Source organism: Zingiber officinale, chromosome 7A (assembly GCF_018446385.1).
Source record: "Zingiber officinale cultivar Zhangliang chromosome 7A, Zo_v1.1, whole genome shotgun sequence".
Classification (NCBI taxonomy): domain Eukaryota; kingdom Viridiplantae; phylum Streptophyta; class Magnoliopsida; order Zingiberales; family Zingiberaceae; genus Zingiber; species Zingiber officinale.
In genome coordinates, this window is record NC_055998.1 from 128,087,523 (window position 1) to 128,159,611 (window position 72,089).

General features: G+C 38.9%; 2 protein-coding genes and 1 non-coding gene across 5 annotated transcripts; all 3 read right to left on the minus strand.

The window, feature by feature from the left end:
• Positions 1–9,730: 9,730 nt before the first annotated feature.
• LOC122002483 (RNA-binding protein 28-like) lies at positions 9,731–21,534 on the minus strand. Of its 3 annotated transcripts, XR_006117660.1 has the most exons (21): positions 21,286–21,534; positions 21,098–21,208; positions 20,951–21,011; positions 20,611–20,647; positions 17,540–17,670; positions 17,338–17,442; positions 17,172–17,259; positions 15,231–15,364; positions 14,999–15,138; positions 14,126–14,176; positions 13,962–14,044; positions 13,829–13,883; positions 13,647–13,755; positions 12,351–12,879; positions 11,977–12,190; positions 11,819–11,889; positions 11,292–11,460; positions 11,091–11,220; positions 10,348–10,790; positions 9,851–10,270; positions 9,731–9,768 (listed from the first exon to the last, which is right to left on the minus strand). XR_006117660.1 is itself a non-coding variant. In XM_042557668.1 (20 exons), the coding sequence occupies exons 2-20, from the start codon at positions 21,206–21,208 to the stop codon at positions 10,019–10,021; spliced, it is 2,925 nt and encodes a 974-aa protein (XP_042413602.1). In that variant the 5' UTR covers positions 21,286–21,534; the 3' UTR covers positions 9,787–10,018. The 3 variants fall into 3 exon arrangements, 2 of the variants coding, with proteins under 2 accessions (XP_042413602.1, XP_042413603.1); XM_042557668.1 differs by lacking the exon at positions 9,731–9,768 and having other exon boundaries at positions 9,787–10,270; positions 17,172–17,271; XM_042557669.1 differs by lacking the exon at positions 9,731–9,768 and having other exon boundaries at positions 9,787–10,270; positions 17,172–17,268; positions 21,098–21,534.
• A 508-nt stretch (positions 21,535–22,042) lies between these two features.
• LOC122002484 (glycerophosphodiester phosphodiesterase GDPD6-like) lies at positions 22,043–25,591 on the minus strand. Its single transcript, XM_042557670.1, has 8 exons — positions 25,430–25,591; positions 24,904–25,082; positions 23,940–24,123; positions 23,525–23,599; positions 23,329–23,438; positions 22,926–23,144; positions 22,647–22,802; positions 22,043–22,447 (listed from the first exon to the last, which is right to left on the minus strand). Exons 1-8 carry the CDS (start codon positions 25,440–25,442, stop codon positions 22,205–22,207), a joined length of 1,179 nt encoding a protein of 392 aa, XP_042413604.1. The 5' UTR covers positions 25,443–25,591; the 3' UTR covers positions 22,043–22,204.
• A 221-nt stretch (positions 25,592–25,812) lies between these two features.
• On the minus strand, positions 25,813–25,885 carry TRNAR-ACG. The gene has a single exon. It is a non-coding gene; the product is annotated as a tRNA-Arg (tRNA).
• Between the last annotated feature and the right edge of the window lie 46,204 nt (positions 25,886–72,089).

Genomic DNA, 72,089 nt, shown 5'->3' on the forward strand with positions numbered 1-72,089 from the left:
TAGCATTTGATGTGTTGTTTTTGGCTGCACCCTCGACCCTCCTTTTATATGAGGTTCCGGGCGCCTGGGACATTTCCGGGCGCCTGGAGTGTGACGTGGCCAGCCAACTAGGTTGCTCCACGTGGCGAAGTCGTGCAGGGGATAATATTTGGTCCCGGGCGCCCGGACCTCCGGGCGCCCGGATCCATCCCGGGCGCCTGGACCACCTTTTTCCAGCAGGTTCCTCACCTGCAAACAAAGGTTAGTCCGAGCAAAATACCCTGCAAGACAGCGTTAGAATCTGATAAAACATAGTAAAGAATAAACGACAGTCTTCGGACTGTCCGAGTTTGACTTCGGATTTCCTACTGGAAACCCTAGGTCGACCCGATGCTTACTGTTCCCTCTACGGGGAATGCGTCCTCACCTACTCCACTCAGGAGATTTACCTGATGCCAGTCCGGTCCTCCAGACCGACTGGACTTTTCGCCTAGGGTTACCACCCCCTAGGACCTAGGGTTACCGCCCCCTAGGGTTTTTCTCCACCTAAGGTTACCACCCCCTAGGACCTAAGGTTGCCGCCCCTTAGGGTTTTCCTCCACCTAGGGTTACCGCCCCCTAGGACCTAAGGTTGCCGCCCCTTAGGGTTTTCCTCCACCTAGGGTTACCGCCCCCTAGGACCTAAGGTTATCACCCCTTAGGATTTTCCTCCACCTAGGGTTACCGCCCCCTAGGACCTAAGGTTACCACCCCTTAGGATTTTCCCTCACCTAGGGTTACCGCCCCCTAGGACCTAAGGTTACCACCCCTTAGGATTTTCCCTTTGCCTAACCACAGCTAGGACTTTCCTGAAACACTTATTCAACATGTTAGATCATCATAAACCTTAACTTTGAATCCTTTGCCATTATCAAAACTCAGGTTCGATCGTCGGATGCTCCCCGCACCAACAATCTCCCCATTTTTTATTATGGCAATCGAAATTCAAAGTTAAGTAATAATATGCAGTAAGGTATAAGTACAAGGAAAGGAAAAAAAATGGCATTACAAACTCCCCCTTAATATAACCTCCCCTTTGGATTTTTGTTCTCTTTGAATTTCTCTACTCTCCCCCTTTGCCATATATCAAAAATAAGCTAGTTTTGAAAAAAACTTAACTTTTCAAGACAAAACTTAGCAGAATTTTCTTACAGAATAAAAAATTTTAAATAGAAGAGACTTGAAAGTCTTAAATTTGAAAAATTTTGAAAAGCTGTTTAAGGCAAAGGAGAAGCGATAACCTTAGTGTTTAATAGTTTACAAATTTTGTTTTAGTAAGGTATCAGAGCCCTAAGGTCCAAGCATGAGTCAAGATTTGGTTTTGATCAGGTATCAGAGCCCTTAAGTACAAGCATGCTTAAATTTTAATATTGCCTCTAGAGAACATCTTGCCAATTAGCTAAGTTTAGAAAATAATTTAACTAAGTTTAGTTAGAGAAAACTTAATTAAGTACTTAGCTTTGAAAACATTATAATTTGAAGGTCATAAATAATTTTAATTTTAAAGCTAAAAAAAATAGCTTGAATTTTCGAAGATATGCCAAAAATAGTTTTTAATTTTGAGGTCAAGTCAAAATTTTTAAAGAAAAACTAATTTTAAAACCGACTCAAAATCACTCCCCCTTAATTAATGCCTTAATAAATTTTTTTAGTTCAGGAGTTCAAGCATGAGAGGTTAAAAAATTATTTTCCTAATTTTCCATCTCACTCATTCTAGATTAACAAGCATGTTTGGCATATGAGTGAGTGTCAGATGGAGTTTACTTTAATTTACAACATTGAAAATATCAGTTAGAATTCCAAATAGGTGACCATTATTTTGAAGATTTAAAAATTAATTGAGTTTAGAATTTCAAAGAATTTAATAACTTCTGAAAAGGGTTTAGAAATTAATTTTTCAGAGGATATTTCAAATGATTTTTCAAATAATTTTGAAATTAATTTTTCAAGGGATTTTTCAAATGATTTTTAAAAGAATTTTGAAATTAAGTTTTAAAGATTTTGAACTGATTTTGAAAAGATTTTTCAAATAATTTTTAAAAGAATTTTGAAATTAAGTTTTACTGATTTTGAACTGATTTTGAAAAGATTTTCAAATAATTTTTAAAAGAATTTTGAAATTAAGTTTTAAAGATTTTGAACTGATTTTGAAAATATTTTTCAATTAATTTTTTAAAAAAATTTGAAATTAAGTTTTACTGATTTTGAAAAGATTTTTCAAATAATTTTTAAAAGAATTTTGAAATTAAGTTTAAAAGATTTTGAACTGATTTTGAAAAGATTTTTCAATTAATTTTTAAAAGAATTTTGAAATTAAGTTTAAAAGATTTTGAACTGATTTTGAAATGATTTTGAAATAATTTTGAAATGATTTTGAAATTGAGTTTAAAAGATTTTGAACTGATTTTGGATTTTTCAAATAATTTTTAAAAATTTTTTTGAATAACTATCAGTTTGAATTTTTTAGAATTCCTTAGTCATCTCACCCATCTAAATTTTCAATCAGGGAATCCTATAATTGTTGTGAGATGAGCTATGGTTGAATTTTAGGGTCTGGTTTAACTTTGTGTTAGATTCAGGTTTAGCTTTGAGTTCAACAAGCAAGCATTCTTTGGATAAATTTCTGGGCTATGGTGAGTCACAAGGAACTCATTAAAGTAACCATGCCTTCGAGGTTTTCCAAATAGTCCTACCCATTGAACTTAATACTAAACCTTGGTCTAACTAGTTAAGATCCATTTAAGGGTAGCTTCGGTCAGTTCCACTTGGCCAAATGCACCAGGTCGAAGTCATATCTTCCTAGACATGCGATGCCCAAGCTTCCCTAACGTACTATCATCCAAAAACTTCACCAGTACTGTGGGTCAAGTTAAACCTAGCCCATTTTGATCTAACCTTAATTACCCTGCCGGGTAATCTACTCTTGTGTCACCCATTTCGGGTAGATTAGGTTCAATTACCCTGTCGGGTAGTTCAGTTGGGTGTGCCAGCGAGTCTGGATCCTCTATCTATTTTTATTTAACTTAAGTTGAAATTTACTTTTAATTTGAATTAATTTCGAATTGAATTTCGAATTTAATTTAATTTCAAATTTTTAATTGAATTTTGAATTTAATTTTTAATTTTTAATTTAATTTTGAATATTAATTTGAATTATGTTCTTAATATTATTTTTCTATTAGCTCCCCCTGGATCATAGCCTCGATATGGTCTATCAAGGTAATAGACTTGATCCTTGGGGACCCAATAGTGACCATTTCCAACTTGATTAACCAAGTTGGATTTTGGCACCCATGCTTGGACAATTTTTCTATTATTTCTATTAACTAGCGATAAATATGATTTGTATTTTATTTTGGTTTTAAATCCAAGTCCAGTTTTGTTGTAGACGGCTCGCTGTTTTCCAAGAATCAGATCCAGATTCTTGGAGCCCAAGGTGAATCGTTCCAACATGTCCTTGAGTTCTTTAATTTGAGCTTTCAAATTGGAATTTTCTTCCTCAAGTTGTTGGACTTGAGTTGAACTTCCAATTTGAACTGACTCAGTTAAAGAGCTCGAGTCAGTCGCTTCCTTAAGGGCTGTTACCTCCTTTTGGAGCGACTTAACTCGGACGTTGGATTTAGCCAACTTTTTTACTAAGTAAGGTAATAATTCATGCAAGTTATCTAATTGAAATTCTGCGAGTAGTGAACTTACAGTGGGTTTTGCTCCTTCGGAAACGAATGCGGATTCGTGGCTTCGATCAGACTCAGTCTCGGATTCGCTCTCGGTTTCTGACTCATACTCGGACTCAGTTTCCACCACGGTTGCTTGTACTGGTAGAGCGAGGAAGCTCGTCGGTTCTTCTTCGTCGGACCCTGATTCATCTGAAGACTCGGACCATATCTTTTCCTCTGTCTTACTTGTACCTGCAACCATCGTAATACCTTCCTCGGCCGAAGTAGTATTATTCTGCTCATCTAATTCAAACAAATCATTTATTACAACATGGTTACCTGTTTTTATATTAGGAATGCCTTCGTGTAACTCAATCAGATTCTCCCACAGCTCCTTGGCACTTGAGAATGGGCTGACGCGATTCAGCTCCTTATTCGTTAAGCCACACTGAAGTGTATACGTTGCTTTTGCATTTGCTTCTACCTTTTTGATAAGGTTCGCGTCCCAGTTCTCGTACGGTAGTGGCTTGCCGGCGTCGTTAGTTGGCAGTTGAAGCCCGGTTTTGACGATCATCCAGACTTCAAAGTGAGTCTGGAGATACGCCTCCATCCGACCCTTCCAATCTCCAAAATCATCTCCAGAAAAAAGCGGTGGGCGAGCTGTGTTGTAGCCTTCTTGATGGGTCATCTTAGAAAGACAATCTCGCAAAATAAACACAATAAAACTTGTTCCAAGACTTAGTCTTGGATTAGTAATGCGGGAGAGAAGTAAAAATAGTAATTCAGGAATTTTGAGAAAAAATAATAAAATATTATTAAAATAATATTAAAAAAATATTACTACAAAATTTTGAAAATGCAATATTTCGCTAATTCCAACCAATGGTGAAAAGATGAAAATTAAATTTTCAAAAACAGTGTTGGAGGGAAAAAACGAAAGGCGTAAGGTTATATTTTTAACCTATATAAACGACAAAGCCACGAAAAATGCTTGAATGGTGGTTGCACCAATTTAAAGCGACCCCGCTCTGATACCAATTGATGGATCGAAAGCGTTAGAGGGGGGGGGTTAATAGCGCTCGTGGCTATTTTTAACGATTTAAAACACAGAATAGAAACGCAGCGGAAAGTAAAATAAAACACACAGAGACACAGGTGTTTTACTTCGTTCGGAGCCTATGGCGACTCCTACTCGAAGGCCCACGGTCCTTGACCGCTTTCGGTGGGCAACAACTATATATCGGAAAGATTACAATTTGAATTACAATTAATGCAATAAGTAAACTAATACCGACAACAAAAGATCGAAGAGTCTGAGCCTCGGGTTGTCGACGTCGAGTAGTAGCACTTCAAGATCGTCTCGTTGGCAGCACTTCACAGAAGACAGCTTAGCATTTGATGTGTTGTTTTTGGCTACACCCTCGACCCTCCTTTTATATGAGGTTCCGGGCGCCTGGGACATTTCCGGGCGCCTGGAGTGTGACGTGGCCAGCCAACCAGGTTGCTCCACGTGGTGAAGTCGCGCAGGGGATAATATTTGGTCCCGGGCGCCCGGACCACCTTTTTCCAGCAGGTTCCTCACCTGCAAACAAAGGTTAGTCCGAGCAAAATACCCTGCAAGACAGCATTAGAATCTGATAAAACATAGTAAAGAATAAACGACAGTCTTCGGACTGTCCGAGTCTGACTTCGGATTTCCTACCGGAAACCCTAGGTCGACCCGACGCCTACTGTTCCCTCTACGGGGAACGCGTCCTCACCTACTCCACTCAGGAGATTTACCTGATGCCAGTCCGGTCCTCCAGACCGACTGAACTTTTTGCCTAGAGTTACCACCACCTAGGACCTAGGGTTACCGCCCCTAGGGTTTTTCTCCACCTAGGGTTACCACCCCCTAGGACCTAAGGTTGCCGCCCCTTAGGGTTTTCCTCCACCTAGGGTTACCGCCCCCTAGGACCTAAGGTTGCCGCCCCTTAGGGTTTTCCTCCACCTAGGGTTACCGTCCCTTAGGACCTAAGGTTGCCGCCCCTTAGGGTTTTCCTCCACCTAGGGTTACCGCCCCCTAGGACCTAAGGTTATCACCCCTTAGGATTTTCCTCCACCTAGGGTTACCGCCCCCTAGGACCTAAGGTTATCACCCCTTAGGATTTTCCCTCACCTAGGGTTACCGCCCCCTAGGACCTAAGGTTACCACCCCTTAGGATTTTCCCTTTGCCTAACCGCAGCTAGGACTTTCCTGAAACACTTATTCAACATGTTAGATCACCATAAACCTTAACTTTGAATCGTTTTCCATTATCAAAACTCATGTTCGATCGTCGGATGCTCCCCGCACCAACAGAAAGGAGGTGTTAGAAAAGCGTGACTGTCGGAAGCTCGGTATTTAGTCGAGCTGTCGAAGCATCGAATCGGCTACTCTTCATGCAAACCGAGAAGATGGTTCACCCGATCAGACGAGTGCCCAGGACGTTGACCACTTTGATTATGACCCTCTACGTGGCAATGACCCTCCATGTGGCAATGACCACCTACCAGGCGGGTCCCACCCTTACCACCGGATCATCACGTATTGGTCGAATTGGTCAAGCATACAAAGATGGTCAAATTGCGCCCCGGTGTAACTTTTTCTTTTCTTTTGAATGGAGCAATTGTTATTGAAGGATCGCGTTGCTAGCACGGTGGTGGTCGTAGCAACCAAGAAGGGCTCCAACAGCTATCATCTCATCCAGAAGCTGAGTCGGATGGAGATACCGGTGACAAAAGTTGTTGACTAAGAGTGGACCCAGATCTGGGGCCAGCGGAAGTGTTGCAAGCTTTTCAGCCTTCAGCGGAGCAAGGGGAGATGATCTTCGATGGTACCCATGAACCCATGGGTACCACAGACCAAGCACTCGAGAGTGTTAGTGCGAAAACTAGGGAAGAGATCCCTGGCCCAAACACCCGACGCTCAAGTTAGAAAGAGGTTGAGTAGAAAAAGTAGAATGTTAGTAGATGTGTGTGTGCTAAAGCATGTGTACCTAGCCAACGGAGAAGACTTCTCTTTTTATATTGTCTTTCATAAGCTCCGTAATCATCAAGCATCAGATAATGTTCGAGTATCAGTGTATGTCAGGTGATAAAGGATGTATGACGAACTCCCATTGAGTACAGGAAGGTTCTGCTTCATGCATGTGACAAAGCATCGGAATATTTCCTAACGGTCAGTTGTTATTCTTTGACAAGTAGTTGCGATTTCTTGACAATGTTGTCTCCTAGCAATAGTCCGACCAGCATTGAACCGGTCAGGAGTAGACTGAAAGTTATGCCCAAGAGAAGTGAGAGACTGAGCCTTGAGGTCCGATCAGCATGGAGCCAGTCGGGAGTAAACTAGAAGTTATGCCCAAGAGAAGTGGAGGGACTAAGTCTGAGGGTCCGACCAACATGAAGTCGGTCGAAAATAGACTAGGAGCTATGCTTAGGAGAAGTGGAGGAACTGAGCTTTGGGGTCCGACCGATATGGAGCTGATCGAGAGTAGATCGGAAGTTATATCCAAGAGTATGGGAGTGGCCTACTTGAACACATAATCCTTGACCTTAAATATCATCTCCTCTTGACTTTTAACTATCACTCCATCTTAATTGTCATCCCCGTTCTATGCCTAGGTCATCCACGCACTATTCCTTGTATCAACCTACAACATGCATGAATGAAGCCCGAAATCTGTTCGGATAATCAATGAAACAATTTGCGTGAGCTAAGTTGATGAGGGTTGTGCTCAAGTTAATTTTTATATGCACGTCTCATTATCTAAGTATTAATGAACATAATGTGATTGATATACACAACATGGATCTAGGATGAAAAATGATGGACAAATATTGCTAATTGTATCCTTGAGTTAGCTAGCTACTTCTTGAATCCAATACAAGAGCATGGACTCGTACTCCATTTTTATTCTATAGTAATTAATTATATTCCGCATGATCAAATAAAACAAAATAAATAGAATATGTACTATAAATTACACAAGGACGTACGCCATCATTAATCAACTCACTTTCAAAATCAATACTTTTGCTAAAGAATAAACATACTCAATATATAATCCAAATTTTAAATACGAGTACTGAATGTCAAGAACTAATTAAATAAATATGGAAACTATAATTTAATTTATTCATATGCCATGACAATACAAGCTAAGTCATGACCCAAACAAACACATGATGATGAAAATCTTAAAGATTACAATATACTCTAAAAGTACACACTCGTAAATAATATATAATAATAATAATATTAGAAGGAGATAACTGAATATGATCGACGTCATGGAGCTGCGGTCGTCGGCGGTGGGGCAACAAAGGGGTTGGAAGGGATTGCCGGAACCGTCCCCGGCATCGGTGGCAGCGAAAGTTGTGGGACGCCAGGGATATTTGAAGCCAAAGGCGGCACTCCCACCGTCGGCACTGCTTGAACCGGCGGTGTTGACATTTGCGGAACAGTCGTTGGAATGGCCGGCGTCAAAGGTGTCGGCGCTTGAGGCACCGTCGGCATGGCTGGCATTGGAGGCGCAGACGACAGTTGAGGAACCGTCGGCATTGGAGGCGCTGGTAGTTGAGGGACCCCTGGCATTGCCGGCATTGGAGGCGCTGACGACAGTTGGGGAACCGTCGGCATTGGAGGCGCTGATAGTTGAGGGACCCCTGGCATTGCCGGCATTGGTGGCGCGGAAAGTTGCGGAACGGCAGGGAACACCGGTGGCGGCGCCATTGTGTCGAGGAGATGCCGAGCCGCCTGGCATGCGCCGAGATGAGCCATCAGAATTGCCATGCCGAAGAGAGCAAAAGAGGAAGCCATGGGAAAAATTAAGTTTAGTAAAGAGAAGAGGAGTTGAGGTTGTGGTGATGATGAATGAGGAGTGGAGCAATTGAGAAGGAGATTTATAGGGGGAAAGTTTTGGAGGTAGAGATTGTTGGTTGCCTTCCAAAATTGTTTGATTATGTGCCATCTTTGGTTGGCTTCCAAAATGGCTTTTTTTTTTATTAATTATTAGGTGTCATGTTAGGTTGGAAAATTAAAAGTGTGATTTTTTTATTAAAAAAATATTTTTAGTTTGCTAGTTAGCTCACCTTGTTTTCCATAAGAAGAGTGGAGTTCGATAGATGTGAAGACGACAATGGTTTTGGGTTAGGAAAGTCAATCCATATTATATTGTAATGTTCATTATGGAAGAAGCCAAATTACTAGTTAAAAGAAGGAATTATATTAATTTTTGTAAATGGGGAACAAGATTTGTCAATTTTATAGGGGTTGAAACTAGTCCTCAGGGCGTAGCGCAGACGGTGGGCGTATGATATCTCTGACTTAATGGTCAAGGGTCGATTCTCAGGAACTGACGACCTGGAGTTTAACCCGCCATACGCCTATGGTCTGTGTACTTACATGAACCTCTCTTCATATTCATGGGGCTGACACTAAGAGGGCCGCTAAGATAGCGGATCTGTCTTTTTTATAAAAGTTGAAATTAATATAAGAGATTGTAGATGACTTTAGCATCAATTTGAAGTAGGTTACTTTGAGATGTTTCCTAAGCTTTATAATACTTCGCTTACTATAAAAACTATTTAAAAATTATTTTTTAAAAAAAAAGATCTTCAAATAAAATTTATTTAGTGGCTGATTTATAGTAGAATTTACTTGTAATATTTTGTATAAATCAACACATTTGGTCCAAAAATATTCTATTTTTTATTTCCATTTTTTCTAGAAAAAAGATATTTGATCTTCATAGAAGTAAAAAATAAGTATAATAGTGGATTATTTTCATTAACCATTAAGTTTCAAATATCTTTAAAACGTATATTTTAGATTAAGTTGAATTTGCACATGAAAATAATGCTATAAGTAAAAAAAATGAAGCAAGCAAATTTTTTAGAATCAATTTATCTATGAGAAATATATTATCTAAACCATTTAAGAATTCATTTTAATAATATTTCAAACTTCGTTCAGTAAGTATCGTCTCTCGTAAATAGAAGAATTAACTAGAAGTGAGTATATCCTAAGTGAGATCTAGGTGCTTAATCCTTATGAATTTAATCATAAGTAAAACTCGTTAAATTTCGTTACTGATGTAAAGATCTAAACTATAATGTAATAATAACTCGTTTCAAATATTATCAATCATACATAACTCGTCTAAATAATATGGTACAACACCATATCAATTTCATACTTGGTTTTGCAAGCCGTGACATGTCTGTTAAACACAAAATCAGCAGTGGTTACATCTCATCTAATTATAAACCCTAAGATGAGGCTTTCACCTTTCGGCTTTCGGCAGAAGGAAAGAACAAAACATCTAATTATCAGGAAGTTGCTCAAACCATCTTCTAACCTTTTGACCAGATTTAGTTGCATCTTTGCCGTTGGTTGGATCGCGGCGTGAAAATTTGGAACGGTATTGCTCAATTAGCATGTCCAACTTATCTACTATTTCCCCTCCTGATGAGCCCTTTCTCCTCTTAGGTTTTCGAGTTGGGTTTTGATGTCCCAACCCACCATCAGGCTCAGTTGTGCTCTTCCTTTTCCTAGTCTCACCAGATGTGTCCATCTGCAATGACATCACAGATTATAGTATACTGTAAATTGCTATGCAGAGGTCAAAGAGAGAGTTGGCATGTCAATTACCTGATTATTGTTTGGTTTTTTGGCTTGAACAACTTTTCCACCCTGTCTCGCGTTGGACTCTGATTCCGACCGAATATGCTTAGATTTAGTGGAAGGAGCAGCTTTGCCTCTTCTACCAGCATTATTTTGTTTCTTGTCCTGTTTAGCAGCATCCCTAACTTTTACATCTGGATCAGTGTCCTCGGGAGTCAACCTTATTAGTTCAACTCCGGGCTCTTCAGCAGTTCCCGATGGTTGGGCTGATCTCTTGTGGAGTGTTCGGCGCTTTGCTTTCTTGGATTCCTCACCTGCATTGTCTCTGTCATTCCCTTTGGTTTGATTGTGAAACACAGCTGAATTATGATTATTCTCCTTAGACTCCAAGTCAGTTGTATGTTGTCTTAGTTTCTGCAAGTTGTCAATAGCAAATTCCACGATCGGGCGATGCTCGGGACCGAAGGTTTCTAGTATAGAAATACAAATTAATTAGCATAAAGTAAAATCTTCAATAAATTTATCTACATGATATCAACAGAACAAAGTTTATGGACACTAGAATAAAATGTTTTGGTGCACTTTCCCCTTCCAGAATACTAAGCTTTTAGAAAATAATGTATATTAAAAAATGTAACAGAGAAATTTACGAAGGATGTCCAACAAATTAGCATAAAGAAATCCAAACTATTAAGCAAGGAATGTATCATCAATACACTAGAGAAAACTTGAAACACGAATCCACTGGGGAAAACACATCAAATTTTAACCTGGATTGTTGTTCAGAACCCTCAGGGCTACAAGTGCATGTTGATGTTCTCTAAATTGGACAAAAGCTACACCATGGGAATGCTTTTTAGTTGTAACCTTGCCTTTCTTAGCATCTTTCAAGACCTTTACCTGGTCAAACAGTGTAAAATTTAGGGGAAAATTATAACAAAAGTAAGGTAAATTAAAGATCAAATAGAAACCTTTTCGATGATAGGCTTCTGCTTTGAAGCACGGGATGTAACTGCATTTACACAGAGTTTCCTCACTTGTTCTGGACTCATTGTCTTTGGCAAATTGTAGATAATCAACATAGTTCTTGATACATGGAATTTTGGAGACTTCAGCATTTCCATCTTCTTCTTCATCAACCTACACACGAGATTGATCTTAGAAACATATGTCTTCACAATATGATTGTTAAATTTAACGTCATAAGAGAGAATACATGCATCCACAATTTAGCAATTCCAAGGAAAAACATTGTTAATGGATATCATGATTGTTAAATTTCCAACATGCAGGAAAATAAGTCAAATCAATTGAATATCATGAGAGCTACATGCAATGAGAGCAAGGCTGAATATACTCATTGCAATACTGCTACCGAGCAGCCATGCTAGATAATAATATTGAAATCAACTTAAAATACTCTATCCAAAAAAAGAAAAAGTAAAGGGCATGTATTATCCATAGAATGCCAAAATACCATATCGAGGTAACAACTTACGCCTCACGCTTTTTCATATCATCTTCAGATACACCTTCTGCAGCAGGTGTTCCAGCAAGAATCTCACCTTCCTGTTACAGGAACAAGAAGAATTCTTACAGAAAGCAGCCCATATCAAAAAATTTGATAAGGTAACTTGAGTCCAAAAAGAACCAGACCTTTGCTAGATATAAATTGCGTCTGTCATGCACCTCATTCTTTAACTTCTCTAGTTCCTTTTTGTGAACTGATTCCTTATCTAAGGCTTTTAAAACCTTAAGTGGTCTTCCCTTAATAATGATTCCTAAGCCAGATTCAGCATTTGCAGCAGAAATGGCAGCATCTGCTGCAACTGGACTATCAAATGTCAGAAAGCCAGTTCCTTGAGGTCGCCTGCAGTAGCAAGAATCATACAAAATTGAAAATAAAATACAAACTAGGAGTTCTGGGAAACACGTGTTTGAAAGGAGCTTTCTTGAGTTACTATAAAGTATAAACTCATTACTACATGGAACAAAAAGAAACAAAAACAAAGATATCATCCTGAACGTACTTGGTAAGTTTATGAAGAACTGGATGAAAGGATTGCACTTTTCCAAATGAAGAAAACCTCTCCTTTAACTCCTCGATGCTAATTTCAAACGGGAGGTTGCTTATGAAAATAGTTTTATCTAAATCCTTATCTTTCTTTCCCAATTCTGTAATATCAGTTTTTATCACTTTTGCATCCTCGCCTTCTACTATTGCACCTTTCCTTGTAGGCATGAGAGATTCCTCCTTTTCAGAGTCATCTTCTACACCAAACTCCGAAATACTTTCATCTTTCTTGAAATCCATGCCACATGATGGATCAGACCCAGCAGTAGATCTGATCAAATTATCAAGGACCTTTTTTGCAACTTCTGCCTCCAATGCAAAATCAATATCATTAGATGGGACCATATTTCCACTAGCCTTTGAGGCCTTTTCAAGAATAGCAGCTTTATCAAGTTTGACTTCATCTTTAATCATGTCGTCTTCAACATATTCACTGTCACTGTTAGTGTCTGAATTACTCTCACTGTCAGTGTCATTGTGCTGTCCTGTAAATAAGATTATTTATTAGACCGGAGGAGAAAACGTTTCCAATCCTTTGCAAATGAGATCACTGTAGATAAGGCACTTATCACTAATATCACTAAGCATTTCTCCTCTGCCAAGAGGAAAAAAGGAAGAAGACTAGTAAATAACAAATAGAAAAGCATGAGACAAACAGTACAGTTAGGAGTTTCAACAGAATCTAGAAAGTTGCAACATGATTTCACTCGGTTTAAAAGAAAATTATGGAAGCAAAAGTTGATCAAATATTATTTTGTCTTTAGCTTACCAAAAATTACTTTGGGAAAAAATTGTCATATTGCATCACGAAATACATGAATCATTAAGGATTTAATAGGTATTATTTGACTATACATCAAGAAACATGAATTAGACTCACTCCAAAGCAATTTTTATTTATCAATGAATGTCTTCAGTTCTTGTTACAGCCCATCAATAGAAACACAACCAAGTAATAATTCAGACAAAGGTGGCTACATTTTCTAGTCAATAAAGTAGGCAAAATGCAGATAGTATAGAACATATGAATGCCTATAATACTAAAGAAACAAAAGAAGGATGTATGCATTCTGTATGAAAGAAGTGTTCATAAATTAGGAAGGAATTAGTCATACTGGTGAAATACAATTACATGTCAATCCTCATGGATGTTGTTCACCTATCCAATTTAATGTCATCACAAGTGAAATTAAATTCTTTAGTGTATGAACTAGAAGATACAATGTCATGAAGTTCATGCATTGGGCTTTACCTTCCTTAGTGGCAGCGGAGTTTGCAGCAGAGTATACTTTTTTTGGAACTGCCCAATCAACAGCAATAGTTCGTTTTGCAAATGATCGTCCATTTAGGTTTTTTATGGCCTAATAAAGAAAGCATTTAGTACTGCTCCAACAAATTATATGCTTGTAAATAAATATTTACAACTGAACATACTTTTTCTGCATCTTGTTTGCATGTGAAAGATACAAAAGCAAAACCTTTTGAAACTCTGATAATAGGGGGGAAAAAAGGATATTAGATGGCCAATTTCATCAGGGTTAAAGAAAAATGAGGATGCAAGAAATACCCATCGTTTGACATATGAGGGATTAAAACATCCCACACAAAACCTGCTGGAGTAAATACATCTCGAATCTCACTAACTGTAACCTGCAACCATTACCAGATGGTATTCTTAGAACAAAAACTGGAAAATTACTGGTTGGCAATTCAGTATAGGCCATTATCCACCTTAAAAGGTAAGTTCCTGACAATTACTCTCCACTTCTTGATTTTTGAACCCTGGATTGTAAAACATAAAGTAGAATGTACTTTAAAAAGCATTTAACATAGACACATGAATTGAAAGAAGAAAAGAATAATAGCAAAACATAAGGTGCATCAACAAAATATGAATTTATCCAGGGAGTTTATATTGAAAATGAATGCAAAATCTGCAATGTAGATTCATATAACAAAATCAACAGCAAAATCATTCCAATAATTATCCTACATCTTCAACCAGTAATGGAAATCCAATCATCATAAGATGCATCAGCTTTGGACTATTTGGCGAAACAGATTAAAATTATGGGCAAGGCCATTACAGTGTGCAGGCTATATCCTAAAGATGACGTAAATGACCTTACTATCATATCAATCAGTCATATGGCTCAGAATGCAATAGAAAATACAATTAGTAAAACTATGTTGCATAATTGATCTAGTATGGAGAAGTAACTATTTAAGAGGCTAAAAGATCTTCAAACCAGAATAATAATAAGACACTTACATGTAAAATCAAACCTAACAAATTGAATAATCTTACACTTCTATAGATCAACAACCAAATAAAGAACTTTTAAAAGTTGAAATACATAAGTGTAACATGATGAATGGGACTGTTTAGTATTATTCAATGGAAATAGAAGTTGTAATAAGTCTAAAATCAAGTAACTAAAGATAAATCTCCAGCTGCCAACAATCAAATATGAGATCGTGATCACAACAGTCATCATCTTCACACATCTAATGTAATCTATATCTGAAGTGAAGCTGCAAAATCCAATTGAATCTAATGGTTTTATTAAAACCCTGGATAAAGAAAACTAGCAGAAGCTATACCTCCCCACCCAATTGGCGAGCCCAAACAGATACACCCTTTATTTCTTGCTGATGTAACTTTGCCACAGAAAATCGTGCTGATTTGACACTTGTGTAAAGTACTGAGGCAACTTCTAACTTGCATCCATCTCGAGCAAGCCCTAAAAAGAATACTAACAATTACTTCTTTTCTAATGACCATTTAGTTTTGAAACGACTATTATGCATATTATATAAAAAAAAACCACCTAACCATGTAACTCTAATTCTTCTTTTGGAAGCGGATAGGTATATGAGCATATGGTGCCAATCTTTCCAGCTTGCCGAATGACTTCAACGGCCATCTCATAGTTCAGCAGATTACCAAAAACAACAGTTCTAGCAATCCTGGTCCATGAAAGGAAAACATATAATTGATACAAAATTTGTGTTCAAGCATTTAATGCAGAATCAAAGTACAAAAAACAAATAACATCTTGTCACTAGAAAATAAAATAAAATATAAACATATGAGATTCCGAATTTGTTTAACACAATACTTTTCACTAGATGATAGTTTGGCAACCAAGACATGTACACTTATTGGAAACAGTGTTTGTATAGTTCAGTACATCTTTGTTTTTCTTTTACAAGGTGATATTTTAACTATTATATCAGATATTTATATGTTATGATAAGCAAGGTTTGACATCTTGTTTGAGCCCTAACTGCAATGATCAGTCATGCAATCTAGATGTCAATCCATGTGCATAGCCCTAATAGAAAAGGAGGAAGAGGACCTACCTAACTCATTGCAACCCTCTGACCTCATCTGCAACTTGCAGAAGACCATTGTGCCACATCTTCATGGAGAAAGGCATGCCGCTTACAAAGGAAAGCTCACAGGCTATCATTATTGTGGAGGAAGGCTCGTGCCCACTCCACATTTTCACAAAAGTCTCAAGTTCTTGATGTGTTTCATGTGTTGATCAGTAAGTCAAAAGATAAGTTCGCTTATGTTGTCTGGCACAAACTATGCAACAATTTCTATTTATATTATCCATAATATTATGTTGTATTATTTCAGCATATCATGTTATATAATTAGAAGCATACACAATATAATAATATTCTATAATATATTAAATAAATGGCAAAATTATGTAATTGTCTAATTATATAAACTAAATTATGTATTTACAATTGGAATATGTAAATTCAATCTCAGCTGGAAGATTTAATTACTCACTAATATATTGGAACCTGTACAGTGTAGTTTTTCTCTTTTTCACTTGTATAATACAAATCTATTCCTTTCATATAGGTAGTAGATTGAGGAAAACTATGGCTTCTATCGTATGATAACCCATTTGAGGGGGAAGGTCGCTATTTTGATATTGGTAGTGAAATTCCTCCCTCACTAGCTCCCCTCCACCTCTTGCCTCCTTTGCTGCCCACCATAAAGATGAGATCTAATCATCTGACCTCTTCTGTACTATTGAGCTAAGTCCTAGCACAGGACCAACATATGTTATTGTTAGCCTCAAATCACTCTCTGCGGACCTTATAATCTGACCTCTACTTCTACTATGATCTTTTCGTAGTGGAAAACAATTGTACACAGTTAAGTAACTCATTACAAACATAAATAGATTTACAATCAAAATGAGACAATATACAAATATATTCGCAATGTTCCTTGATGTTCTAGAGTGTTTGAACATCTTGAAGATGGCCCTCGTTAATTCTAGGTTTAATTCAAGAGTGATTCTGTATGGTCTTGATGTCAGAATTTAGTCTCCTTTTGCCTACTGTTATAAATTAATTAAATTCAACAGTAAAGAGAACTATTAATGAGGTAGGTGAATGTGAAATTATATTAAACCTACTGTTATAAATACATTAAATCCGCCAGCAAAGAAAATGGGGTAAGTGAATGCGAAATTTTATTAAATGCAATGTACAGAAAAATAAATTTAAAATGTATGCTCAATAAAGACCAAGTTATTTTCTCACTACAAAGAGTGTTGAAGAAGATTGTAGGGTGACATAAGAAAAGTTGGAGGTATATAATGATAAAATACACCAAAAGACTGCAATATATCTCAAATTTATTTTTTAAATAATATAGAATTGGCGTCAAATGGAGGATAACCGACATATATGATATGAAGCATAAATCAAAAATTTCCAACAAACAAATCACCAAACTAACCTCTGCTTTTCTGAGCCGACCACTACAGCATTGTGGTCCTGGATTCCCAACTCTTCCTTGAGTTTATCAACAATTCTTCTTGGTGATTCTATTACAGCTACTGATTTTAGATAAATTAAAAACTTAATAAGACCTTATCTCAGTAAAAAGAACAAAAATCACATACTTGCATCACTATTTATTTTGTTTGGCTTGGGCATCTCTTGTTGCTCAGTTTTGCCACCAGAGTGAACAATATCATTGTTTTTTTTATCCATCTCCACTGAGGGCACTGCACAATAACAATACCACCAAGCACATTAAAACTATTTACTCTGATTTCAGGTATATAAGGAATGTGAGAATTAATATTAGGCAGATGATGCAACCATGCTTTGTGGTTTGCCGACGTTCTGCAAGAGAAAGACGGGACTTAGCAAGTTTGACCCTAATCCTTCTACCATTGATGGATGCCTCATTTTTCAGTTGAATAGCACGCTCAGCATCTTCAACAGTAGCACTGAAATCATCAAATCAAATTAATAAGGCAGGCAAAATTATGAACGCTATGCATTGAATATAATAATCTTTTATTTTTCATTGAAATCAAAGATAAGAGTTTTTATAAAGATTCTCATTTTCAGAAACACAATGCAAATTAATGTCTACAAGATATCATACAGATGTAAAAATAAATGAAAAAAATCCAGTCACAATATCATTTGGAGAAAATAAACATTTGGATCAAATTAGGCTTAAAAGTGCATTGCCTCAAAATGAAAATGGTAATACACAAACTGCAAGACTGACAAAAAAGATTAGAGCAAATAGAGAAACTGAGGTCTTCTCAAGTATTTTAATTGGGATGTAACAACCATTGATGCAAAATTACTGTATTAATTATGTGTTTAACAGGAGGGTTGGCACTCCCTCGATTGCTTACAAGAATAGTGCACAATCAAATAAAAAGTTCAATACCAATGTACCTTAATGGATATTTTAAAATAAATTGAGCTTAAGCAAATTGTACAAACAAAATGAACAGGACATTGCTATTGACTTTATTTAATCACCTACATTGACATATCAGAACTAATGAGTTTTTAGGCGGAATAGGTTAAATCCTACATTCATTATTCTAAGTTTAGGGTTTTATCATGTGTCCTATATAAAACAATGTAACAGTTATCTCACTAGTTCTCTTCTCTAACCTATCCTACAATTTCTCCTCTGTCATGCAAGGATCTTCTAGCACATATTGCAGCACCACACTGCCTTTTGGTGCTCTTTGTGCTACAGCGTCCACAATTTCTTCATGCCAACAAATCTCAACATCCTATGTGCCATCTTAACAGCACCAACCAGGAAACATCGTCCTCCACCTTTTTTTCATTCCAAGTGCCAACAACCTTATATCTATCTCTGGCATAGTCAAAAATCCCATTAGGAGTTGCCATCAGTGACCACCCTTATCAAATTTGTTGCACTCTTTACAGTGGCCTCCTCTCCACCTACTTTATCAGTCATCTACATCGATGTGACTAAGTGACACTCACACTTCTATTCGCCTTCCAGTCCTATCCTACGACAACCACACAAGCGCAGCCATCATGTGATCATCACTCATCCTTGCAAGAGTACACATCGCCACAACTCATCACCACCACTAGTCACTCATCTCCAAGCATGGCACGCATTTGAGTCATATTTAAGCATTTGACACATCTTCAAGCATTGCACAGGTAGATTATTAATCCTTAGCACCCCATCCACTGAGCACATTGTTCCTTGAGCCCTTCTTTGTCTCTTGAGGACTTGGAGAATAAATTTGCCAACAATCCTAATTCCAACCGTAATTTGCAACTCTCTACTTGGATTTTTGGTTTTTTTTGTTTCCTCTTCTATATTAGGTGATCTTGAATTGAAAATTTCTCTGCCTCGTTCTTGTTTCCTTTGCTATTCTCTGGTATTAGCATGCTCTTGCTTATCACCTTTGTCAGGTGTTTCTTCTTTCTATATCTGCAGTTCCTTCCTCAATTTTGGTTTTTCTCTTATTTTCAATCCATAAAAATAACCCTTATTTCTTCTTGTAGTTTCACCTTTTATATTCCTCCTCTTCCATAAATCTAATAATGAAATCCTTTTATTTCTTCCCAGTAATGCAGCTTTCTCTACAACTTCTTTAGGTCGCATAGAAGGAGTCCTTGCCAATCAACCTTAAGCCTAGACAACCTCGGGCTGCTTCCAACACTTGCAGACATTGTTTTCTGTGTTCTTTGTTCCTTATTTCAGCACGTTCTCTTCTTCCCAATGAAGGCCTACTAAATAGAGAGAATATCATATTCTCATGTTCTCGGTTTTGCTACTTTTATCAAAGGGTCAAGTTGTGCTATCCATCTCTAGTGACGATTGAAGAAAGAAATCATCATGTTCTCGATATGATATGTTTGTAAGGGTGGTTGAGCTATAATATTTATTCCTCTAGAACTTTTGAGTGCTTTCCTTGTCCTTCAGCCTATTGTGTGTTTTTGTAGCGTCACTTCGGTGGGAAATGTTCTCAAGAGTTAATTCACAAGATCTCTCTTCATTCTTGTTAAAGTTGTACTTTTTCCTTATCTCTTTCTCCTCTTTGTTAAAGTTGATATTTGGTCCAAGGCATCATTGGTTGTGTGTTGATATGAGAATAAAGGGATCCTTAACTGTGTGCAAGAACAACAATTACAAGAGCTTCCTTAGTTATGTTTTGATTTTTCATATACATAGTTTTGGTTAGCATTGGTTCTTTATGTTTAACTCTTTATGTAGGTAACAAGTCGGACACAACTAGTGTTTGCCTTAGGCTTGAGGTAGAAGAGAATTAGAACTAATGAGTTATTAGGTGTAATGAGTTTAGGGCTTTATCATGATATTATGTAATATAATGTTCTCTTTCCCAAACTTTAAAAAAAAAAAAAAATCATCCTAAAATATTCAATTGAAGGGAACAAATACAAAAAAGAGTTGGTCTCAAGTTGTGAATTTCTAGAAATCATAGTGTCATGCTCCAGTATTTAGAGTGTGCATCTTTCAAATATGGAACCATTAGTTTGCCATGCCTCATATGATCCAAAACCTGGAACTTTCAAGTTCTTAGATCATTGATTTCAAATAAGACCAAACTTCTAGTTCATCCCGACTATGCTTAGGGTCATTATTCAGATACATAGTAAATGTTGTGTTAATTCCTTCCAGCAAGTCTTTTCAAGGTTTAGGAAAAAGTAGTCAATAGAGTTGCATACAATGACAACATCAACATGGAAACAACATCATTACAACAAAATAAAAAGAAAGGGAAATCGAACAAACAACACAGAGGAACTAAAACAATCAGAAAGAGAGTATGATCGAGACATTTTGGTTCACCATTTCAACACAAGATTAACTGCCAATTGGGTAAAAGATTTTTTTTAGTCAAACTTACAATTGGACAAAACCAAACCCCAAACTCTCTTCTGATCCTGCAAAAGAGGAAGCAAACTATTTTTAGAAGAAGATGAATGACCTCATACTAGCAATAGTTAACTTAAAACCATAGCCGAGTGAAAAAGCAAATATCAAATGTACAAATTCAGGTTCACAAACTAAAACTAGCCAACACCAAGATGTTACCTCATAATTTATTACACCTCAAAAACTCTTATCCATTAATCTCAATTAACATAGTTACCACTTCATTCCTTTGATTGTAGATTAAATCATCCATAGCAAAACTGAACAACAACTACTACTAAAGGCTTGCTCTGCGTATATACACAACTTACCTTTTGAAGTGACCATAAAGCAGCGTCTTACCGGTCCGACTTCACCAAATAATGCTTCCAGCTGTAAAGGAAGAAAAGATGAACCAAATAAATAACTGAGGAAACAATCAAACCAAACGACAGGAAAAATAAAAGTTCTAAAATTACCTCAGAGGACTTGAACGAATAGGGGAGATTGGATACGAATATGGTGGAAGGGCAGTGCCCACCATCGATCTTCTCCTCAGAGGAGTCATTGCTTCGTTTCCTCTTCCCCATCTATATCGTAACACCAAAAAGATAACTTTTCCCCTCTTCTTACGGAGGGTTCAATCGAGAAGTAGAAGATATATTACGTAGCGATGCGATAATGAGAAGAAACGATAGCACAGCTTGGAAGAAGGCAGCAGGAAGCGTCAGTAGCAGACAGTCCCGTCGTCCCCTTCGTCGGAGAGGATAGGCGCGCGATCGTGGATCCTATCACATACGGCGGCGAAAGGGAAAGCGGCTACGCCGCCGCTCGAGTGCTCTCAGAGGGAACCGCTTAATCGCCAGGTAGAGGAGAGGAGCAGAGACGCGACTCAGAATTACAAACCCCAGCGGTTCGGCCTCAAATATGTCCTTTAAAAATTTATTTAAATTTCTAGAATAAAATAGGTATTTTTAATTTAAAATAAAAGTATTCAAGATTTAATATTCAATAATTTTTTTTTTAAGTTATTAAATTTTAAAAGGTAATTTAAGAATTACTCAGGGTTTTGTATATAAAAATAATATCTTTTAACTTTTTCTAAAATCTAAAATATTTTTAAATAATTTTAGTAGAAATCTTTTTTTTTCAAAAAAAATATTTCCTTGCATTTTAATGAATACTAATATAATATAATTAGGCACAAATAGTTTGAAAATATAATATCTAGAAAAAATATATAAAAGAAATTTATAAAATTATTCATGAATATTTTTCATACATATTATTTTTTATTATTAAATTTTATATAAGTTAATAAATAAATTTATTCGGAGAAATGACCAAATATGAGAGTAAACAAGGCAAATGGTCGTCTAACAAGCTCTATTCCTGGACACTCGCTCTAAAAGACTGAAAAAAAGTAATAAGAATATCACCCCAAGTTCCATTTAAAGAGACGACTTTTGCTGAAAAATTCAGACAAATCGATAAGTCAATTTTACAGCACTTGTTTTACAAACATTCAGGATTCACTGTTGAGACGACGCAAGAAGGGAGATTGACACACACAGGATAATATATGCTCATTCTTCTCCTTCAAACGAGGAGATCATAAGTGCCAACTTATGCAATAAGCCAAGAGCACTTGCTTCATTTGTTGCAGATGCCTGCGCCCACTCTTGATACTGATGGACACTCCCAGTGAAGTCGGTAAACAGTCCATCCACTCCAATCGTGTTGATCCAGTAGTCATACTCAGCATAAGGATCTTGATGGAAATCGAAATGCAAGTAAGAGTTTTCGTTCCTGAAGGTGTATGTATGTACCTATAACAAGACAACAAAAATAAATTATGATTTTTTTTGAAGTTACAACTCATTTAAAGGGTAATATAGAGTCGGCAAGATAAAAGTAGAGGAATCAAACAAGCAAATTTCAAGAAGTCAACAAACATAACACTGGCAATAAAATGTCATTGAAAAGTAAAAGTCAACTGTAGGCCAGAGAAGGAACACAAATTTATACCTGAAGGTTGTGTGCATGGGCTCTATCAACAAGATCAGTTGGTGTGGTCAAATAATTGTTTTTCGTAGGTACAATTGTGTCTTTCCAAGGTCCAATACCAATCACAAAGTTTGCGATATACTCAAGATAGCTGTCGGAAGAAATTTCCCAGAATGACTGCAAAAAAAACCCAAAAGGATTAGGCTGTGCCCAGAAGAAGAATCCAAGATATTGTCTTTATTTTAATATGAACAAATTAGATCAATAGATAAACGAGTCCTTATTCAGACAGAAGTAAACCTGGTTTGTATCTTGTGTACGTATGTCAAAATCATCGATCAGGAATATTTTTGGAGAGTCCGTCAGGTTTGAAATGTATACAAGAGAAGTTGGGGCAAAAGATTGAATAAACACTGGTTGTTTAAGCCATTCAGTCGACATGTATGCACCACCATATCCATACTTCTGTAGTGTCTCTACAAACTTGTCCTCAAATTTCTTTCCGTTAGCCCATTTGACCTATTAAGTTGTTGAACGGATATCAAAATACTTGTAACAGCTGATTTCAGAAGTACATATAAGTAATGCTCCAATAAAACGTAATCAATTCAGCTGAAAGTCAAATGTGCATCAAATAAGGCACCATGGAAAACTGTACTTTGTGACAGTTATTGAATTCTTAACGCAGTTAATATATACTGACCCGCTGGTTGATGAAAACTGGATCCTTTATCTCAGGGTAGATCCCAACAATTCTATTGGCATCAAGTGCAATGGCAATAAATTCTTCAAATGTGATAATTGAGAACTTTCCTGGTAAACATAATCAAAATAATTTCAAGTATAACAGATGTGACAAAAAAAAACATCTATAACCCATAATAATCTAGTTAGTATACCATTGTATTGTTGATCTCGGAATGAAAACCTCTGCTTCACCCCAAGTGATTTAAGTTCAGCAAGGGTGAAATCCACTGCAAATAAGCCAAAAAGATAATGTCAGTTGTTAATATGCTTCATGTGACAAGCAAAATAATAATAATAACAATATCAACAAATAATAATAATAACATAAGACCAAAGTCACTTCAGTAGTTCACTAAGTTTAATAAGATCTCTGCAAAGAGGATCATACACTAGCATATAGTCTAAGTAACTTTTAAAACCAAAGTACTTAAAGGGCAAAGAATAAAAAAAGTTCATTACAAACGATTTCTGACAATATTTAACACATTAAATTCAAAAAGCCAAATGTTATATGCAGACAATAAACTTGTAAGAAAAACAAAGTTGAAGAAATGCAGGAAAACTTGCCCACAAAATACCCAGTCATATTAGACCCTTCAACTTCATAGGTTCTTTTGCGATTGGCAAATTTTGCATGTTTGGCAATATCAGTTGTAGCATCAAGTGTTACATCATGAAAGCATATCAATTGACCATCTTTTGTGGCAAGAATATCTGATTCTATGAAGTCGGCACCTTCTTCAATAGCTCTCTGCAAGTAAAAGTCACTCATGAACCAAAATATTGGTGAACTCAAATTAAACAACTGAACATCTATTACAAAAGAAAGTGTTTCCTACCACTTGAGTCTAGCAACATAAATCTTATTCTCTATCTAACTAAATTCAGATTAACAACCCACTGCAATTATTATCTGTATGTAATTTCATTTGGTTGTTTGGCATCTTTTAGGTACATTTGGTTTCCAGAATAAAGCGAATTTCACTATTTTGTTGTAGAAAATTTTCTCAGAATCTTTGAGCTACATATGTTTTTGCAAAAAGAACCAAGTATTGTGTTGTCTATAGTTGTCTACATCGACATAGATTGTTTTTCTCAAATATCTGCTTCACTAAAAAGGTGAAAATAAAAATAAAGTAGAACAATTGCTGATAAAGGATAAAATCCGATACTTGGAGACATAGCTAGGAAACACCACATCTAGTTAGTTATTTGCTTGATCCAGTCTCTCCATATCCCAAATAAGACTGCCCAAGGTAATATCATAACACTCTAAATAAGTAGTTCCTCAAAACAAACAAACATGTCTTATAGAACAAAAATCACGTAGCTCAAGAAGGATCCCACTACCTGGCATCGAGAAAAGCATTTAAATTCATTACACCGGTATAGGTTTGGACACTTGGATTGTGTTATCCTTTAGTAAATATTTCTAAAAGTTCTTACAGCAGTGAGGGTGCTGAATGCTCTTTAGATACGCCCTGTAACTTAAGATATCACATTCCATGAGCTTAAGTTGGATAGTAGTTACCATATAAGCAGCAGCTGTTTCTTCAGGAATCTCTCCATTCGATCCACGATGAGCAATGTTGTAAGGCCTCGATGTCTGCAAGGCCTTTTTCTCTTTGTGCTGTTGCTTACTTGGTAGCGGATACAATGGCCTGCCGTGAGACCCCAAGAGCAAGGAGAAGAAAATCATACTAGTAGCCCCTATAGAACGTTGAGAATGTATTAAATCGTTTTCTTTTTGGGAAAAAAAAAATAACTTTGATCATCTATAACGAATGTCAATATGAGAAAATACAAACCCTAGGCGTCCTAATCCACATCGCTTAATTCCATCAGTATGCATTTCGAGGAAAAAAAAACACAAAAGAATCTCGACTATTCTTATTTGCCATTTGAAACCCTCGCAAAGAAAAATCATTCAGCCCGATTCTTCTTTAACTCCCATACAATTCCACGGCAAACAATTTGAAAGGAAAAGAATCGCAAGAATATCGTCAACAAAAATAAATAAATAAATAAATAAATAAGAAGAGGGAATCAGAGTTTACAGAGGGGACTCATTTCAATCTCGTTCCTATTCCTCCTCAATCGTCCCCGTCGCAGCTCTTCCCTTGTGGCCTCCGATCGAGGGTGATAGAATGGAGTGCGTCCTCATTGGAGATTCCGCATGGATACAAATACTGGCCGGATGGAATATCCGGCGGAATAATTGGGGGCGATTGAATTAATAGTAATTATTAGTTGATTAATTTCACACTTACGTCGATGAATTAAATTAATCGCATTAAAAAGAGGATAATTACGAACAACAAAACGTACGCTCCTTTGCCTTCTTGACTTATCATTTTGGATTTAATTCCTGGAAATGTCCTTTTAATCCACGGTTTATTGAAAAAAAAAATTCAAACATCAAAATCAGTAATAGAACCAACGACTCCGCTGGGGATCGAACCCAGAATCTCTGGTTCCGTAGACCAGCGCCTTATCCATTGGGCCACGGAGTCGTAGTTATTTGTTGATCGAATAAATAATAAGATCATAATTTCAATTTGTCAACGCATCCTTAAAATTGGGATAGATAAGGCACCAGTTTGGACAACGACAAGACAACTGGAAATGTCAATAGAATTTATGAACGTTGAAGGAGAGTTAAATAATAAAAAATAATTTGTTTTCTCTATTTTTTCGACAAAACATAATGCACATATTCTTAAATGGTTTCTAATAAAACAAAATAAATGCGCATTAATTCCCTAACATCTCGTTTAGAGAGACTTCGAATTAGGAGTGTAAATAAGTTAAATAGAGCTGACTTTATTTGTGTTCAAATTTATTTATTTATATTATTAAGCTTGTTCAAATTTGTTTCGCAATTCCTTTTATCAAATTTAAGTTGTTGTTTTTTATCAAACTCAATTAATGATATTGATTCAATGCATAAAATTATTTTTATTTTTAATATATTATCAACGGATTGTAAAATTTTATAAATTACTATTTTTTATATATTTAAATAATGAAATAAATTTGTAATTAATTTTATATAAGAATCAAGAATATATATATATATATATATATATATATATATATATATATATATATATATATATATATATATATATGATCCGGTGATGAGGAGGGGTCCGGTTTACAGGGTGGTCAATGACATGGCAGAGATCAATACCTCGTAGTCGATCGGACGACCCCATCTGTCGATCAGCATAGGGAATGACCGGTCTGACGTTATTACAGCTCGGTCTCGCATTGAGCTTCCGACTCTCAAAACTATCACCAAAGCAGGTGTCAACCGGCAAGTCATTTGCTGAGCTGCTGGGCATATGTCGGGCGGACATCCGGAACAACCACAGATCATATCATAGCCATCAAAGCGCAAACCCGACTCGACAAACTTGGACAATGGAAGTAGCTGAACGGTCGTCCCGCTCGGCCCAGACAGCAGAATTAGCCGAGCGGCCTCCCCGCTCGGCCCGCTAGCATACAAAAGTTGGTCGAGCGGCCCACCCGCTCGACCCACTATCAGACAGAGACAGGATCAACTGGTATCCTCCTCGAGACCCGTATCGCAGACAGACAACATGGTCGGCGACATGATCAGACAAAGAATCGTACGACGGAAGCTTCCACTATCTTGTCGGAATATGCTCGAGCTGTTGAGGTATGGTGTCAGGTACACTTTTCTGACACGCCCTATCAGGGAAAGTTTTGAAGAGCGTGCACGTGCACCCCTGGGAGCCCTATATAAAAGACCCCAAGCTTCAACGAAGGTATACTCATTCTACTGTAGCCACAGTTATATTGTCACTTTCGTTTCTTTACTTGCTTGTTACTTTCGTCGGAGATCTGACTTGAGCGTCAGATGGCCATCGCTGGGGAACCACTCTCTGGCTCGACACTGACGTTTTTGTACTTGCAGGCTAGTCTCATCGGAGGTCCATGCATGGTCAATAGGAGCACCACATCCCCAGCGTCTGTCACCCTCGACTCTCGAACAGAATCAAATTTGGCGTCATATGTGGGAATCTAACCTACATCCGAGCCGAGAGGATGGAAGAAGATGAACGACTTCACACGGTGGCGCTCACTCAAGAGGAGCTCGACGCACTTGTACAATCACGAGCGGCAAAATTAGTCAAGCAACAACAGCAAAGAGTGCTAGTCGATCGGCTGGCTCAACAAGCAACATCGGTCTCGAGAGGCCGAGTGGCCCATGAAGATCGACCGGAGCAATTGTCCATCTGGGGGCAGAATAAAGGGTCGACCGGCACTCACGGGGAGGCTCCACCCGCGCCTATTCCATTCCACCGAGCCTTGTTTCAAACGCCCTCCGAGATTGCTCAAGCCCATCAAGGAAGGGACTCTTCTTCAGATGAAGCACCTGTGCGGGGCACAAGTAAAGACAAGGCACCCCGAGCTGATTCGTCACCCGAGCAGGTCAACCGCCAATTCTCCGAGACAATCCTACAAGATCTGCTGCCAAGGCACTACGCTCCTTTGGCGATCGGAGAATATAATGGGTCGACCGACCCGGACGACCATCTTGGTAAGTTCGATAACGCTTTCACTCTCCATCAATATACAGAGGGAGTCAAGTGCCGAGTCTTCCTCACCACGCTCTCCGACTCGGCACAACGATGGTTCAGAAAGTTGTCGGACGGGTCCATCCAAAGCTTCAAGGACTTCCGAACGGCCTTCTTGCACCACTTCGCAAGCAGCAGACGATACCAGAAGACGAGCGTAAGCTTGTTCTCCATGAAGTAAGGCCCCAGAGAGCCCCTCCGAGTATACATCCTGTTGGATCGAGAAGCGCTAGAGGGGGGTGAATAGCGCTCGTGGCTATTTTGCGTTTCGGAATCGTAAATCGTTCGAGTAATAAATCAGCGGAATAAATAGAAAGAATCACACAAACACAGAAGGACACAGGTCGTTTACTTGGTTCGGAGCCTGTGACGACTCCTACTCCAAGGCCCACGCTCGTTGAGCGTTTACGTTGGGCAACAACTATAATCACGAGAATTATTACAATCTAAGTACAGAAAAGATAGTAATTAATTTGAACCGACAACAAAGAGATGAAAAATTGAAGCTCCGGGTCGTCGGGATGATGTTGCAGCACTTCGGGGTGTTTTTGAAGCAGCGTGTTGTAGCTTGATCACTTAGGTATTGTTGTTTTAAGTTGCTGCCTCGACCCCCTTTTAAACAGTGATGGACATGTCCGAGGCGCCTCCAGGCCGCCGAGTCGCACCCGTGGATCAACTCTGATCTGATCGCGCCTTATCACACTAAAGGTGCCTCCAAGCTGCTCCAAGGCGCCTCCAACGCCTGGTCCAAAGCGCCTTCAGCTTCCTCCGAGGTGCCTCCAGCTCCTCTGGACAGCTGGCTTCGGTTAGCACCCAAGGCGCCTCCAAGCCCCATGGAGGCGCCTCGGATACTGTTCATCCGAGGTCAAATGTGCTCCTTTGTTCCTGCAAAATGTGTTAGTCCCAAACACAAACCCTGTAAAACAAAGTTAGCACAGAAATATGATAAATGATATCGACACTCATCTGACTGTCCGAGTCTGACTTCGGATTTCCAACCGGAAACCCTAGGTCAACCCGACGCCTACTGTTCCCTCTACAGGGAACGCGTCCTCACCTACTCCACTCAGGAGATTTACCTGTTGTCAATACGATCCTCCAGATCGACTGGACTTTTGCTCAGCGTTCGAAGCTTCCGGACTTTCTGCTGGACTTCCGCTTCCCGGCCCATCTAGTCTTTCACCTGGTTCGCGACACCAGGACTTTCCACCTAGGGTTGCTGTTGGTGCAATCATGCCCTGGAAGTTTCAATGTGTTGATAATTGTTTAAGTTTAGGTTAATACGGTGAATATAACATGCATTGTGAGTTTGCATGAGAAGTTTCTTGCAGGTCGGAAGACCGGATGCAAGAGAAGTCCAAGAAGGTCGAGGATCGGATTCTTGGCAAAGGAGCCCTTGCAGGTCAGAAAATCGGATTCAAGGCAAGAGAAGTCCAAGAAGGTCGAGGACCGGATTCTTGGCGAGAGAAGTTCCTGCAAGTCAGAAGGTTGGATGTGTGTTAAGCTCACTTAGCAAAAATTGATTGGTAAATCGATTTAGATATGGCTGTGAGGCAGAATGCTTTTGAATCGATCAGCCGATCGATTGGAAGGAAGCCAATCGATCGGCCGATCAATCGGGAAGTTTCTACGCGAAGAACAGAGTTCTTCTGGATCGATCAACCGATCAATTGGGGTAATCCAATTGATCGAGCGATCGATCCAGGAAGCTTCTGTGCGAAGCACAGAAGCCTCCTAAATCGATCAGCCGATCGATTGAAGTTACTCAATCGATCGGCCGATCGATTCACAGATGCACTGCGATTTTGGATTTCACGAGCGTGTGGCGAAATCGATTCAAGCACTACACCAATCGATTCAAGTTCAAGTGAAGTAATCTACGTCGTTGATCTTGACGCGATGACTTCCAACGGATACTTATGAATCGATTCAGATTTAATCCCAATCGATTCACGGTGACGGTTATGTGAGAAACGTCTAGTTTTCACGTCATTTAAAAGAGCTGAAGAAAAAGAAACGGATCATCCAAAAGAAAATACTGTTCCATTGCTCTCAAAGGTTTTTCAGAAATCCTTCAAGTGATCAAGATTTGAAAAGTGTTCAAGCTCTCCTCTCCGCCACTTTCTGAAGTCTCACTTGCAAAGAAGAAGCCGGTTAAAGTTTGTGATCCTTCTTCTCTTCTTCATTGTAGTGTTTGTGATCTTTACTTTGGAGAGGGAGAGTTGTAATCTTGTAAGGTTTCTCCACCTTCGGTGTGATCCCGAGAAGGAGGGTTTTGATAGTGGAAGAGTGGTGAGTGGTGTGGATCCTTGGACTAGTCACCTCCTTGAGGAGGTGGATATCAAGTAAATACAAGAGTTAGCATTGCCTTCAAGTGTCCGCTGCGAAAGAGTAAATTGATCAAGAAAACGAAGTGAGTCATTCACCCCGTCTAGCTCAACCGATCCTAACAATAACCCCCCTAGGACTTTTGCTTGAAGCTCTCGACCCGCCAAGACTTTTCGCATAGGGTTACCACCCCCTATGACCTAGGGCTACCACCCCCTATGACCTAGGGTTATCACCCCCTAGGGTTTTTCACCTGCCTAATCGCAGCTAGGACTTTTGCCTAAGTATTACTTAGGACTTTCCTGCAAGCTCCATGAACTTGTTAGATCACAACACTACTTAACTTTGAACCATTTTCCATTATCAAAACTTAGGTTCGATCGTCTGATGCTTCCTGCACCAACAATCTCCCCATTTTTTATTATGGCAACTTAAATTCAAAGTTAAGTAAAAAAAATGCATAAATAAACGTAAGCATGCTTTAAAATAAGAAGTTTAAGTATAAATGTAAGCATACTTAAGAAACAAGCTAAAGAGGATTTTAAAATTTAAGGTAAACTTAAAGTTTCCAAAGTTCAGGCTCCCCCTTAATAAGAGAACTCTTATCCTTAATATGAATTTCTTTTTGTATTTGAATTTTCTCTAATCCTACTCTCCCCCTTTGCCATATATCAAAAAAAATTTGTAGAAAAACTTAGCTAAGTAAAAATAGTTTAAGTGCAAAACAATTCTGTTTAGTCAAAATTTTAAAAACTTAAGCTTTTAAAGACTTTATTTAAAGATTTTTTATTAAACTTAAAAGTCTTTAGAAAGGGATTTTCTAAACCAAGTATGGAAAAAAACTTTTAAAGAAAACACTTAGCTTTCAAGAAAAGATATTTAAAGAACTTTTCAAACATTTTAGCTTTATAGTTAATATTCAATGTAAAACTCTTAGCTAAATGTTTAAAGAGATAATTATCTTTCAACTAAGTTTAAAGAGCTAGTAAAAAGTTTACTTTGAAAAATAACTTTAGCCAAATTTAAAACTTAGTTGAAATCTTTGGGGAAAAAGTAAATTTTCAAACTCTGTTAAATATGAAAAGCTTTATTGGTAAATATTCTTTTAATTTTGAACAAGTTTTTTTTTTAAATAATAGTTTGAAAGGAACAAAATAAACTTTACTAAATTTTCAAAGGATTTTGAAAAAAATATTTAAAATTTTTAAAAAATATTTAAATGAATAAGGAATTCCAAAATACTTAATAGCCAAGGAGGAGCAAAATAAGGTTAAACCTTAATGTCCAAGCATGAGTTGAGTTAATTTGATTGTAAGTTAACTAAGTTATTTTAAGTAAGGTATCAGAGCCCTAATTGTGCAAGTTGAGTCACCCTAAACAATCAAATATTTTAATTTCTTGGTCACATGTCTAACCATCTAGCTATTAGCTGATTGTCTAGAGGACAATAACTTTCACTTGGTTAGTCAAGTTAAGTCAATAGATCCAGTTAGATTTGACTCGGGCTAGATGACTTGACTTGATTACTATATATTAGGTATTTAATGCCCAGACTCATATTGATACACAGATATAAGCATTCTTGAGTCCAGGCTGTACCCTATGCATCTCACACCATTCTATGTTTTTCAATCACAATCAAAGTAAGCCTAGGTGTTTGTAAGATGCTCTGGCTGAATTCTAGGGGAACATGATTTCTAAGGTAGAGCCTAAACTAAGTCCAAATTTGAAAAACTAGTAAAATTGGGATTTTGAAAACATTTTGCCTAGAATTTATAATTTTACACTTAAGCAGATTTTGAAAACAAGTAAACTATTTAAGAGTAAAGGTAGTAAACTTATTTGAAAATCAATACCTATTCTGCCCAACACATTCCTATTTGCCTTCTAAGTGCAGAGTACAAACAAAACTAGTGAGCATAAATAAGTGGAGTTCAACTAAGCACTAATACAGTCAGACTAGAAAATATAGGTGTCGATCCATGATACATCAAATGACAGAGTCATAAAGCAGGATCATCGAAAGCAGGATCATCGAAAACAGGATCATCAACTAGAGGGTCGTCAGCTGGAGATGGTGCAAGGGGCTACTCGGGTGTAGGTTGAGGCTGTCCATGGCGACGTATCTCTCCTCGGAGAGAGGCGAACCCTACAGCTATCTCGGTGCATAGAGATCAAAGGAAGCGATGGTTATCTAGCACAGCTCGTCGCGTCTGAATGGACTGGATCTCGAGTCGAGCAAGTCTGTCCTCGACGGAAGGTGGTGCCAAAGTCGAGGGCCCGACTGACGTGGAGGGCCCGGCAGAGGTGGAAGGATCTGGGAAAAACTCCTCTGCCAAGAAGTCGAGTCACTCCTCTCCCTCGCCTGGTGCATCCTCGGCCTCTGGAGCGATAGGAGCAACGACTGGCGGCGGCCGGCCCTTCCAGGCCAGAATCCCCTCGGCAGTGACCTCTATACCGGCTAATCGAAGACTCCACTGTCCTAACTCATCGTATATGGTAAGTGGGATGAGTGTCCCTACGGTCGTGTCTATCCTAGAGGTGGAGAAAATTTGGGTCTGGATATGACAGTAGGGCATATGGACCACTCCAGACGTGACTGTACTAGATGCATGAATGATGTTATGAAACATATGCAGTGCAATATCTATATCTAGGCGCTGACTGAGAGCATACAAAAAGAATGAGTGGGGTGATCGCATCTTCGAGACGTCTCGAGATGTGATCGGTAAGATGCATGCGGTCAGGACTCTGTACATGATGTAGTCCTTAACTCGAAGAAGAGTCGACCTGAACTCAGTCAGACCAAAGGGTCTCTCCTCCCCCAAAAAAATGCATATAGATGTCATCTAAGGTGATATGGGAATAGGGAACATCGAATGGTAGATCCCTAACCGGATAGCATAGGAAGGTGCATGTGGACTCCCTAAGCTCTAAACTCGTACGTATCAGGGATGGGGTAAGCTGAATGTCAGTTCCACCAACTCTGGTGGAATATGTAGTACCATCAACCTTTTCAAGGTTGTGATAGAACTGGGCACACAAATCCTGGTTTACTGTGTTGTTGCAGTAAACCAGTTTCCTTAGGTGATAGTAATCTATCATCTGAACTGCGGGGAGACAAAACTGGGTAAAAAATGCCCTACCTACATATCTAGGTTTAATGGACTCAAAGGTAAACCTAGCAAAATCTATCATATACTGCTCCGAGGGGAATCTAGGGTCCGTAGAAGGGACCCTAGCCGGTGTAGGATCAACAATGTGACGTTTCCTATTTTTGACAATATATATAAAAAGATGCAGAATAACTACAAATAAGGACAATAGAGAGGTTTGAGATATACCTAGGAGGCATTGTAGGTGTATGAAGGAGAGTGGATGGTTTAAAGGCGCCTTAGGGGAAGAAATCGCACGTTTTGGAGAGGGAATCGCGGAGAGAAACGAATCGAGAACGAACAGAAAAGCTTCTGTTCGTTTCTGAAATCTTGAGTTGGAGGCGCCTTATACGGTGCTTAAGGCGCCTCCAGGGGGCAGTTAGAGGCGCCTCGAAGACCATCCGAGATGCCTTTGGTTAAGGCGGCGGGAAATTTCCCACTGTGATTAAGGGCGCCGCCCTCGTGTGGGAGGCGCCTCCGCTGTGCGCCGACGTGTCAAATTTTTTTTTTTTAAGTTAAATTGTTTTAAAGGTTAGGTTAATAAGTTAATTAAGTTTCGAAAAATATTAGGTTGATTAAATTTTTGAAAAATATTAGGTTGATTAAATTTTTGAAAAATATTTTAAATTGATTAAATTTTTGAAAAATATTTTAAGTTGATTAAATTTTTGAAAAATATTTTAAATTGATTAAATTTTTGAACAAATAATTTTAAAAATAATTTCAAATTAATTTTTGAAAAAATATTTTAAGTTAATTAAATTTTGAAAAATATTTTTAAGTTAATTAATTAATTTTAAAAAAACATTTTAAGTTAATTAAATTTTGAAAAATATTTTAAATTACTTTTAATTAATTACGAATTTTAATTTCGAAAGTTAATTTCGACTTTAGTTTTAAATTTGAATTTCTTTTTAATTTTTATTCCTTAGTCATCTCACCTGATCTAAATTTTCAATCAGGAAATCCTATAATTTTTGTGAGATGAATTATGTTTAATTTTAGGGTTTGGTTTAGCTTTGTGTTAGATTCAGGTTTAGCTTTGGGTTCAACAAGTAGGCATTCTTTGGATAAACTTCTGGGCTATGGTGAGTCACAAGGACATCATTAAAGTAACCATACCTTCGAGGTTTTCCAAATAGTCCTACCCATTGAACTTAGTATAAAACCTTGGTCTAACTGGTTAGGATCCATAAAGGGTAGCTTCGGTCAGTTCCACTTAAGTCAAACACACCAGGTCGAAGCCATATCTTCCTAGACATGCGATGACTAAGCTTCCCCAACGTACTATCATCCAATACTTCACCAGTATCATGGGTCAAGTTAAACCTAGCTCATTTTAATCTAACCTTAATTACCCTGCCGGGTAGTCTATTCTTGGTTACCCTTATCGGGTGGATTAAGTTCGGAGGTGCCAGCTATTCTGGAGCCTTCCCTTGGATTTTAATTTGATTTAATTTGATTTTGGATTTTAATTTGATTTAATTTGAATTTAATTTAATTTGATTTGATTTAAATTTTAATTTGATTTTATTTAATTTTAATTTGATTTTATTTTATTTTATTTAAATTTGAATTTGATTTTATTTAATTTGAATTTAAATTTGATTTGAATTTTTAATTTAATTTTATTGTTTTCCTTCTAGCTCTCCCTGGATCATAGCCTCGATATGGTCTATCGAGGTAATGTATTTGATCCTTAGAGACCCAATATTGACCAAGTCCAACTTGATTAACCAGGTTGGACTTGGGTACCCATGCTTGGACTGATTTATTATTTTTTTTATTTACTAAGGACAGGTAAGATCTATATTTTCTTTTAGTTTTGTAACCTAGCCCAGTTTTGTTGTAAACGACTCTTTGTGTCCCAAGAATTAGGTCAAGTTTCTTGGAGCCCAAAGAGAACCGTTCTAATGTATTTTTTAAATCCTTAACCTGAGTTTTCAGACTGGAGTTTTCAGACTGGAGTTTTTGAACTTGAGTTGAATTTCCAGTCTGACTTGAGTCAGGCAAGGTTTTGGGGTTAGTCACTTCTTTAAGGACTGCTATTTCCTTTAGAAGTGACTTGACCTTAAGGTTTGATTTAGCTAATTTACGTAATAAATAATTGACTAAATTGTTTAAGCGAGGTACACTTATAGCGGTGTCAGGCCCTTCGAAAACGGATACGGATCCGTGGCTTCGCTCAGACTCGACTTCCGACTCGCTCTCGCTCTCGGACAGATTAATCTGGTCCCGGACCATTAGTGCAAGTAGACTCATCTGATCGAGTTCGTCTTCGTCGTCTTCTGAGGAAGATTTATCCCATGTCACCTTTAGCACCTTCTTTTTCCTCTGCTTCTTTGCATCCTTCTGATTAGGGCAGTTGGCCTTGATGTGCCCTTTCTGGTTGCATCCGTAGCAGATCACTTCGAGCTTGACTTTTGAACTGGATTGAACCTCCTTGGATTGTACTGTCTTCTTTAGATCTCTCTTGTTAAAGCCTTTCTTTTTCTTGTAAAGCTTCTTCACTAGGTTCACGAGCTCGGAGGTTAATTCGTCGTCTTCATCGTCTAAGTCGGGTTCGTTTTCCTCCTCCGGTTCAGTTCTTCGCCGTGATCTTGGTTCGCGTGTTCGACTGGTACCTGCAACCAAAGCAATACCCTTCTCGGTTGGCAGTGTATTAGTCTGTTCATGCAGTTCGAATTCTGAAAACAGTTCATCTAATCTAATGGAGGATAATTCCTTGGAGACTTTGTAAGCATCTACCATTGATGCCCACAATGTGCTCCTCGGAAAAGCGTTTAGAGCGTACCTTATGATGTCCCGATTCTCGACTCTTTGCCCGATCGCATGGAGGGACTTGAGAATGTCTTGTATGCGAGCATGGAGTTGACTTGCGGTCTCTTCGTCTTGCATTTTCAGGTTATATAATTTATTAAATAAAAGATCTCTTTTACTAACCTTGGTGTCGGAGGTGCCCTCGTGGAGTTCGATCAGCTTCTCCCAAAGCTCTTTTGCCCTGGAGAACGGTCCAACTCTGTTGAGCTCCTCCTTGGTCAATCCACACTGGAGGGTGCAGGTCGCTCTGGCATCAGCTTCTACCTTCTTGATTAGGGTCCGTTCCCATTTTTCGCAAGGTGTCGGCTTGCCGTCTTTGTCGGTTGGCAGTTGTATTCCAGTCTTGATAATCATCCAGGTATCGAACTGGATCTTGAGGAAGGGTTCCATTCGCCCCTTCCAATATCCGAAGTCTTCTCCGGTGAAGAGCGGGGGACGAACGGTGTTGAATCCCTCTTGTTGGGCCATTTATAATATGCAAAAGAAAAAAAACAGAAGTGTCCCAAGACTAGGTCTTGGATTAGCAGTGCGGGAAATAAAATTAATATCACGAGCTCGAGTGGTGTTGCACCAACTTCGAGCAAAATCCGATTCGAAAAAATAATTAGAATGTAGCTATTAAGCTAGATTCTAATTGACTCCGTAAAAATTGAAAATACCACAAAAGAAAATTTGCGTGATTGGTGGTTGCACCAGATCAACGCGAACCTGGCTCTGATACCAATTGTTGGATCGAGAAGCGCTAGAGGGGGGGTGAATAGCACTCGTGGCTATTTTGCGTTTCAGAATCGTAAATCATTCGAGTAATAAAGCAGCAGAATAAATAGAAAGAATCATACAAACAAAGAAGGACATAGGTCGTTTACTTGGTTCAGAGTCTGTGATGACTCCTACTCCAAGGTCCACGCTCGTTGAGCGTTTATGTTGGGCAACAACTATAATCACGAGAATTATTACAATCTAAGTACAGAAAAGACAGTAATTAATTTGTACCGACAACAAAGAGATGAAAAATTGAAGCTCCGGGTCGTCGGGATGATGTTGCAGCACTTCGGGGTGTTTTTGAAGCAGCGTGTTGTAGCTTGATCACTTAGGTATTGTTGTTCTGAGCTACTGCCTCGACCCCCTTTTAAACAATGTTGGAGGCACCTTCAAGCCTGTCCGAGGTGCCTCCAGGCCGCCGAGTCGCACGCATGGATCAACTCTGATCTAGTCGTGCCTTATCACACTGAAGGCGCCTCCCAGCTGCTCCAAGGCACCTCCAACGCCTGGTCCAAGGCGCCTTCAACTTCCTCCGAGGCGCCTCCAGCTCCTCTGGACAGCTGGCTTCGGCTAGCACCCGAGGGGCCTCCAAGCCCCATGGAGGCGCCTCGGACACTGTTCATCCGAGGTCAAATGTGCTCCTTTGTTCCTGCAAAATATGTTAGTCCCAAACACAAATCATACAAAACAAAGTTAGCATAGAAATATGATAAATGATATCGACAGTCATCGGGCTGTCCGGGTCTGACTTCGGATTTCCAATCGAAAACCTTAGGTCGACCCGACGCCTACTATTCCCTCTACGGAGAATGCATCCTCACCTACTCTACTCAGGAGATTTACCTGTTGCCAGTACGATCCTCCAAATCGACTGGACTTTTGCTCAGCATTCGAAGCTTCCGGACTTTCTGCTGGACTTCCGCTTCCCGGCCTGTCTAGTATTTCACGTGGTTCGCGAAACCAGGACTTTCCACCTAGGGTTACCCCCTGAGGACTTTTGTCTGAAGCTCTCAACCCACCAAGACTTTCCGCATAGGGTTACCACCCCTTATGACCTAGGGTTACCACCCCCTAAGGTTTTCCACCTGCCTAACCACAGCTAGGACTTTTGCCTAAGTATCACTTAGGACTTTCCTGCAAGCTCCATGAACTTGTTAGATCACAACACTACTTAACTTTGAACTATTTGTCATTATCAAAACTTAGGTTCGATCGTCTGATGCTTCCCGCACCAACACATCCAATGCCTCAATCAGGTGGCCATGGGCATCCCATCGGTCTCGTCTGAGACTATGATGATGCATTCACCCAAGGGCTCGTGGACGGAGATTTCTTTCGGTCTTTCATCCGAAAGTCACCCTGGGACTACGACCACATACTGAAGAAGGCCAACGAATACATAAACGTGGAAGAGACCCAGGCGGCAAGGAGGAAGGAAACGTTGTCCAAACCATCGGCGCCGACCGAACGGAGGCCGCCAATCAGCCATCAGCCATCAGCCACCACGAGGAACCCGAGCCGAATGGGCGCGGCTACACCAGGAAGCAAGGCCTCATGCAGTTCAACATGTGACCGCTGAGCGTCGAAAACCGAAAGGAAAGATATGGACCTCTATGTTTTGTTCCTTCCACCAGTCAGCTACTCATAATACCCGCGACTGTCGTGGATTCAATTCGGTAGCCCAACCGGCGCCCAAAAGTTATCGTCGTTGGTCTCCCTCTCCTGACCGGCGAAACGGGCACCACCGCACCAAACGACGAGAGGAAGTAAGGAGATCATCGCAGCATCCCCATCGAAGAAGCGCCGAGCTCGACTGAACCGCACGTGAGCGAAGTAGACCGTCCACTCGGGAGGAGGAGAATAGGGGCAACGTGGAGCGAGGTGAGATCAACATTATAGCTAGCGGACTAACCAGTGGAGACTCCAATCGAACCCGAAAATCATACACTCGGCGGCTGGAGATCCACGCCGTTAGCAGCAGCAGGGAGAATGTGAGCAGGCCCGAGATCAGCTTTGGCCCCAGAGATCTCGAAGGAGTCGAAGTGTTGCACAACAATGTTGGGACCGAAATGTAGCTAGAGGGGAGTGAATAGCTCGGCATGATCTCGTGCTCTTCGTTGCTTGTTTCTTGTAGTAAAATGCAGCGGAAAATACAAAGAAACAACACTCAACGCTAACACTAGGGATTTACTTGGTATCCACCTCAAGAAAAGGTGACTAATCTAAGGATCCACACACTCACGCACCCTCCACTATGTAAACACTCCTTTTCGATAACTATCGAAGGCGGAGAAGCCCTACAATACTCTCAATACAACAAGAAATAAAGAGAAGCAAATACAAGGAAAAGCTTACACGGTTTACACAACAAACTCTAACCCTAGCTTCTTCTTCTTGCTATAGATTCGCCTCTTGACTTAGAAATGCCTCCAAAAACCTTCAAGATCTGGCGTGAGAGTGACTGTGGAGAAGCTCTGTGGTCACTGTTGTCGCTGGAGAAGAAAGCCGAGAGATCTCTTTAGAGAGAAACGCTCGCCAACAGCTAAATACGACGCCAATGGTCGAATCCCAATCGATTGGATTGCTCCCAATCGATTGGGGAGGCTTTGGATCGATCGACCGATCGATCCAGAGAGCCTCTGTGCTCCTGGGAATCGCCTGGATCGATCGACTGATCGATCCAGGGCTTATCACGCAAAATCACAGCTCCCAATCGATCAGCCGATCGATTGGAGGCTCCCAATCGATCGACAGATCGATTGGGAGGCTTTTTGTGCGATCGGGAATTCTCTCTAATCGATCCATTGATCGATTGGGAGGTTCTCCTTCCGCGGGACTCACCCAATTGATCGATTGATCGATTGGGCATGAGCCAATCGATCGGTTGATCGATCCAGCCCATGTGAGACTTGCCAAATCAAGTCCAAACATCCCTCAAACCAACATACGGTCCTCCATGACCTGTCAGTACATCATGCCTAACATCTGGTCACCCTTGACCTGCTAGGACTCCCTTACCAAGTGTCCGGTCAATCCTTTGACCCACTTGGACTTCCACCAAATGTCTGGTCAACCTTGACCTATCTGGATTTCCTCGTGCCAAGTATCTAGTCAATCCCTTTGACCTACTTGGACTTCCTAACACCAGATGTCTGATCAACCTTGACCCATCTAGATTTCCTTGTGTCAAGTATCCGGTCAATCCCTTTGGCCTACTTGGACTTCCCAACACCAAATGTCCGATCAACCTTGATCCATCTAGATTTCATCGTGCCAAGTATCCGGTCAATCCCTTTGACCTACTTGGACTTTTCTCCTCATGCCAACTGTCCGGTCATCCTTGATCCACTTGGACTTATCAATACCAGGTGTCCGATCACCCTTGATCCACCTGGATTTCCCTTTCCTGGCTACAATCACTAGGACTTCCCTTCTGCCTAGCTTCACTCACTAGGACTTTCCATCTGCCTAGCTTCACTCACTAGGACTTCTCATTTGCTTGGCTTCACTCACCAGGACTTCCACCTAGCTTCACTCACTAAGACTTTCCATCTGCCTAGCTTCACTCACTAGGACTTCTCATCTGCCTGACTTCACTCACTAGGACTTCCACCTAGCTTCACTCACTAGGAATTCTCAACTGCCTAATTTCACTCACTAGGTCTTTCACCTGGCTTCACTCACCAGGATTTCCAGTCAAGTATCCAGTCAACGTTGACATACTTGACTCTTCTTCACAATCTCCCCACATGAACAATTGCACCTGCAATCTCCATGTCTTGTCTCCATGTGTTGTCAAACATCGAAACTCAAACATCAAGACTCGAGCTTGACCCTAATTCAAGCTCAGTCAACCAGGTCAACCTTGACCTAGGGAATATTGCACCAACAATCTCCCCTTTTTTAATGTTTGACAATACCACTTTTAAGTTAGGCTAATCTCATAGCCTCAACTCCCTTCATGTCAATATATAAATGATGGTTTCCTTCATTCTTCTCCTTTCCCAGAGAGCAAACTCCCTCTTCAGGTAATGAAGGCCTAACTTAACCACAAATTCTCCCCCTATTGGCACACATCAAACACTCTCCCCCTGAAGAGTTACCCAATGTTGTTTACAATTTCACTCGTTGTTTACAACACAATAACGAAGGTCCCATACCCTTCATTATTCTCAACGCTCATCCTTAAGCATATACCACTTGGTATATTCACACACGATTCAAATGAAGGTCTCATACCCTTCATTGTCATCAAATGTTCATCCGTGAGCATACACCACGTGAATAATGAAGATATCCACTCTCCATTATATTCAAATGCCCAACCCTGAGCATTTTCGCTAAGGAAGGTTAACCACCTCCCAAGGTGTATGAAAAATAGTTTTCGTGTTCTTAAAGAGTAACTCCCCCTAAAGACATGCACGTTACTTCTGTCATTGCACCAATAATGACTTGGAATTCCTAAATCTTCAGGAAACCCAAATTTAGAAGTTTTGAGGTTCAAAAATTCAATATTGAAATTAAACCTCAATCTAAACTTCTACTTAGTCTTCCTTAACCAATCCATCCTTATTTTCATCATGAAAACTCTCCCTAAATGTATACAAATGTGTTTTGAGGGGATAGGAATGGTTACCTAGACTAAAAATGCTGAAATCTAGCTTACCCAGCCAAACTCAGCATTTCAATCGATTGGAGTTGGGTCTTAATCGATTGAACCCAGCTGAATCGATCCACTGATCGATTCAGGCTGCGTGGATCGATCAGTGCATCGATCCAGCGAGCTTCTGCTCGCGAGAAATGACTTCTCAATCGATCGCCTGATCGATTGAGGCACTCCAATCGATCAGGTGATCGATTGAAGCTCTGAAAATGCTGAAATACATTTTTAGTCAATTTCAGAAACTCCCCAAAAATTCTACAAAATTTGAAAAATCATGAAACTACATGTAGACATTCCTTAGGACATATACTATCAAGAAAAAATAGTTTTCTATGAAAATACTTTCTATTTTCCAAGATTGACACAAATTTGAAAACTTGTAAAAATTTTAGTGTTTTTTTCTAGTTTGTGTCTAACTTTTCAATGATGATTACTATCAAAAGATAGCCTTCACCAAGGTTTTCCAAAATCATTTTAAAACTATTTTCAAAGCCAATATCTAACCATATTCTTTGGGCTCAATGCACATGACTTGTATATTAGCTTTCCCAATGATTGGAAAACACATAATTATGTGTTTTGATAAACTTAAAACTCATAAAAAATATACTAAATCAACATCTTGAGTTTTGTTCATTATCCTAACATCTCACTTGCATCTAATGTGTACAAAAACATATACAAGTCACCTTATAATTCTTTAGTGAGATGTAAAGTTTGTTTTTGCCCTAAACTAGGGATCATACATATCTATCTAGGCATTTTGAGGTTAGGAGCATCCACCAAGGATGTTACTTGATAATGAATGACATTTGTCCTTAGTTTGAAAGGAATTAAAATAATGCATGATGTGTTATGGCATACATCAAAGATAAATAATTTTCAAAAGAAAATTTCTATACCTACATGATGTATGAATGACATGACATGATATTTTTGTATTTTTCATAATAATCATGAATGTAAAATATGATGTCATGGCATATGATGGGCAAACAATCATGACAAGTTTTAGCATAAATAAGATATACCTAGATTACCTATCTAAGTATCCTAAAACCTTAACAAAATCAAAATTAAACCTAGATTGCCCCTTGTCTTCACAAGAAAAATGCCAAAACCCTACTTGACATTCCTTTTTTTCTCTTGATTAATTTATGCCAATTAAAATCAAGCACATTCCTCAAATCTTGGCATAATTTTCTCCTTCAAGGAGTAATCATTAAGATCAAGTCCTAAATTTTTGCCCTTAATCCCTTAAGAACATACCAAAATTCCAACTTGGTAGTTCTTATGATTTTTTCCAATTATGTCAATTTAATTTAAAATTGAAACTTTCAAATTATGGCGTATTTTACTCTTCCAAAGAGTAAATCATAATCCTTTTCATTTTCAAAGGTTAACAATAACCTTGAAAATGCTCTTCGAGTGTCAACTTCATCAAAGTTGGGTTAACTACCCTTCTAATCGGAGTTAACACTCTCTAACCCATCTAAGGGGTAGAGAAAATGCTCCTAGGAACCCAAAACCTATTGGTGCTCCTTGGATGCTCTAGGTATTCACTAGGGATAACTTCCCTAGATACCTTCCTAGTGACCTTGTTAGGCTTCTTAGAGTCCTTGGTCATCTTTTCTAGGTCAACTCTAGGGATTGCCTCCCTTGTGACCTTCTTAGTGTCTTTCTTAGACTTCTTAGAAGTCTTAGTCACATTTGTTGTTGCAAAAATACTTCTAGGGATAACTTCTCTTATATTTTTGACTTGACCACTAGGACTAGGGTTAGTTCCATAGCTATATGGAACCCTATGGTAAGAAGGCACATCCTTTTTGATTTTAGGTTTGTATCCCAAACCTCTATGACCCTTGGATGACCTTTGTTGTCCAAAGCTTAGGTTTTGCTCATTTTTCCCTTTTAGGATATTTTCCATCCTTTTTATGGTCTTTTCTAATTTATCAAGTCTTGACCTCAAGACTTAATTTTCCATCATTAAATCCTTAGTTTTTTATTTTTCATTGAATCCTTGAGCATTTTTATTTTTAGGCTTGTAACTAAAGTCCTTAGAGTTCTTGCCTAAATTTTTACCTACCTTCCTAACCTTAGGTGTGGTAGTTTTAGCATGAAGAGCTACATGTTTTTCCTTAATACTATCATGCTTTCTATTTTTATGGTAAATAGCATTAAAGTGATATAAATTTGAGCTAGCATGCCTTTTACCATAATTTAACGAGGTAGACTCAATAAATGATACCTTTCGTTTTACCTTGGAGGCTTCCCCTTGAGTTATACTTCCTCCTTGAGCCTTGACCGCTTTCTTCCCTTTGGGACATTGACTCCGATAGTGTCCCTTTTTCTTGCAAGAAAAGCACACAATGTGCTCTTTGCTCTTTTTTGTTCCGGAAGCAGTCTCCTTGGGCTTCTCCTTGCCCTTTGGTGCCACTTGGCCCTTCTTCTTAGCCAATTTAGGGCACTTGGTTTTGTAGTGCTCATGTTCCCTACATTCAAAACATATGATATGATCTTTATTTTTAAATGAAATATTTATACCTTCACATGTAGAGATGACACTTGATCCTCCATTTGATGTCTCTTGATTTTTGGAGGATACATCATCTTCTTCTCCTTTTGACCCAGATGTAGAAGCTTCTCCTTCTTCTTGATCCGGTGTCACCGAAAGTCGCTCCCCCTCAATCCTAGAAGTGGAGGCTTCTTCATCTTCATCTTCATCTTGTATATGGAACAAAGAGTATGCTTCCTCTTTGCCCTTTTCATTGTATTCCTTTGAAGATGAGGCTTCTTGGACTTCTTCTTCTTCGGAAGTTGAGCATCTCTCAACTTCGGAGTCATCTTGCTCTTGGTCTTGCTCCAATGAGTTGCCCTCTTTGGATTTATCATGGTTTGGTACAGTGGAGGGTTCTTCATGAAGTTTGGCCAACTTACTCCACAATTCCTTTGCATCTTCAAATTCTCCAATTTTGCAAAGAATGGTGCTTGGCAATAAATTAACCAATAATTTGGTTACTTTGTCATTCGGCTCGCACCTTTGAATTTGTTCTTGGCTCCACTTACTCCTCTTGAGAATTTTGCCTTTTGAATTTGTTGGAGCTTCGAAGCCTTCCATTAGAGCAAACCATTGCTCTATCTCCACCATCAAGAAATTTTTGATCCTTGACTTCCAAAGATCGAAGCTCATCATTGTGAATGGTGGAGGCACCCTCATATTGAATCCAAGTCCATCTTGGAATTCCATCTTAAAGTTGAGTCTTTTGATGAAGTCTTCAACTTATTGATCTTGCTTCAACTTCTTCACCCTCTAGCTTTGTTGCCCCTTCCGGCGATGATTCCGGTGAAGAGCGACCTCACTCTGATACCACTTGTTGGGACCGAAATGTAGCTAGAGGGGGGTGAATAGCTCGACGCGATCTCGTGCTCTTTGTTGCTTGTTTCTTGTAGTGAAATGCAGCGGAAAATACAAAGAAACAACACTCAATGCTAACACTAGGGATTTACTTGGTATCCACCTCAAGAAGAGGTGACTAATCCAAGGATCCACACACTCACGCACCCTCCACTATGTAAACACTCCTTTTCGGTAACTACCGAAGGTGGAGAAGCCCTATAATACTCTCAATACAACAAGAAATAAAGAGAAGCAAATACAAGGGAAAGCTTACACGGTTTACACAACAAACTCTAACCCTAGCTTCTTCTTCTTGCTGTAGATTCGCCTCTTGGCTTGGAAATGCCTCCAAGAACCTTCAAGATCTGGCGTGAGAGTGACTGTGGAGAAGCTCTGTGGTCGCTGTTGTCGCTGGAGGAGAAAGCCGAGAGATCTCTCTAGAGAGAAACGCCCGCCAACAGCTAAATACGACGCCAATGGTCGAATCCCAATCGATTGGATTGCTCCCAATCGATTGGGGAGGCTTTGGATAGATCGGTCGATCGATTCAGAGCGCCTCTGTGCTCCTGGGAATCGCTTGGATCGATCCAGGGCTTATCGCACAAAATCACAGCTCCCAATCGATCAGCCGATCGATTGGAGGCTCCCAATCGATCGGTCGATCGATTGGAAGGCTTTCTGTGCGATCGGGAATTCTCCCTAATTGATCCACTGATCGATTGGGAGGTTCTCCTTCCGCGGACTCACCCAATCGATCGATTGGGCATGAGCCAATCGATCCAGCCCATGTGAGACTTGCCAAATCAAGTCCAAACATCCCTCAAACCAACAAACGGTCCTCCATGACCTGTCGGTACATCATGCCTAGCATCTGGTCACCCTTGACCTACTAGGACTCCCTTACCAAGTGTCCGATCAATCCCTTTGACTCACTTGAACTTCCACCAGATGTCTGGTCAACCTTGACCCATCTGGATTTCCTCGTGCCAAGTATCCGGTCAATCCCTTTAACCTACTTGGACTTCTCAACACTAGATGTCTGATCAACCTTGACCCATCTGGATTTCCTCATGCCAAGTATCCGGTCAATCCCTTTGACCTACTTGGACTTCTCAACACCAGATGTCTGATCAACCTTTGTCCATCTGGATTTCATCGTGCCAAGTATCCGGTCAATCCCTTTGACCTACTTGGACTTTTCTCCTCATGCCAAGTGTCCCGTCATCCTTGACCCACTTGGACTTATCAATACCAGGTGTCCGATCACCCTTGATCCACCTGGATTTCCCTTTCCTGGCTACAATCACCAGGACTTCCCTTCTGCCTAGCTTCACTCACTAGGACTTTCCATCTGCCTAGCTTCACTCACTAGGACTTCTCATTTGCCTGACTTCACTCACCAGGACTTCCACCTAGCTTCACTCACTAGGACTTTCCATCTGCCTAGCTTCACTCACTAGGACTTCTCATCTTCCTGGCTTCACTCACCAGGACTTCCACCTAGCTTCACTCACTAGGATTTCCCAACTGCCTAGTTTCACTCACTAGGTCTTTCACCTGGCTTCACTCACCAGGATTTCCAGTCAAGTATCTAGTCAACCTTGACCTACTTGACTCTTCTTCACAATCTCCTCACATGAACAATTGCACCTGCAATCTCCATGTCTTGTCTCCATGTATTGTCAAACATCGAAACTCAAGCATCAAGACTTGAGCTTGACCCTAATTCAAGCTTAGTCAACCAGGTCAACCTTGACCTAGGGAATATTGCACCAACAGACGACGCCCTCATTATCCGAGCGGTAATTGCAAACTATAACATTCACCGTGTATTCATTGACACAGGCAGCTCGATCAATATCATCTTCAAGAAGGCGTTTGATCAACTCTAAATCGATCAGGGCGAGTTGTTGCCAATGACAATCCCGCTGTATGGGTTCACCGACAATGAGGTCCAGCCGATCGGCCAAATCAAGTTGGCCATATCACTTGGAGAGGAGTCACTCCGAAGGACGAGGGCCACAAACTTCATCGTGATAGACGCCGCCTCAGCCTATAACGTCATTTTGGGCCGACGGACCCTCAATGAATTCAGAGTGGTCATCTCGACCTTCTGCCAGAAAATTAAGTTCCCGGTAGAAGATCGGGTAGGAGAGGTAAAGGGTGATCAGTTGGTCGCTCGGCGATGCTACGTCGAGATGGTCAAGACGGAGGCCAAGTCCGCCCGGAAGACTCCCCGGCTAGAGGTTAGCATTGTAATTGAAAAACATCCTACTTTGATTTATGAAGAGAATGAAGAGGTGCAGATCCACCCAAGCCGAGCGGAAGCTACTGTTGGGGCAATTTCCCTGGGTCAAGGTTGAACAGTTTGACTAAGCTTGAGTTGAGTCAAGCTTGAGTCGGGGTTTGAGTTTTGATGTTTGACAATATATAAAGATTGCTAGGGCAATCATCCGATTATGAAGATGGTCAAAGGGTTAACCAAGTCGATGAGAATACAAGTCAAGTAGGTCAAGGTTGACAGGAGACTTGACTGAGAAAGTCCTAACAGAGGTTAGGCGTTTGGAAGTCCTAACTGGAGGTTAGGCGTATGTAAAGTCCTAACTGGAGATTAGGCGTATGGAAGTCCTAACTGGAGGTTAGGCGTATGGAAGTCCTAACTAGAGTTTAGGCAGTGGTGGAAGTCCTAACTGGAGTTTAGGCAGTGGTGGAAGTCCTAACTGGAAGTTAGGCAAATTGGAAAGTGTTGGAACCCCGAGGTGTTTTGATGTGATCAAACAAGTTAAGTTAGGTCCTGCGTTGTTTAACCCTTGTGTCTAAGTGTGCAGGAACTTAGGAACACAGGAAGTCGAGCGGAAGACGCGGCTAGCGAGAAGGACGGCACGGGAGAGAGCCGACGGGCTCGGTGCGTCCGAGGGACGAGGTGTCCGCGGAAGAGTACACCGGTGGACGAGAAGAACGTGACGAGAAGCCGGAAGGAAGGCTGCTCGAGGAGAAGGCGGAACATGGGTTGGTGAGCCCTATTCCGGATGGCGAGATCACCCAAGCTAGTGGGCCGGAACAGAAGACCTGGACCGAGATGAGCAGCGACCGGAAAAAAGTCAACGAGTTGACTTTTTGGGGTCCGGCGCCACGGGGCGCCCGGAATGAGGATTTGACCAGATCGAGTCAAACTCGATCGAACGTTGAGGGATAAAGTTTTATCCCCAGGCGCCCGGAACCCTTCCGGCGCTCAGACCAAGGCTATAAATATAGCCTTGGTCGAGAATCAATTAATCGAACAACGAACTTGTAATCAACTTCTGTGTGCTTTACTTTTCTTCTTGTACGTTCAACGCTGTAAGAGGCTACTCCGCCCAGAGGAGAATCAGATAGTGCGCTTACAATCCTTGGATTAGCAATCCCCTGATTGCAAACCAAGTAAAACTCTGGTGTCTGTTTTTCTTTACTTAGTCTCTTTTATTTATTTATTACAAGTGTTCATTATATAGTTGAAATCCGAGAAAGGTTCGTGTTTTAATTTGTAGGGCAATTCACCCCTCCCCTCTTGCCGGCCTCCAAAGGGACCAACAAGTGGTATCAGAGCAAGGCGCGCTTCAAGAGGACTAACCGCCGATTGAAGCAACACGATGGCCGGACCAAGCATCGTCCCACCAAAATTCGAGGGGAACATCGTGTTGGTTGCTACTCGGAAAGCCTAGAGGTTCCACTGTACAAAAATTTTGTACAAAGGTCTGAACCTTTTCCTAGCTACCATGTGTTCTTTTAAATTAAATTTTGGATCGCCTGCGGAACTTAACACGTTTGATCCAAAACTTAATCTATTTGTTCTTTTAGGTTTTGACTTGGATCTCCTGCGGAACTTAACACGTTCGACCCAAGTCACCTTAAGTTATTAATTCCATTAAATATTAATTTCCATAATCGGTTCCCAGTACTGACGTGGCGAGGCACATGACCTTCTTGGATATGGGAGCAACCACCACCGACTAGACAAAACCTTTTATAGAAAGCTAATATTTAATTTCCTAAAATAACTTTAGGTTAACCGAAAAGAACAATCAAATCACAAGGAAAAGAAAAACAAAAGAACACTATATCGAAAATAAATTCAAAACTCTAGAATCGTATGCCTCTTGTATTTAGTATTATTTCCAAAAATAACTAGTATGATGCGGAAAGAAAAATTACTAGTTATACCTTTTAGAAAGACCTCTTGATCTTCTACCGTATTCCTCTTCTAACCTCGGACGTTGTGTGGGCAACGATCTTCCGAGATGAGAAACCACCAACCACCTTCTTCTCCTCCTAGCTAGGTTCGGCCACAAATAGCTTAACCAAGGATGAAGAACAAAACACCAACCAAGCTCCAAGAGATGCTAGCTTTCTCTCCTTCTTCTTCTTCTTCTTCTCCAGGTAGTATCCGGCCGTCACAAGAGCTCCAAGCCTTTGAGAGATTCGGCCACCACAAAGAGGGAGAGAAGAAGAGGATGGCCGGCCACTCCAAGGAATAAAAGAGGGAGAGAAATAATAGATGTTGTGTCTCTTGAAGGCACCCTCACCCCTTCTTTTATATTCCTTGGCCTAGGCAAATTAGGAAATTTAATTATAATAAAATTTCCTTAATTTCCTTGACATGATTTAATTGAGAAAAATAAAATAATATTTCCCCAATTAATCTCTAATGGCCGACCACATCAAGAGGGAATAAATTAGACAAGTTTTAATCAATAAATTAAAACTTCCTAATTTGTTTCCAGAAATTTTAAAAATAAAATTTCTCTTTAAAAATCTCTTCATGGTTGATAAAAGGAAATTTCTATAATTTTAATTTTATCAACATGTGGATAATTTTAAAGAGAAAATAAAATATCTCATCAATCTTCAAATAAGGAAAGAGATTTAATCTCTTTCTTTAATCTTTTGTAGATCTTTTACAAGAGAGATATTTTAATTTTAATTCTCTTTAATAAATTATTTCTTCCACATAATAAAAATTAAAATTAAAATCCCTTTTTAATTTAATTTGGCCGGCCCTACTAGCTTGGGTTCAAGCTAGGGCCATACATAGGCTGGCCCTAACTTGTTCCCAAGCTAGCTTGGCCGGCCCCTATTGGGTGGGTATAGAAGGTGGGTATAGGTGGGTATATAACTCTATAAATAAGAGGCTACGATAGGGACCGAGAGGAGGAATTGGTTTTGGTCTCCCGATAAAATTAAGCATCCCGTGTTCGCCCCGAACACACAACTTAATTTTATCAATAATAATTCATTCCACTAGAGAACTATTATTGAACTACTGCACCAATCCCAAATTACATTTTTGGGCTCCTTCTTATTATGAGCATGTTAGTCTCCCTGTGTTTAAGATATCGAATGTCCACTAATTAAGTGAGTTACTGACAACTCATTTAATTAATATCTTAGTCCAAGAGTAGTACCACTCAACCTTATTATCATGTCGGACTAAGTCCACCTGCAGGGTTTAACATGACAATCCTTATGAGCTCCTCTTGAGGACATTATCAACCTAGTATCTCTAGGACACAGTTTCCTTCTATAATCAACAACACACACTATAAATGATATCATTTTCCAACTTATCGGGCTTATTGATTTATCGAACTAAATCTCACCCATTGATAAATTAAAGAAATAAATATCAAATATATGTGCTTGTTATTATATTAGGATTAAGAGCACACACTTCCATAATAACTAGGGTCTTTGTTTCTTTATAAAATCAGTATAAGAAGCGACCTCAAATGGTCTACTCAATACACTCGAGTGTACTAGTGTAATTATCTAGTCAAGATAAACTGATACCTAATTACACTACGACCTTCCAATGGTTTGTTCCTTTCCATTATGGTCGTGAGCTACTGTTTATAATTTATAAGATACTGATAACATGATCCTCTGTGTGTGACACCACACACCATGTTATCTACAATATAAATTAATTGAACAACTACATTTATCATAAATGTAGACATTTGACCAATGTGATTCTTATTTCTAGATAAATGTTTATACCAAAAGCTAGGCTTTTAGTATACACTCTAACAATCTCCCACTTATACTAAAAGACTAAGCTGCTATATCCATACATCTGATTCCTAACCCTTCAACATGTCCATCAAAAGCTCTTGCCTTAAGGACCTCGGTGGAAGGATCTATAGGTCATCACCTGATGCAATCTAGGTAGCAACAACTTCTCCTCGTTTATACGATTTCTCGTATTGGGTGGTACTTGCGCTCTATTGTGTTTACTTGCCTTATAGACTTATGGTTTCTTCGAGTTTGCTACTGCACCAATATTATTACAATAAATTGTAATAATCTTTGGACAAACCAGAAATCATATCTAAGTCTATCTTGAGGTTATTGAGTCATTCAGCTTTTATGGCTACCTCAGAGGCTTGCCATATACTCAGCTTCTATGGTGGAGTCCAGAAAAATACCTATGCTTATCACTCTTCCATAGTTATGACTTTTCCTCCTAAAGTAAACACAAAACCCTGAGGTTGACTTATTATTGTCCCCTATCCGATTGGAAGTCAAAATCCATGCAACCCACAAGGACCAAATTAACTGCCTTGTAAGCTAGCATATAATCTCTAGTGCCTCTAAGGCACTTCAATATATGCTTTACTGCAGTCCACTGTCCTTGTCCATAGTAATTTTGATATCTGCCAACTATGCCCTTGGCAAAACAGATTCCTTATCTCATGCATAGCATTCATTAGGCTTCCGACAGCCGAAGCATAAAGAACTGCCTTTATTTCCTTTATCTCCTTTGATGTCTACAGAGACATATCTTTAGATAAAGTTACTCCATCCTGAAAAGGTAAGAAACCTTTCTTGGAGTTTTGCATGCTTTAAAACGAGCAAGGATTTTTCCGATGTATGAAGCTTGGGATAAGTAAAATATTCTTTTCTTGCGATCCCTTATTACTTTGATCTCAAGAATATATTTATTCTCCTAAGTCCTTTATATCGAATTGTTTGGACAACCATACCCTTACTTCTGACAACATTTTGATATTGTCTCCAACTACCAAAAATGTTATCTACGTATAGTACAAGAAATACCACCACGTTTCCATCACACCTTTTGTATACACAAGACTTATCCGTTTACTCAATAAATCCATAGGTCTGGATTACTTTGATAAACCGGATGTTCCAAGACCTTGAAGCTTTGCCTCAGTCCATACACTGATTGAGCTTGCACACAAGATGCTCTTAGCCCTTTGCAATGAACCCTTCTGGTTGCTTTATATGGATGTTTTCTTCAAGACTTCCATTAAGGAATGCTGTCTTGACATCCACTTGCCAAATAGATAAAAGAATCCGGATAGACTTAAGCATGGCTACCAGTGAAAAAGTTTCCTTTTTCATCTAGCCTTGCTTTGAAAGTTTCTACCTTCCTGTCTATCCCTCTTTTCCTAATATAGACCTTTTTACACCCAAAGGCTTTTATACAATTTGGTGGTTGTATAAGCTTCCAGATTTTATTAGAATGCATATATTCTAATTATGTTATTCATTACTCTTTGCCAAGATATTGCATCTTTATCTTGGAGTGCTTCGTCATATGTCCGGAGATCAGGTTCATGTCCTCCAGGGATCGAGTCCAAAAACTCTCCCAAAACATAAATCTTTTTAGGTTGTCTAACAACCCTCCCACTACGATGAGACACTTTCTGCAATTGTGTATCATTTGTGATACATGTTGCAGTTTCCTTGTGGTATCTCATCTTGTACAGTTGGTACTAGATTAGACATGTCTTTTATTATTTCCTTAAGAACAAATTTTCTTATGGGCATGAGGTTTATTACATAGTCCTTTTCTAAAAATCGGTCATTGATGCTAACAATAACCTTCTGATTTTTAAGACTATAAACCTACTTTCATTTCTCTAGGATAACCCACAAACAAGTGAATTCCTGTCCAACTTATCATTGTCTCTCTTCAGCATATGTGCTGGATTACCCGAATCCGAATATGCTTCAAAATAGGCTTACGCCTATTCAGCAATTCTATATGAGTAGAGAGTTCTAACTTGGAAGGTACTATGTTCACTTCCGTTTCCAGAGTATATCCTTAAAATGAATTTGGTAATTTTCTAAATAACTCATCATCAATCTACTTATTTCCATAAGAGTCCTATACCTTCCTTTTTCTACACCATTCTGTTGGGATATACCTAGGTGTAGTTAGTTGGGATTGAATCCCTACTTCTGATAAGTGACTCCTAAATTCTCCCAAGAGGTACTTGTCACTACGATCTCACCGTAGTGTCTTGATACTTTTACCTTGATATTTCTCCACATCAGCCTCATACTCTTTGAACTAATCAAAGCACTTAGACTTGTGGCACATCAAGTAAATGTATCCGTATATCAAATAGTTGTCTATAAAATAGAAGAAATATTTGAAACAACCTCTTGCTTGGATAGTCATAGGATCACACAAATCAGAATGAACCAATTTCAACATATCTTTGACTCCATACCCCTTAGATTTGAAAGCTTCTTGGTTATTTTTCCTTCCAAGTAAGACTCGCAGGTTGGAAAGATTTCCACTACTAATGAACCCAAAAGTTCATCAGCTACCAATGAATCATACTCAAGTTAATATAACCTAGCCTTAGATGCCAAAGATATAATTGGTTCATTTCTGAAGGTTACTTTCTCTTAAAGTTAGAAGATGTGTTACTAATTTCCATTTGTTGCATCGTGAGAGTTATTGGATTTATAAATTGCCAACCAACGTACCAGAACAGATAACTTCCCTCTTTTTCTTAATAACAACTTTGTTATTAAAAGAGGCACAATATCTATAATAGTTTAGAAACTGAAATCAGGTTCTTTCTAAACTTGGTACGTAAAGACAATTACTTAAAATCCATATTTTATTCTTATCAAAGGATAAACATCTCCCACTGCAATAGCTACCACTTTTACAGTAGTGCCCATGTGGACGGTGATTTACCTTTCATTTAGTTGTCGGGTTTCCTGGAACCCTGCAATGAATTGCAGACATGATTAATGACATCTTGTATCTACACTCCAGGTTCTGGTAGATAACACCACTAGACATGTTTCAACTAATGAATTAAATACACCTAAATTGTTCTTAGTTCTAAGAGGACAGTCTACCTTAATGTCCAAATCCTATTTCCAATCAATTATAATTGGGACCACTAAGTCTATCCTAAAGTATATCAGCTAGGGATTGACCATCATCCTAAGAATCACAAAAATATTTGGTTAAGACCAACTCCTCAAAAATCCCCATGAATTTTGTATGCCACGTTAGTGTGGACGTATACAAATTCAAAGAGAAAATTTTATCATTTAATTTTATTATCTCGTCAACCTTACTTTATGACGAATAAAATTAATAGTTGGTCTATCTTTAATCAAATATTTGGTCAAAACTTCTAAATTTCAAATAATATTGATTCCTCTAACAATACTATTTAAATTTACCAACACCTCAATACACCGTGAATTTTGCATGCCACGTTAGTGTGGACGTATACAAAATCAACATTTGTAAGAGGAGGGTTTTACCCATTAACTATCTTGTCAACGTAACTTTATGACAAATAAAATTATCTCAAACACCGTTAATTTTGTATGCCACGTTAGTGTGGACGTATACAAAATCAATCATTTGTAAGAGGGGTTTTAACCCTTTAATTTTATTATCTTGTCAACCTAGTTTTATGAAAAATTAATAGTTGGTTTCATTTGGTCACACAAATAATAGCAGTGACTCCGATGGGGAGGATACTATTAGATGTGTCTAAGTGTATACCATTACTTGACACTAAGTCCATTAATAAGATTATGCCCCTTCCGTTGGGGAAGATCACACGCTCTTAATTAACTTCCTATAGTCATCCAAAAATGGAAGTCTGTTCTAGTGATCCACAAACAAGCTCATCCGTTATGGAGGAAGGCACTCAGAGCCAACGCGCAAGCTTGTTTGCATCACTTACAAACCAGTAATGGAGACCATGGGATTTATTTAAAAATCCCTCTCCCACTTAGTTATTTATAAACGAGGAATTTTAACTATACTAGTCTACTAGTCATGTATACTAACATGCACACACAGCACAATATAAAAGCAATAAATAGAAAATCTAATTTTCAACTATTATGGCTTTTATCTCTAGTTGTCCTCCGTGTGTTATCATCCCAAGCTACTGCCATATTTGGCCACCGCCACCAGGTCTAGCTGTCGCATCCATCTTGCTCCTTGTTCCGCTGCGCCTCTGGTCCTTAGAAGGTTCCACGCTTTGCAAGATTCGATCCGCGACATAAATAGAATTTTACAATTTTGATCCTATATTCCATAAAAGGAATGTACATGTATCTAGATCAAAAATAAAATCCTAATAAAACTAAATACAGCTCCTGCTGTATTTTATAATACAATTATGCACACACATATAAATGCCTTTGACATGTCCAAGGGTCCAATCACACACATAAAACTATAAGCCATAATAGTTGGATCCTGCATCCACAATGTTAGCACATCCTACTATTATCCTGCCTAAATTATGTATGACATGTGCATAATTAAACTAATACACAGAGGCAAAACCCTAGCTCTGATACCAATTGTTGGTTGCTACTCGGAAAGCCTAGAGGTTCCACTGTACAAAAATTTTGTACAAAGGTCTGAACCTTTTCCTAGCTACCATGTGTTCTTTTAAATTAAATTTTGGATCGCCTGCGGAACTTAACACGTTTGATCCAAAACTTAATCTATTTGTTCTTTTAGGTTTTGACTTGGATCTCCTGCGGAACTTAACACGTTCGACCCAAGTCACCTTAAGTTATTAATTCCATTAAATATTAATTTCCATAATCGGTTCCCAGTATTGACGTGGCGAGGCACATGACCTTCTTGGATATGGGAGCAACCACCACCGACTAGACAAAACCTTTTATAGAAAGCTAATATTTAATTTCCTAAAATAACTTTAGGTTAACCGAAAAGAACAATCAAATCATAAGGAAAAGAAAAACAAAAGAACACTATATCGAAAATAAATTCGAAACTCTAGAATCGTATGCCTCTTGTATTTAGTATTATTTCCAAAAATAACTAGTATGATGCGGAAAGAAAAATTACTAGTTATACCTTTTAGAAAGACCTCTTGATCTTCTACCGTATTCCTCTTCTAACCTCGGACGTTGTGTGGGCAACGATCTTCCGAGATGAGAAACCACCAACCACCTTCTTCTCCTCCTAGCTAGGTTCGGCCACAAATAGCTTAACCAAGGATGAAGAACAAAACACCAACCAAGCTCCAAGAGATGCTAGCTTTCTCTTCTTCTTCTTCTTCTTCTTCTCCAGGTAGTATCCGGCCGTCACAAGAGCTCCAAGCCTTTGAGAGATTCGGCCACCACAAAGAGGGAGAGAAGAAGAGGATGGCCGGCCACTCCAAGGAATAAAAGAGGGAGAGAAATAATAGATGTTGTGTCTCTTGAAGGCACCCTCACCCCTTCTTTTATATTCCTTGGCCTAGGCAAATTAGGAAATTTAATTATAATAAAATTTCCTTAATTTCCTTGACATGATTTAATTGAGAAAAATAAAATAATATTTCCCCAATTAATCTCTAATGGCCGACCACATCAAGAGGGAATAAATTAGACAAGTTTTAATCAATAAATTAAAACTTCCTAATTTGTTTCCAGAAATTTTAAAAATAAAATTTCTCTTTAAAAATCTCTTCATGGTTGATAAAAGGAAATTTCTATAATTTTAATTTTATCAACATGTGGATAATTTTAAAGAGAAAATAAAATATCTCATCAATCTTCAAATAAGGAAAGAGATTTAATCTCTTTCTTTAATCTTTTGTAGATCTTTTACAAGAGAGATATTTTAATTTTAATTCTCTTTAATAAATTATTTCTTCCACATAATAAAAATTAAAATTAAAATCCCTTTTTAATTTAATTTGGCCGGCCCTACTAGCTTGGGTTCAAGCTAGGGCCGGCCACCCAATATTATACCTAGGCCGGCCCAACTTGTTCCCAAGCTAGCTTGGCCGGCCCCTATTGGGTGGGCATAGAAGGTGGGTATAGGTGGGTATATAACTCTATAAATAAGAGGCTACGATAGGGACCGAGAGGAGGAATTGGTTTTGGTCTCCCGATAAAATTAAGCATCCCGTGTTCGCCCCGAACACACAACTTAATTTTATCAATAATAATTCATTCCACTAGAGAACTATTATTGAACTACCGCACCAATCCCAAATTACATTTTTGGGCTCCTTCTTATTATGAGCATGTTAGTCTCCCTGTGTTTAAGATATCGAATGTCCACTAATTAAGTGAGTTACTGACAACTCATTTAATTAATATCTTAGTCCAAGAGTAGTACCACTCAACCTTATTATCATGTCGGACTAAGTCCACCTGCAGGGTTTAACATGACAATCCTTATGAGCTCCTCTTGAGGACATTATCAACCTAGTATCTCTAGGACACAGTTTCCTTCTATAATCAACAACACACACTATAAGTGATATCATTTTCCAACTTATCGGGCTTATTGATTTATCGAACTAAATCTCACCCATTGATAAATTAAAGAAATAAATATCAAATATATGTGCTTGTTATTATATTAGGATTAAGAGCACACACTTCCATAATAACCGAGGTCTTTGTTTCTTTATAAAATCAGTATAAAAGAAACGACCTCAAATGGTCCTACTCAATACACTCTGAGTGTACTAGTGTAATTATACAGTCAAGATAAACTGATACCTAATTACACTACGACCTTCCAATGGTTTGTTCCTTTCCATTATGGTCGTGAGCTACTGTTTATAATTTATAAGATACTGATAACATGATCCTCTGTGTGTGACACCACACACCATGTTATCTACAATATAAATTAATTGAACAACTACATTTATCATAAATGTAGACATTTGACCAATGTGATTCTTATTTCTAGATAAATGTTTATACCAAAAGCTAGGCTTTTAGTATACACTCTAACACATCGCAGACTAGAAGCGTCGTATGGAGGTATTCCTAAAAATAGATTTTGAAATTCGGTTTATTATGAAATATGGTTTTATAGCTCCAGTAGATAAAGATGGAAAAGAAAAAGAAGAGAGCGATTGGACAAAGAAGGAGCAGAATGAGTCGGTAGCAAACAGCCGTGCGGAACATCACCTGCTGAGTGTGTTACCGCCTCAAGAGGTCAATCGCATCGGAAACTATGTGTCTGCTAAAGAACTTTGGGAGAAGTTCTTGGAACTCCACGAAGGCACGTCCGAAGCAAAGCTCGCTAGAAGGGACATCCTCCGTAACAAACTGATGAACATCCGTCTGGAAAAAGGTGAGAAAGTAGCCAGTCTACACGCGAAGGTAAAAGAACTAATTACTAGTCTCAAGAACCTCGGAGAAAAGGTATCAAATCGGGATACAATACGCTACGCGCTCAACGCATTTCCTCGAACTCCGGAGTGGACTTCAATCATCGACGCCTACTACATCTCAAAAAATTTGGAGGTAAGTACATTAGAGGAATGTTTTTCTACCCTTGAATTACACGAAACTAGATGTGCAGAGACATCAAAGGACACAACCCAGACTATGGCGCTAAACGCAACCAACAAGGATGAACCCGAGTCAGACTCCGAAGACGACAAAGAAGCATACATGGTAAGAAACTTTAAAAAGTTTTTTAGATCTAATAAATTTAAAATGCAGAATCAAAAGAATCAAAATGGTAGAAGAAAGGTGCGGTGCTACCAGTGTCAGAAGGAGGGACACCTAAGGGAAGAGCCTTGAAATCAAGAAGGTCAAAATGAAGACACCCAAGAAACACAACCTAAAAGCAACTTGGGACGACACTTCTTCATCCGAATCAGAAGCTCAAGAATATGCCGGGATAGCGTTGATGGCAAGTTACGATAGGCAAAGTATGTCGGAACCTAGCATCGATGAAGGGGAGCAACCTCGGATGAAAGCGGTGAAGCGGGGAGATTCGGACTTCAAGTCCGATATGGTAAGTGAGGTATGCCTCTTACCCCCTGATCAACTTTACTCTGGCATTAAGGCAATGACTAAATCCATGTATAGATTAGAAAATGAAAATACCAAATTAAAAAATGAAATTCTGGAAACAAAAAGAATTTTAGCAAAATCATGTCTAATAGAGGATTTTGATAAATTGAAAATTCACAATGAAAAACTAAAAGAAGAAATAGAAAGATTGAAAAAATATAAAAGTTCAAATATTTCTACTTTTAGAAATTATAGAGGTTTAAATTGGTATTATAGATTTCATCAAAGTCAAATTAGAAATATATCAAAAATCTATGTACCTAGGAAATACTTGGTTAACCCTGTAGGTAGGAACCTCTACTGGGTTCCAAAAACCTGTTTAATTTAACTTAGCATTTTCAGCAAGGAAATTAAACGACTAATTTCATTATGAGGCTTTGTCTAAGGAAGTGGTTGTTGCTCCAATAACCAAGAAGGCCTAGTGCCTCGCCACGACCTGGAAGCCAAGTATCGAAATGAAAAGTTTAATTCACTAACTAAAAAAAGCATTAATTTAATTTACCTAATGCTTTAAAAGAGTTATTCAATTTATATATTTAAAATTATTTTTTTTAAAAAAATAATAATAATAATAATTTTTTTTTAATTGACTTAGAAAATTTTTGGTAATCATTGACTTAGATATTTTTTTAATTAACTTAGAAATTTTTCTATGAATATTGTCTTAGACATTTTCCTTTGAAACATTGCCTTAGAAATTAATATTAATTGCCTTAGAAAGTTTTATGAAAATTCACTTAAAATTTTTTTTACCTTAGACTTGTTTAAAGAACCCCTATTTTTAATGTGATCAAAGGGGGAGAAGAATGTTAAGTCTAGGGGGAGGTATATAAACTTTTTTTATGAAATATCTTTGGACTTAATTACAAATAAATTGTTTTTATTGCATCTGTTTTTCCCTAGCTTAACTTGGGTTGCTCACATCAAAAAGGGGGAGATTGTTGGAACCCCGGGGTGTTTTGATGTGATCAAACAAGTTAAGTTAGGTCCTGCGTTGTTTAACCCTTGTGTCTAAGTGTGCAGGAACTTAGGAACACAGGAAGTCGAGCGGAAGACGCGGCTAGCGAGAAGGACGGCACGGGAGAGAGCCGACGGGCTCGGTGCGTCCGAGGGTCCGCGGAAGAGTACACCGGTGGACGAGAAGAACGTGCGTGGCGTTCGAGGGACGAGAAACCGGGAAGGAAGGCTGCTCGAGGAGAAGGCCGGAACATGGGTTCGGGTGAGCCCTATTCCGGATGGCCGAGATCACCCAAGCTAGTGGAGCCGGAACAGAAGACCCGGACCGAGACGAGCTGAACCGAAGCGGAGCGACCAGACGGAAAAAGTCAACCAGAGTTGACTTTTGGGGTCCGGGGCGCCCGGAACCATCCGGGGCGCCCGGACCCCTCCGGGGCGCCCGGAATGAGATTTTTGACCAGATCGAGTCAAACTCGATCTGAACGTTGGGGGATAAAGTTTTATCCCCCCAGGGCGCCCGGAACCCTTCCAGGCGCCCCGACCAAGGCTATAAATATAGCCTTGGTCCAGAAGCAAATCAATTAATCAGAACGACGAACTTGTAATCAACTTCTGTGTGCTTTACTTTTCTTCTTGTACGTTCAACGCTGTAAGAGGCTACTCCGCCCAGAGGAGAATCAGATAGTGCGCTTACATTCCTTGGATTAGCAATCCCCTGATTGCAAACCAAGTAAAACTCTGGTGTCTGTTTTTCTTTACTTAGTCTCTTTTATTTATTTATTACAAGTGTTTATTATATAGTTGAAATCCGAGAAAGGTTCGTGTTTTAATTTGTAGGGCAATTCACCCCTCCCCTCTTGCCGGCCTCCAAAGGGACCAACAGAAAGTCCAAGTGTGATCTTGGCAAAGAAGAAAGTCCTGGTGAGGAGCCAGGCAATTGGAAAGTCCAAGTGTGATCTTGGCAAAGGGTGGAAAGTTCAAGTGTGATCTTGGAAAGTGAGAAAGTCCTGGTGAGGAGCCAGGCAATTGGAAAGTCCAAGTGTGATCTTGGCACAGGTTGTAAGTCCAAGCATGTGGTCTTGGCAAGGTGTCCTAGTGTGATTTGGCAAGGAGAACTCGATAACTAGGATGAGGCCGAAGGAAGCTCTTAAAGGCAAGGCGTGAAGGATGGAGAGATATCCGAGGGACGCAAGGCTGATGGAGGAGGCTAGAGGGCTAGTTTGAGAGTAGTCGAGTGTGGTGGTATAATCCGACAACTAGGATGAAGCCGAAGGAAGCTCCTGAAGGCAAGGCGTGAAAGATAAGAGATATCCGAGGGACGCAAGGTTGATGGAGGAGGCTAGAATGCTAGTTCGAGGTTGATCGGGTGTGACCAAATACTAGGCACAGAGACCCAACAGGTCACGGTTGACCGGGAGTTGGGTTGGAGGCTTTGGACTTGAGTTTGAGTCAAGTCCAGGCTGGTCAATCGATCGGGCGATCGATTGAACCAGGGTCCAATCTATCATTCGATCGATTGGTGTGTGTTGCAATTATGGGAATGCCCAATCGATCGGTCGATCGATTGGGATGCATGTAAAATTGCGAACACAGAAGCTTTCCCAATCGATCGAGCGATCGATTGGGAGCTGCCCAATCGATTGGTCGATCAATTGGGCAAGGGAGTTCTCGCGCGATCGCAAGAACACATAACGCTTCTGAATCGATCCATCAATCGATTCAGATGTTCCCAATCGATCGGTCGATCGATTGGGATTCGACCGTGTTGGATCGAGAAGCGCTAGAGGAGGGGTAAATAGCGCTTGTGGCTTTCACTCTTTTCAAATTTGTAAACTTATCGAGTTATAATGCAGCGGAAATAGTAAAATGCACAAACACACAGAAGACACGAGAAGTTACTTCGTTTGGAGCCTATCTCGACTCCTACTCGAAGGCCCGCAGTTGTTGACCGCTTTTGGTGGGCAACAACTATAGTATCGCAAGAAGAATTACAGATTTAAAGTACAATTGAAGTGCAAGCAAGAATAAGACTGATTATACTGACAACAAGAATAGTGTCTCGGAGCTTTGGGTCGTCCAGATCTTGTAGCAGCACTTTCGGGCATCTTTTGGAGCAACACGTTGAAGAAAGAAGGCTTGGAAATCGTTGATACAAGTTGTTGCTTGAGACCCCCTTTTAAACAGTGCTTAAGGCGCCTTAAAGCCCATCCAAGGCGCCTTAAATGAGTCGAGTCAGCCGCGTGGATCACCTCGAGCCAGGTCGCACCTCATCTCTCTGAAGGCGCCTCCAAGCTTCTCCAAGGCGCCTCCAACGCCTGGTCTAAGGCGCCTCCAGCTTCCTCCGAGGCGCCTCCAGCGTCTCTGGACAGCTGGCTTCAGCTAGCACCCGAGGCGCCTCCAAGCCCCATGAAGGCGCCTCGGACACTGTTCATCCGAGGCTTGAGTTGCTCTTTTGTTCCTGTAAATTGTGTTAGTCCCAAACACAAACCCTGCAAAACAAAGTTTAGCACAGAAATAATATTATAGATAAACTTGACAGTCGCCGGACTGTCTGGGTCTGACTTCGGATTTCCGATCAGAAACCCTAGGTCGACCCGACGCCTATTGTTCCCTTTACGGGGAACGTGTCCTCACCTACTCCACTCAGGAGATTTACCTGATGCCAGTGCGATCCTCCAGATCGACTGGGCTTTTGCTCAGCATTCGAAGCTTCCGGACTTTCTGCTGGACTTCCACTTCCCGGCTGGTCCAGTCTTTCACCTGGTTCGCGACACCAGGACTTTCCACCTAGGGTTACCCCCCTAGGACTTTTGCCTGAAGCTCTCGACCCGCCAAGACTTTCCGCATAGGGTTACCACCCCCTAGGGTTTTCTACCTGCCTAACCGCAGCTAGGACTTTCCTGAAACACTCAATCAAGTGCATTAGATCACAAAACAACTTAACTTTGAATTCCTTTGTCATTATCAAAATAACGGTCGATCGTCGGATGCTTCCCGCACCAACAATCTCCTCCTTTTTTATTATGGCAACTGAAATTCAAAGCTAAGTAAGATAGATACATAAAGTTTAAGTAAGCAAGCTTAATTGATTTTAAATGCATGCATGGTTAAGCTAAACACTTAAACTTTGTCAGACTCCCCCTTAATAAAGGCATTCTTAAAAAAATTTTATTAACCTTTCTTTTGAATTTCCCTACTCTACCCCTTTGTCATTCATCAAAAACTAAGCATGTTTGAAAAAAATTGAAAAAATCTTAGATTTTTAGGAGAGAGAAAAAAATATGAACTTTCTTAAAGTAACTTTTCTTGTAAATCAACTTCACTAAGTTAAAACAGTTTGAGCTCGAAGTTTGGTTTAGTTAAATTTTGCTGGAGAAAGAGTTTTATTTTGTAGTATTGAAAAACAATAATTTTAAGCAATTTTGAACCATTAGGTTTTTAATAAGAGACAAAGGTAACTCTTGGTTTTGTATAATATTCTTTAGCTAAGTGAAACCAAGGTTTAAGGAGCAATTTTTCTTTCAAAAAGCTAAAAAGTTGACTTTGAAAAGTACTTAGTTAAATTTTCAAAATACTTTAGCTTTTTAAAATGGCCAGAATTTTGAAATCTTAGTCTAAAAATACTTAGCTTGAATTTTCAATAAAGAAAAAGAACATGATTCGAAAGTTTAAGGTTTTGAAAACTTAGCTTAAAGTTTAAATTTCTCTTTTAGTCAAGTAATTAATTCAAGGCTTTTGAGGGCAAGGGAGGAGCTTTTAATCCTTAATGTCCAAGCATGAGTTGGGTTAGATTGATTGTTAATTAGTTAATTTCACTTTAAGTAAGGTATCAGAGCCCTAATGTTCATGCCAACAAAAAGGTTTAAAAATCAAGCACTTGGGTTTGGGGCCATATGTCTAACCAGTTAGCTACTAGCTGATTACCTAGAGGGCAATAGCTTTCACTTGGTTAGTCAAGTTAAGTCAATAGATCCAATTAGATTTGACTAGTGCTGGAAGACTTGACTTGATTACTGTTAACTAGGTGTTTAACGCCCAGACTCATATTGATGCACAGATATAAGCATTCTTGAGTCCAGGCTGTACCCTACGCATCTCACGCCGTTCTATATTATTCAAACACAAGCAAGGTAAGCCTAGGTGTTTGTGAGATGCTCTGACTGAATTCTAGGGGAGCAAGGTTTCTAGGGTTGAGCCTAAGCTAATTCCATATTTTTGAAAGTCTAGTAAAACTGGTATTTTAAAAACAATATTTTCCTAGAATTTTTAAAACATATGATGATTTTGAAAACTGTACGAAGCTGATTTGAAAATCAAATACTATTCTACCCAGCACATTCCTATTTTCCTTCTAAGTGCATTTAACTCAAGTTCAGGTAAGGGTTTAGTGAAAATGTTAGCTAGGTTTGACTTGGACTCAACATAGCTGAGTACAATTTCACCCTTAGCCACATGATCTCTTACAAAATGGTGTTTTACCTCTATGTGTTTGGTCCTGGAGTGGTGAATTGGATTTTTGGTTAAGTTAATTGAACTTATATTGTCAATTAAGATTTTTGTATTTTTGTATTCTAGCTGATAATCTTTTAGTGTATGCATCATCCACAAAAGTTGGGAGGCACATTCTCCTAGTGCTATGTATTCAACTTCAGTAGTGGATAGAGCAACACAGTGTTGCTTTCTGCTTGACCAACTTACTAGCCATTGATCTAGAATTTGGCAGCTCCCACTTGTGCTTTTTCTATCTAACTTGCACCCGGCATAGTCTGAATTAGAGTAGCCAACAAGGTCAAGGGTACAAGTTCTAGGGTACTAAAGTCCTACATTTAGGGTGCCCTTAATGTATCTAAGTATCCTTTTAACATATGTTTGGTGTGACTCTTTTGCACAGGATTGGTATCTTGCGCACATACTTACTGCAAACAAGATATCGGGTCGACTTGCAATTAGGTACAGACTACCTATTATACTTCTATAGTACTTTGGGTCTACTGGTTTTCCATCTGGGTCAGAATCAATGTTGCTATTTGTTGCAATTGGAGTATTTATAATTTTTGAGTTTTCCATGCCAAATTTTTTAATTAGTTCTTTGGCATATTTGGTTTGGTAAATGTAGATTCCATCTTTGCTTTGTTTAATTTGTAAACCTAAGAAGAAATTGAGTTCCCCCACCAAACTCATCTCAAATTCATTTTCCATTAAATTAACAAATTCTTTTAACAGTTTGGTGTTGGTTGAGCCAAAAATTATGTCGTCAACATAGATTTGGGCAACAAAAATGTCTTTTTCTATGGTTTTGATTAATAGAGTTTGGTCTATTTGACCTTGGTTAAAGCCCTTGGATATTAGGTAATTAGATAACCGTTCATACCATGCCCTAAGTGCTTGTTTTAGTCCATATAAGGACTTTTTTAATCTAAATACATGGTTTGGATGATCTAAGTCCTCAAAACCTGGGGGTTGACCTACATATACCTCTTCTTTAATGAATCCATTTAAAAAGGCTGACTTGACATCCATTTGGTATAATCTAAATCCTTTATGTGCTGCATAAGCCAGCAACATTCTAATGGATTCGAGTCTAGCTACTGGTGCATAGGTTTCATCATAATCTAATCCTTCAACCTAACTGAACCCTTTGGCTACTAGTCTGGCCTTGTTTCTAACTATTTCACCCTGATCATCTTATTTGTTCCTAAATACTCATTTGGTGTCAATTATGGACTTATCTATGAGTTTAGGTACAAGTTCCCAGACTTGGTTTCTTTCGAATTGTGCTAGCTCTTCCTGCATGACAATGATCCAATCTGGGTCGGGTAGGACTTCTTCTATAATCTTAGGCTCAATCTTTGAAATGAGGGCAATCTGACTCAGGTTTCTATATGAGGATCTAGTTCTGACTCCTAAGTTTGGGTCACCCAAAATTTGGTCAGGTGGGTGAGAAGTACCTATTCTTGTTGGTCTTATATTTGTGTTAGGATTTAGTTCCTTTGGTTTACTAGTGTTAAGTTGAGTTTCATTGTCTTCTATAATTCTTGGGTTAATGTCAATATTTTGATCTATATTTGGTAGATTATTTTCTTCATCAAATATTACATTAGTTGTTTCTTCAACTTTTAGGGTATTTTGATTATAGACTCTATAGGCCCTACTGGTTGTAGAGTACCCTAAGAAGATTCCTTGGTTTGATTTGGGTGTAAATTTTCCTAAGTAGTCTTTAGTGTTTAAAATGTGAACTTTATATCCAAATACTTTTAAATAGTTTAAGTTGAGAATTTTATTATAATAAATTTCATAGGGGGTTTTATTATAAAGTTTGTTAATTAGAATTCGATTTTGAATATAGTTTGCCGTATTTATTGCTTCAGCCCAAAATTGATGATTTAGATTATATTCGTTTAGCATGGTTCTAGTGGCTTCTTGTAAGGTTCTATTTTTTCGTTCTACTAGCCTGTTCTGTTGGGGGGGTTCTAGGGCATGAAAATTCGTGTTTGTATCCGTTGGTTTTACAAAATTGAATAAATCTATGATTTTCAAATTCCCCCCATGATCACTTCTAATCCTTTTGATTTTAGTATCTTTTTCATTTTCTGTTAATTTACAAAAATTGCTAAAGACTTCAAAAGTTTCATCTTTTGTTTTTAGAAATTTTACCCAGGTGAATCTGGAATAGTCATCAATTATAACTAAGCAATACTAGTTCTTGCTTAGTGACTTGGTTCCATGTGAATCAAATAGATCTAGGTGAAGGAGCTCAAGTAAGGAGTTGGTTCTTTCTAGATTGGTTGACTTGTGGGTTGACTTAGTTTGTTTTCCTTGTTGACAGGGATGGCAATTTGTATTTTCTAGATTTCTTAATTTGGGTAGTCCTCTGACTAAGCCGTTTTGACTCATATTAGAAATGAGTCTTATATGAGTGTGGCCCAGTCTTCTGTGCCATAAGTTGGTTTCCTCTTGTTGTGTCAAGAGACACTTTATTGAGGGTAGGTCAATTGTATAGATGTTATTTTTCCTAAGTCCTTTAAGTCTGATTTTGGGGTTGTCAACGTTTTCAATTAAGCATCCAGAATTATCAAAGGTAACTAAGTATCCACTATCACATAACTGGCTAATACTCAATAGATTGAAATTAAAATTTTCAACTAATAAAACTTTTTGAATGACAAAATTGGAGTTAAGTTCGATATTACCTCTTCCGATTACCTTAAGTTTACTGTCGTTGCCGAACGCAACTGACCCTAGGTTCTTCAGTTTGAGCTTAGTGAACTTCAACCTATCTCCAGTCATATGTGTGGAGCATCCACTATCTATCATCCATTGATCCAATTCCTACACATAAAGTAGTTGATTTGGATTTAATGGATTAAGAGATAATTTGATTGAAATAAGTAGGGATGGCAATTTCACCCGAACCCGATGGAGGATCCGACATCCGACCCGAATGGAGGAGGGTATGGAGGGACTATTAATACCCGATACCCGACCCGAATACCCAATTAAATAATATATATATATATATATATATTAAAGAAAATTTTCTTTTTCTAAAATCAATTTACTATTTTTTGATGATATTAGTAGGCCTATATAGATGCTTAATCTATTTTTTTATATATATATATATATATATATATATATATATATATATATATATATATATATATATATATATATATATTAATAGGATGTTAATTTAATATATTTTTGTTGAATGATAATAGCTCGATAGAAAGAAGAAAAATTACACTTATAGAATATATCCGGTCCTTTAATGGGTATGAGTATACCCATTGGATATCCTATACCCGATGGGTATGGGTACGGAGGATATAGAATCCGACCCGAACCCGACCCATTATCATCCCTAGAAATAAGCTCTCTACTCGTACTAGGTTTTCAATAGTTAGTAGATTAGTTAATTTGAAAAATATTTTAAGTTGATACAAATATATTATTATTTAAGTTAATTAATTTTGATAAATAATTTAAGTTAATTAATTTGAAAAAATAATTTGAGTTAATTAATTTTAAAAAATAATTTAATTTAATTAATTTGAAAAAATAATTTTAAGTTAATTAAGTTTTGAAAAAGATTGAAGTTAATTAAGTTTTGAAAAAATAATTTTAAGTTAATTCAGTTTTGAAAAAAAATTAAAGTTAATTAAGTTTTGAAAAAATAATTTTAAGTTAATTAAGTTTTGAAAAAATAATTGAAGTTAATTAAGTTTTGAAAAAGATTGAAGTTAATTAAGTTTTGAAAAAATAATTTTAAGTTAATTAAGTTTTGAAAAAGTAATTTAAGTTAATTAAGTTTTGAAAAAATAATTTTAAGTTAATTAAGTTTTGAAAAAGATTGAAGTTAATTAAGTTTTGAAAAAGTAATTTAAGTTAATTAAGTTTTGAAAAAGATTGAAGTTAATTAAGTTTTGAAAAAATAATTTTAAGTTAATTAAGTTTTGAAAAAGTTTTAATTACGAATTTAATTTTGAATTAGTTTTAATTATGAATTTAATTTTGAATTAGTTTTAATTACAATTTTAATTTTGAATTAATTATAATTACGAATTTAATTTTGAATTAATTTTATTCCTTAGTCATCTCACCTGATCTAAATTTTCAATCAGGGAATCCAATAATTGTTGTGAGATGAATTATGGTTCAATTTTAGAGTTTAGTTTAACTTTGTGTTAGATTTAGGTTTAGCTTTGGGTTCAACAAGTAAGCATTCTTTGGATAAACTTCTGGGCTATGGTGAGTCACAAGGACATCATTAAAGTAACCATGCCTTCGAGGTTTTCCAAATAGTCCTACCCATTGAACTTAATATAAAACCTTGGTCTAACTGGTTAAGATCCATAAAGGGTAGCTTCGGTCAGTTCCACTTAACCAAATGCATCAGGTCGAAGCCATATCTTCCTAGACATGCGATGACTAAGTTTCCCCAACGTACTATCATCTAATACTTCTCCAGTACCGTGGGTCAAGTTAAACCTAACTCATTTTAATCTAAGTTTAATTACCCGGCCGGGTAGTCTACTCTTGTTTACCCTTATCGGGTGGATTAATTTCGGAGGTGCCAGCTATTCTGGAGCCTTCCTTTGGATTTTGATTTAGTTTGAATTTAATTTGATTTTATTTGAATTTAATTTTAATTTAATTTAGTTTGAATCTAGTTTTATTATTATTATTTTTCTTTTAGCTCCCCCTGGATCATAGTCTCGATATGATTTATCGAGGTAATGTATTTGATCCTTAGGGACCCAATATTGTCCAAGTCCAACTTGATTGATCAGGTTGGACTTGGGGACTCATGCTTGGACCATTTTTCTATTTGTTCTTTGTATAAGTGATAAATATGATTTATATTTATTTTTTGATTTGAATTCTAGTCTAGTTCTATTGTAAATTGCCCTTTGTGTTCCAAGAAGTAGGTCAAGGTTCTTGGAACCCAAAGAGAATCGTTCTAATGTTTTCTCCAGATCTTTAACCTGAGTTTTCAGGCTGGAATTCTCTTCCTCAAGTTTTTGGACTTGAGTCGAGTTTCCAGTCTGAACTGGTTCAGTCAAAGATTCGGAGTTAGTCACTTCTTTTAGGACAGTTACTTCCTTTAGAAGTGACTTAATTCTAAGATTAGACTTAGCTGATTTTCGTAACAAATAATTAACTAGGTTGTTAAGTCGCGGGATACTTACAGAGGGATCGGGCCCTTTGGAAACGGATACAGATCCGTGTCTTCTTTCCAATTCTTCTTCCGACTCGCTCTCGCTCTCGGACACATTGATCTGGTCTCGGGCCATCAGGGCAAGAAGGCTCGTCTGTTCGAGCTCATCGTCGGTATCCTCTTCTGAAGATTCTTCAAAGGTTGCTTTTAGTACCTTCTTCTTAATTTGCTTCTTTGCATCCTTTTGATTGGGGCAGTTGGCCTTAATATTCCCCTTCTGGTTGCATCCGTAGCAGGTCACTTCAAACTTGACCTTCGAGCTCGGTTGACCCTCCTTTGATTGGACTGCCTTCTTTAGATCTTTCTTGTTGAAGCCCTTCTTTTTCTTGTAGAGCTTCTTTACCAAGTTCACGAGTTCGATTGATAGATCGTCATCTTCATCGTCTGAGTCTGGTTCTGGTTCCGACTCTTGCTCGGTTCTTCATCGTGATCTTGGTTCTCGTGTTCTACTGGTACCTGCATGCAAAGCTACACCTTTCTCGGGTGGTTGTGTATTAGTCTGCTCACGAAGTTCAAATTCAGAAAATAGTTCGTCTAATCTAATGGAAGATAAATCCTTGGAGACTTTGTAGGCATCTACCATTGATGCTCACAATGTGCTCATCGGAAAAGCATTAAGTATGTACCTTATGATGTCCCTGTTCTCGACCTTTTGCCCGATCGCGTGGAGGGAGTTTAGTATGGCTTGTATACGAGCATAAAGTTGGCTGGCCGTCTCGTCTTCCTGCATTTTCAAATTATATAATTTATTGAACAAGAGATCTCTCTTGCTTACCTTAGTGTCGGAGGTGCCCTCGTGGAGTTCGATCAGCTTCTCCCAAAGCTCTTTTGCACTGGAGAATGGTACAACTCTGTTGAGTTCCTCCTTGGTTAGTTCGCACTGGAGAATGGTCCAACTCTGTTGAGTTCCTCCTTGGTCAGTTCGCACTGGAGGGTGTAGGTCGCTCTGGCATCAGCTTCCACCTTCTTGATTAAGGTCGGTTCCCATTTTTCGCAGGGTGTCGGCTTGCCGTCTTCGTCGGATGGCAGTTGTAGTCCGGTCTTGATGATCATCCACGTGTCGAACTGTATCTTGAGGAAGGTTTCCATTCGCCCCTTCCAATATCCGAAGTCTTCTCCGGAGAAAAGTGGGGGGCGAATGGTGTTGAAACATTCTTGTTGGGCCATTTGTGATATGCAACAACAAAAAATAAAGATATCCCAAGACTAGGTCTTGGATTAGTAGTGCGGGAAATAAAATTAAGGCTTTGCGAACTCGAGTGGTGTTGCACCAGTCTCAAGCAAAAATCCGATTTGAAAAATTAATTAGAATATAGCTATTAAGCTAATTCTAATTGACTCCGTAAAAATTGAAAATACCACGAAAAAAAATTACGTGATTGGTGGTTACACCAGATCAACGAGACCTCGCTCTGATACCAATTGTTGGATCGAGAAGCACTAAAGGGGGGGGTGAATAGCGCTCGTGGCTTTCACTCTTTTCAAATTCGTAAACTTATCGAGTTATAAAGCAGCGGAAATAGTAAGATGCACAAACACACAGAAGACACAAGAAGTTACTTCGTTCGGAGCCTATCTCGACTCCTACTCGAAGGTCCGCGGTCGTTGACTGCTTTTGGTGGGCAACAACTATAGTATCGCAAGAAGAATTACAGCTTTAAAGTACAATTGAAGTGCAAGCAATAATAAGACTGATTATACTGACGACAAGAATAGTGTCTCGGAGCTTTGGGTCGTCCAGATCTTGTAGCAGCACTTTCGAGCGTCTTTTGGAGCAGCACGTTGAAGAAAGAAGGCTTGGAAATCGTTGATACAAGTTGTTGCTTGAGACCCCCTTTTAAACAGTGCTTAAGGCGCCTTAAAGCCCATCCAAGGCACCTTAAATGAGCCGAGTCAGCCGCGTGGATCACCTCGAGCCAGGTCGCACTCATCCCTCTGAAGGCGCCTCCAAGCTACTCCAAGGCGCCTCCAATGCCTGGTCCAAGGTGCCTCCAACGCCTGGTCCAAGGCGCCTCCAGCTTCCTCCGAGGCGCCTCCAGCGTCTCTGGACAGCTCACTTTGGCTAGCACCCGAGGCGCCTCCAAGCCCCATGGAGGTGCCTCGGACACTGTTCATCTGAGGCTTGAGTTGCTTCTTTGTTCTTGCAAATTGTGTTAGTCCCAAACACAAACCCT

Bases quoted from the DNA above. Each gene is read 5' to 3' on its own strand.
- LOC122002483 (XM_042557668.1), bottom strand. From the start codon at position 21,208: ATGGGGAAGAGGAAACGAAGCAATGACTCCTCTGAGGAGAAGATCGAT. The intron at 11,461-11,818 runs GTAAGTTGTTAC...TCTCGTGTGTAG, and splicing joins GATATGAAAAAGCGTGAGGC to GTTGATGAAGAAGAAGATGG. The intron at 11,221-11,291 runs GTTTCTATTTGA...CTGTTTGACCAG, and splicing joins AGAAGCCTATCATCGAAAAG to GTAAAGGTCTTGAAAGATGC.
- LOC122002484 (XM_042557670.1), bottom strand. The intron at 24,124-24,903 runs GTAACTACTATC...TTTTACTTGCAG, and splicing joins AAACAGCTGCTGCTTATATG to AGAGCTATTGAAGAAGGTGC. The intron at 22,448-22,646 runs GTATAAATTTGT...GTCTTGTTATAG, and splicing joins CCCATGCACACAACCTTCAG to GTACATACATACACCTTCAG.